General features: G+C 38.5%; 3 protein-coding genes across 6 annotated transcripts; all 3 read left to right on the top strand.

Moving 5' to 3' along the window:
* Positions 1 to 12994: 12994 nt before the first annotated feature.
* LOC104213140 (uncharacterized) lies at positions 12995 to 22378 on the top strand. Of its 4 annotated transcripts, XM_070158662.1 has the most exons (7): positions 12995 to 13211; positions 13381 to 15696; positions 15781 to 15968; positions 17582 to 17855; positions 18619 to 18745; positions 20078 to 20460; positions 21599 to 22378. In XM_070158662.1, exons 2-6 carry the CDS (start codon positions 15614 to 15616, stop codon positions 20270 to 20272), a joined length of 867 nt encoding a protein of 288 aa, XP_070014763.1. In that variant the 5' UTR covers positions 12995 to 13211; positions 13381 to 15613; the 3' UTR covers positions 20273 to 20460; positions 21599 to 22378. The 4 variants fall into 4 exon arrangements, with proteins under 4 accessions (XP_070014763.1, XP_070014828.1, XP_070014796.1 ...); XM_070158727.1 differs by lacking the exon at positions 21599 to 22378 and having other exon boundaries at positions 20063 to 20217; XM_070158695.1 differs by lacking the exons at positions 13381 to 15696; positions 15781 to 15968.
* A 7679-nt stretch (positions 22379 to 30057) lies between these two features.
* Positions 30058 to 31166, top strand: LOC138870911 (uncharacterized). Its single transcript, XM_070148754.1, has 3 exons — positions 30058 to 30472; positions 30629 to 30861; positions 31026 to 31166. The coding sequence occupies exons 1-3, from the start codon at positions 30058 to 30060 to the stop codon at positions 31164 to 31166; spliced, it is 789 nt and encodes a 262-aa protein (XP_070004855.1).
* A 3357-nt stretch (positions 31167 to 34523) lies between these two features.
* On the top strand, positions 34524 to 35695 carry LOC138870902 (uncharacterized). The gene is made up of 3 exons (XM_070148744.1): positions 34524 to 34974; positions 35023 to 35300; positions 35345 to 35695. The coding sequence occupies exons 1-3, from the start codon at positions 34524 to 34526 to the stop codon at positions 35693 to 35695; spliced, it is 1080 nt and encodes a 359-aa protein (XP_070004845.1).
* The last annotated feature ends 27002 nt before the right edge of the window (positions 35696 to 62697 follow it).

Raw genomic sequence — 62697 nt, 5'->3', positions numbered from 1 at the left:
CGAGTATACAAAGGCAAGATAAAGGCGGCATACGCACATACCTTGGTATTGCACCCCCATATGGTATGAAGCACAACTCGCCGCCTATGATCGCCGCAGGACGAATGGGTCACCAGCCTCTGGACCCAGCCGGGTAGATCATGGACTTCACTTGGCATCCATGAAGTTGCTGTAGCAAGGGAGACAACATTATTACTAAGCTGGTTTTCGCTATATGCGGAATCTGAAAAAGCGCCAAACGCCTCACTCACGTGCATGATTCCACCCTTGAAAAAATGTCAAAAACTCCACAGGGATAATATCGGTCGTCCAGAACCAGATAAACCAACTGGCCTACTCTCGATCGCTGCTTTCCTCGTCATCAACAACAAAGGGCGTAGACGAACGACACATCAGAGTTAGCAGGCCTCGATGATGAAAGGGCCGATATAGCCTGATAAGATGGTCAAGCGTGAATTCAAGCCCGACTTTCTCCGCAATGAATCTCATTATCAACGCCGTTCACCAAAATGATAGATGAATCTGTGCCAGGGTAACCCGATACTTTGAGCAAAAATCAAGCACAACCCTATCAGGGGGGCCAAATGCGAAAGGGTATAGGTATACACTCAAAAATCCACGAGTGGAGTCCGCGATGCCCTCATCTAGGGAAAACACCTGCAATGTTATCCCCTCGCTCCACCCGCAGTACCTCTTCACCATCTTTAGGTGTTCCTCTCTTATCAAGGACACCGTCTCCAGAGCAAAATCCCTCGGTTCCCAAGCATCAGGAGCAGTGCCCCCCGTCCCCTACCGGATCGGCCCTGAAATGGTATCCATGACTATGGTGAAACTAACAGGTCAAGGCAAGGGCACACACCAACACGTTTTGCGCATAAAGAGACGAAATACCCCGTACCAAAGCAGAAAGGCAGCTATCTTAAAATAGTGAAGTCTTGCGAAGGAGCTGAAGCCGCCCCACATATATGCGAGAAGTAGCGACGATTAGCCTCCCCGAGGCAAGCCCTGGGAAGCCAACAGCCTCGACATAGATCGACGGATCGGTACCCGATCCAGAAAGCACCTTTCAACGAGGAGTCAAGACTCGAGGGGCCATTCATATTATCTCCAAGCTCGAGGCAACACTCTACATCAAGAACCCCCGACCCAAAGAAGTCGGACCTCGATAAGCTTTAAACGCCGACACTTAACGCAAGGCAAGCACCTGGTCTCGTGATCCCCTCTTTCTGAAAAGAGGAATAAACACAGGAAGCTTCGATCGCGAAAGCTCCACAAAGGACCGAGGAAGCGCCCAAATATAAGTAAACTCCTCAGCATAAGTCAGTCCTATACATTTTAAAAGGGTTATCTACATCAAGATCAATAGGGACCCTCGGGTACCCAAAGATGACCTTCATCCAGGTTAACATTCTCGAAAGCCTCGGAATTCGACGCCCGAACCTATCAGATCAATCCAAGATTAGTCCGAAGCATGATGACGGGTTCGAAGGAGAGCCATGTCAATTCGACGAAGATCAGAGTGAAAGCTGGCGCGCAAGTTAGATATCAGCAGTCAACGAGTAAAAGAAGGCATTCAAAGAGCTTCGAAGGGCATGAGAGCATACAGAAACAAAGTAAAGTAAGTAAAGCAGAAGTCAGCAAAGTATATTCTTATTCATAAAAAATTGCATATAGACATCCCTCGAGTGGTAATTACATACAATTACAATAGCCAACGAAGGCACTGGGATAGGAAAAGCAAAGCCAGGGCACCCCCATTTATAGGGGATGACGACACGATAATCTAGGCTTTGGAAGACTGACCGACGGGCGCAGTTAATGCGTCCATGGAAAACTAATCCTAAACAGCCGGACCAAGCACAGAGGCGCCAGCACCTGCTCACGTCAAGAATCACGCTATATATATTCTCCCTTGTCGGGACATTTTGGGCTGTTAGTTGTACCCCTTGCCGGGTTAAAGGTATTGAGTTGTTATTCTCCCCTGAAGGGGTCTACTATATGAAGTCAGATATTATGAACTATATTATGGGATCGTGTGTTACGCCGTCCACTTTTATATGATATTATGGGATCGTGTGGCACGTCGTCCACTTATATATGATATTATGGGATCGTGTGGCACGCCGTCCACTTATATATGATATTATGGGATCGTGTGGCACGCCGTCCACTTATATTTGATATTATGGGATCGTGTGGCACGCCGTCCACTTATATATGATATTATGGGATCATGTGGCATGCCGTCCACTTATATATGATATTATGGGATCGTGTGGCACGCCGTCCACTTATATATGATATTATGGGATCGTGTGGCAAGCCGTCCACTTATATACTATACTATGGGAGCATGTGGCACGCTATCCACTTATGTATGATATTATGGGATTCTGTGGCACGCCGTCCACTAGGTATATATATATATATATATATATATATATATATCATGGAAACCGGAGTTCTGCTGTTATTTCCGATATTTCATTTTTATCTGTTACTCCCCGATAGCATGTCCCCTCCCAGTTTTACTTTGTATTGTCTTGTTATTTGTTTTCTCGCACTTGTTGTATATATATCTGCACAGGTTAATTGTGGTAGGTACTGTCTAGCCTCGTCACTACTTCGCCGGGTTTAGGCCAGGCACTTACCAGCACATGGGGTCGGTTGTGCTGATGCTACACTCTGTGCATTTTTGTGCACAGATCAAGGAGCAGCTTACGGACCGCAGCAGTAGGACTTCTGGGAGATATCTTCAGTCCAGGGACTCTCGAGGTAGCCTAGCTGGCGTTCGCAGGCCGAAGTCCCTTTCCATGTTTTTTGTTTGTTTATCTTGTATCAGACAAACATGATGTATTTTCCCTTCAGACATTGATTGTAGTATTCTGTAGTAGTCCGTGAGCTAGTGACACCAGACTCTGGGTAGCATTTTGGTTCAAACTTCCGCACTTTTGGTTTTCAGTTGCTTTAGATTTAAAGTCTTCCGCTTAGATTTTGTCTCGTTTATTATATTGTTTGAAAGAAAGCAGGAAAGGTGTTTTAAATATTTGGCTTGCCTAGCTCCGATAGTAGGCGCCATCACGACACCCGATGGTGGGAAATCCAGGTCATGACAAGTTGGTATCAGAGCCCTAGGTTACTTAGGTCTCACAACTCACGGACAAGCTCAGTAGAGTCTGAGGGATCGGTACGGAGACGTCTGTATTTATCCCGCAGAGGCTACCGAGTTAGGAAAACTTCACCTTGTTCATTCTTGTCGTGCGATTCTGTTTCTCAAGTACTGATTCTCTTTCCACTCTGTTCTTTCGCAGATGGCGAGGACACATGCTTCCTCTTTTACCGCGCAGCAGCCCGAGCCCCCAGCAGCAGCTCCTATTAGGGGCAGAGGGCGAGGCCGTGCCAGAGGCCGAGGCCGGGGCAGAGCTCAGCCCCGAGCGGCAGTCCCAGAGGTGGAGCCTCATGTTGACTACGACGAAGGGGTTCCAGCTCCAGCAGCTCCGGTGGGCCCAGCTCAGGTCCCTGAGGGTTTCATAGCCACTCCAGCGCTTCAGGATGCTTTGGTCCGACTGGTAGGCTTTATGGAGGGCATTTCTAGAGCGGGTTTGCTTCCCGTAGCTCCAGCCACATCTCAGGCTGGGGGAGGAGTTCAGACTCCCGATACTCGTACTCCAGAGCCGGTAGCTCCTCAGGCTCAGGTTCCAGCAGTTCAGCCAGCTGTGGCAGCCCAGCCAGGTATTGCGGCTCAGTCCAGTGATGGTGCGGCTATGTCCGCGGATGCTTTGTGGAGGCTTGATTGTTTCACCAAGCTCTTCACAACTACATATAGTGGCACTCCCTCAGAGGATGCTCAGGATTTCATATTCAGCTGTCATGAGGTTCTACGGACTATTGGCATTGTAGAGACCAATGGGGTCGACTTCGCCACTTTTCGCCTGGCATGATCAGTCTACACATCCCGGCAAGGGAGTATTCACAACACATTCTCATTTTAAATCATTCTTCCTCAACCGTTCACATTATATGAAACTTATCAAATAAACAAGGAGCTTGTGTCATATTTTTTGAATTAAAAGCAATCAAGACTCACGGTCATGCTAGACTCCGGTGCATAGATAACCATCACCATGCCTATACACCGTACTCCACATTAGCAAGTAGCAAATATCATCCTAATCCTATTCCCTCAAGCCAAAGTTAGAACAAACACTTACCTCGAATGCTCCAAACTCAACTCACGCTTCTAGTATAGCTTTACCTCTTGATTCCACCACCAATCCGCTCGAATCTAGTCATAAGTTACTTAATCACATTAATAATTACTAAATGAATCATCCCCAATGCATGAAAATAGATTTTTCAAGGTTTTTCCCAAAAAGGTCAAAAATACCCCCGGACCCACGTGGTCGAAACTCGAGGTTCGGACCAAAACCCGGTTACCCATTCCCCCATGAATCCCAATATATGATTTGTTTTTAAATCGGACCCCAAATTGAGGTCCAACTTCTCAATTTGTAGAAAACCTAGGTTCTACCCAAAACACCCAATTTTCCCCATGAAAATCTTTGATTTGAAGTTGAAATTATGTTAAAAGATGTTAAGGAATAAAGAAATTAAGTTAGAAATCACTTACCAATCGTTTTGGAGAAAAAAGGTTGTTTGGAAAATCGCCTCTTAGGTTTTGGGTTTTTGAAAAGTGAAAAATGACTGAGATTTTCCGAACTTGTATACCTTTCTGAGGACCTGGCGCGGACCGCACAAAAATGTGTTGCGGCCGCGCCGAGTGGGAGAAAAATTGGGGCTTCTCTGAACCCTTCCAGCGCGGACCGCACTGTTTTGGTGTGCGGCCGCGCTGGTTGACCTGAAACCCTAGCCCTCAGACTCAGCCACGCGGACCGCACAGAAAGGCATCGCGGCCGCGCGGAAATGACCGCGGCCGCGCTGGTGTCTGCAACACCTGAACCTGCATTTTCTTAAGTCCAAGACCTCCCGGGCCCCATTCAAAACTCACCCGAGCCCTCGGGGTTCCAAACCAAACATGCACACAACCTTAAAAACATCTTACAGACTTACTCGTGCGATCAAATCGCCAAAATAACATCATATACATAGGATCAAGCCTCAAACACATGATTTTCTTTCTTCAACTTTCATAACTCAAATTCTCCATTTTTAGTCCGAAACACATCATATGACGTCCGTTTTTAGCCAAACTTTGCAGATAGTGCTTAACACATATTTAAGACTTGTACCGGGCGTCGGAACCAAAATACGAGCTCGATACCTATATTTTCTAACCCCTTTTTCATTTCAAATTTTCATATCAAATTTCAGAAAAATAATTTCTTTCAAAAATTCATTTCTCGGGCTTGGGACCTCAGAATTTGATTCCGGGCACACGCCCAAGTCCCATATTTTTCTACGGACCCTCCGGGACCGTCGAATCACAGGTCCGGGTCCGTTTACCCAAAATGTTGACCGAAGTCAACATTATGCATATTAATACCAAAATTCATCAAATGTTTCACATAATTCACATATTCTAACATAAAAACTTTCCGGCTACACGCCCGAACTGCGCACGCCAATCGAGGCAACTAAAAGCGAGGTTTTCAAGGCCTCGAAAGAGCGGAACAAGGAAGAACTACGGTGATGACCCTTCGGGTCGTCACATATTTATGATATCTTCAGACTTTGTTCCTAATTCCATACTTTGTAGAATTTTAGTAAACTCTGTAGTAGCTCATGACTTGTGACACCCCGGTTAGGGCTGAGTTGGGTTGAATTTCCGTATTTTATCTATACTTTCCGCTATTGGATATTATTAAACCATGTTTATACTATAATTGTGTTAATTAATTGTCTTAAAAGGATGAATTGGGTTGAATGGCTGGCCTTGTATTCATGAGAGGCACCATCACAACCAGGTTCGGGAATTGGGTCGTGACATTACTAATGCATGTATTTTACATATTATAACGTATAAACTAAATTTTTATTATTATAAATAATTACCTGTAATTATTTGAAGATAATCTAATTTAGTGAAAAGATTATACATTCAGTGTATAAAAAGTTACACTCCTCCAATCTGTATATCTAATGTGCGTCTCGTAAACGTATAAACTAAATTTTTATTATTATAAATAATTACCTGTAATTATTTGAAGATAATCTAATTTAGTGAAAAGATTATACATTCAGTGTATAAAAAGTTACACTCCTCCAATCTGTATATCTAATGTGCGCCCGAGACGCACACAAGATATTAATCATTGCATACTACATACTACATACTACTAATAATTATACAACTCTACTTTATAGTACACCGGTGAGGAGGTGTGAGCGACTGGTTGTGGTGGACACAAGGAGAGGTAGAGGGAGACCTAAGAAGTATTGGAGAGAGGTGATCAGGCAGGACATGGCTCGACTTAGGATTACTGAGGACATGACCCTTGACAGGGAATTGTGGAGGTCGAACATTAAGGTTGTAGGTTAGGGGGAAGTTATGAATATTTCTACAGCGCACTAGAGTGAGACTAACCAGTTAGTAGTTAGTCTTAGGATGCTGCTGGTCAGCTACTGATGCAGGTCTTTATCTGCTGGATATTATTATACCTTCCATCTTTTTCGTATTTCCTATATTTCTTATATTGCTGTTATTTTGTTATTTTATGATATTTTATGTTATGTTATGTTATTTTATTGTGAGTCTATTGATAGTACTAATATATCGTCTCTCGTTGTTTTCTTGAGTCGGGGGTCTCCTGGAAACAGCCTCTCTGCCCCTCGGGGTAGGGGTAAGATCTGCGTACATATTACCCTCTCCAGACCCCATTTGTGAGATTATACTGGGCCGTTCACTACAAAAAAAAAAAAAAACCCTCAATTGCAACGGACTTTACCAACGACCCGAAGTTGTTAGTGTATTAGCAACAGATTACTAACAAAATGGTAACTAATTTACTTTTCAAAATTTAGTAACGGATTCCTAACGAATTGCCAACCAAAATTTTACTAACTAAATAATTTAGTTGGTAAATATGGCGGGAAAAATAGGCGGCTAATCTAGCAACTGCTTACTAACGGATTACCAACTCAAATATTACCAACAAACATTTTTCGTAGGTAATATTACCAACGGAGTACATATCCGTTGTTAAATATGGTGGAAAAAATGAAGTATAGTTTATTAACAGATTAGTAACAAATTACCAACCAACTATTTACCAACAAAAGAATTTTGTTGCTAATTTACCAACCAATTTAAAATGCGTTAGTAAATTACCAACCGAATGGTATCTGTTAGTAAACTTGCCAACTGATACTAAATCGGTTGGAAATCTTTACTAATAGATCAAGATTTTGGTTTGTAATTTATTAACAGATTAAACTTAATTGTTAATATTACTTATTATGATGTGAAATTTGTTAGTAATTACCACCAATGGAAGCTAGTTTCGTTGGCAATTACCAACTGCTATTGAAATAGTTGGAAAATTTATCAATATAGAGATGAAATAGTTGGTAAATTACCAACTAGCGTTGAAATGACTGATAAATTTAACGATACATACAAAATCAATTGGTATTTTCTGACGGATCTAGCATTTATAGTAAATATATCAATATATATCATGAGTCATACTCTAATATTGTTTGTGCACGAATAAGAATCATCATGAACTAGAGTAACACTCCATTCTTTAATAAAAATTCACATACATAATTATATTTTTCAGATATAAATATCCAAATATTTGGTTATAGACTTCCCACTAATAGACACTTGGGCAACTTTCACTAGTATAGTAGTATTAGTAGTCGTGATGCTCGTACATTATTAAAGAATATTAATTATATGAAAGTGTGATCGATCTGAATTGTTCGAGTACTTCAAATCATATATTTTAACAAAATCATAAATTAAATATCATTTTATCTCAATGTATGTACCAAAAAATTTATCTCTTTTAGACTTTTATTCGATTGCTCCGAATATATTTATTATTTGAAATTATCAATAATATTTTTGAGTATTATTTTTGCTTTATTTTTTAAGTTAATTCAAAGTATACTTAGTGTTACTCTATCTCCATTTTTCTTTTTTATACATTATTTTACTATTCTAAAAATAATAAGTTCAATGCCCTACCCATTAGATATTATCTCATATATTCAATGAACTAGTACTAAGTTCGGGGGCAAGTTGTGGTACCAAATTATGGCTCCTTTCGACAAAGTTTCTCCAAATTATTTCAACAATACTGACTCGATCTCATCATCATTCAGGTCGTTTCCTTTAATCCCGCAAGTACATAAGGTAATATGTTCATTAGGGTCGGTTGTCCCGTTATATTTGGGTATATCGGGCATGCAAAACTTTTTAGGAATGGGTATCAGAGACGCTCTTTGAGCGAATGGTTTCTGTATGAACTTTTTGGCATCTAAACCTTTCAAGGCCGGGGGTGCCCCCGATATTTGATCAACACGGGAGTTATAAGTCTCCACCTTTTGTCATTGTCCTCAATCTTCTTTTCCCTGGACTCACGATCCTCTTGGTGAGCTCTTCGAGTATCCCCATGATGATGGGGGCAGTCCCCGAGCCATTTTCATTTGACCTTTCTGGCGCCGGTTCAGCACATCGAGTGTTTTCCGGTTCCGCTATACTCGGAGTTTTATTCTGACTCTGAAGTTGAGCGATGGTAATCTGTTGAGCTTGCAGCATATCGAATACCACTTGGAGGCTGACTCCCCCATCTCCTATACCTTGTGCTCCTTGGCCCTCAGATCGGGCTTCCCCGCGTACACTTCCTCCGGGATCTGCGCCTAAATCTGCATTTAAAGCAATGTGCGAACTAACATCAACTGGTTCCACATTTGGCACTTCTCTAGGGTTTATCGGTGGTACACCGACCCCAACATTGTTGTTTTTCCCATAAAATCCAAGACCTTCGTTGTCATGAACATGTGCGTTTTACGAGTTTGACATGTTTAATCCTGAGAATCAAAAATATTTTGACAAGAAAAAGTGTAAAAATATACTGTGTTATAAGAATCATTAATGAAATAATCACTATTATCTTTAGCCCCACGGTGGGCGCCAAACTGTTTACCTCGAAAATACGAGTAACAATTAAATTTGATTTGTGGTTGTAAAGATATGTGATTTAGTTCAATACTAATTAATAATCAAGAAGTATAAAGTACAAATGAAAGAAATGAGTGAATCAAACCAGTGTTACTAGGCAGTATCGACCTCGAGCTCAGTGACCTCGAGATAGATTAAGGACAATAAAATAAGAATAATAAAGCTAAAAGACAATTCTGATGAACATTAAACGAGAAAAGTAAGAGAGTATATTCTTGCTAATGATTAGATCCACTTTATAAATGATTGGGGTCCCCTTTATATAATAAGGGAACCCTAAATAAGGTACATTTTCATTTACAGTAAAGAATCTTATTGGGACAATTGTCTAACCGCCTAGTACGGATTCGTACAAATCTATTCCGGAATTTACGCCATGATTTTGGGGACGTGGCATGAATCTTGCTCATTTTGTTATAAATCCATAACAACATTACCTCGAGGTCTAGTCATAGTCGAGCCCCGACGTTCCTCGAACACTTAATTCTTCGAGTCTTGTACTCTGTCATCGAGTTGGAGCCTAGTTCATCGAGCTTGAACTCGATCCGTCCAGAATTTGGACTTAAGGTGATCCATCGAGCCTAAGAAATCGGGCATACCTGATTTCGACCGTATACAAATTTCATTGCATATTCGAACATTAAATAATTAGCTACCTAAACTATTTTTGGACTTAGTTTATATTTTGTAATTCAAACATGAGTGCAATTATAATTTTATTATTTTATACAAATAGTTTGGTGCAATTAAAATTTATTATTTTGTATGATAATTTAATAACCAACGATACATGTATAAGTCATGTGATTAGTTAGTATTTACATAGCTTAAGAATCAAAAATGAAATTACGAGGTTACTCAAAAAGAAAAATGGAGAACGCGATATAAATTGGAAAGTTTCCAAAGAGACAAAGAAAAGAAGATATATATATATATATATATATATATATATATATATATATATATATATATATATATATATATATATATATATATATATATATATATATATACATACATACATACTAGTATCTATCAACGTGCACGTGATAATTTAAATATTTATTTATATGAAGGAACAATAAAATTTATTTAATTAGAGAAATTTTATGTATAATAATACAATAATCATCTAAATGATGATCAAATGGTTCATTAATATCTAATATATTTCTAGAACTCTGGGCATTTATTTCGATTGTTTGACACTTAGCCATAAGTGTTTCATCTCATATTATCAATTTTGTTTTCCTTATAAATTTAGCATCATTGCTCTGCTTTGATATATTTGTGATGGTTATTTAAGTTGTTTGAAGAGGTATATCAAATCTAAAGTGGGTGGTCTCACAATAAAATAGTTGGTGGCACAGCACGTGCTATTTTTGCTAATAGCTTCATGCCTCTTGATATGATATTTGCAAGTAATGCATGATATAGAAATATTATTTCGATTCCGCCGGAGGTATCTACAAAGAATAGTCCCGTTATAGCAAAGTCAACTCTTTATAATATAGTCTTGAAAACTTGTTCGTTTTAGGATTTAGCTTTGATTGTGCTTCTTCAGACACTTGTATATCATTTTGATTCTTAATAATGTACTAACATTTTTACTTTGTGTTCTAACGCTCTTTTTATGGAATAAATTTATGTACCCTAAGATTCTTTTCAACTTGAATAAGAATTTTACTCATATGATGAATTTAAAAAATAATTGAATTGGATTCTCTTGCTAAATAAAGTTAAAAGATTTAATTATTTGGTTTTAATATAAAAAATAATTTATTCTATGCTGATCAAATCTTAATATTAGTTCATCTCTTGTTTTGAATATTTAATATTAATTATAATTTTATCCATCATAAATTTTATTTTCAAAGATTAAAATATTGATATGATATTTCACTTTTAGATTGTTATATCTGTAGAATCATTAGTGGTATTGACTCCTACCAATGATTTTTTTTCTTTCTCACACATTTATATTCTTAAATATTTTCTTAGTTATTGTTTAATAATTGGGTATATTTTAATATTACACAAAAAATTGATAAAAAAATATATTATTTGAGTCGGAAAATAGTTCAAATATAATATTAAAGTATATTACCGTGGGAGTATTTTTTGCCCCTCAATTTCGACTCTTTATGCGATCCATTTAATATTAATGTTATATTTTTTGGTATTGGACATTATTGAGTGATAATGTATTGCCAATACGAAGGATTCTTATGAAATTAATTTTATTAAACCTTCTTACATATTTTAAGTAAGTATTTAGTAGACCAAAATTTATTAATTTTAAATATTAAAAATTAGCGTAGAAGGTATTGTAGTCCAAAAAAATAAGTTATTGCAGTTATATCCTTTCTCTATTAGTTCTTTCGTTTAATATTTTAGGGCTACTTTGGTATATTAATATTGTATTTATGATTTTATAATAATATAGGCTCTCTATTTTCTAAATGGATTTGGAGTACATTCTCAAGTTAAATTAGTAATAGGACATTATAATACGTTTTCAAATTAAATTATTAATAGAAATTTTTAAGAAGTATATTCTAAAAGTAATAGGATTACATGACTAAAGACATTTACTTGTTCAATTTTATATGAACTAGACAACCCGAAAGTAGTTATACTAATAGAATTCCTAACGTGTAGTATTATGTCCTAAAACTGATAGGATTATGAGGCTAATATCTAGAATTTCGGTTATGTCCTTTTAATATGAGTTATTATACTTAATATTATATGGTTATTTTTGTAAACCGACATATTATGTTACTTATAATTCGGACATGACATTAGCTTTGAGTCACGATGTAATTTTTAAGAATGTTTTATTTACTTACTATATTTCAAAATACATGAAAATAAAAATAAGTAAGGATAGATTAATCTCGGTATGTGCATTGTGTATGTACCCCATCAATAACTATTCAATGTTGAAAATTCACGTAAATTTTACATAAAACAACGTGTTTGATTTATGATATGAAAAGTAAATAAATGTTTTTGTAAGTGTTAAATGTTGATTCTATTTAAATAATTAAAGATAGAAAAAATCATGAAGATCAAACAACAAATAAAATAAAATAATCTTAAAACTAATTTTAATTAAAATTGACATAAAATGCAATTACAACTTTTATGAAGGAACTGTATTTTGTTCAAAGTAAAAAAAAACATTCCTTCAATTTATAATATGAATAAAGAAGGTAAAATATATATACTATTATTAGATTTTAAAACGTTGAGTCAAAGTGGACTCTTGAATTTATAATCTTTCGATTTTTTTAAATCCAAATTTTTTCAAAGCTTTCCATACGTATTTAGACCATTCTCTCTTTAAGTTCTTCCAATACAGGGTTAAATTTAATGTTTTTATTTATGAATTCTTACCTAGTTCAATAAGGAAATATTTAATAACCAAAAATTAGTTAATTTTAAAGTCCTAAATATTAACATGTAGTATTATGTCCTACAACTAATAGGATTATAAGGCTAATATCTAGAATTTCGGTTATGTCCTTTTATTATGAGTTATTATATTTAATATTATAAGGTTATTTTTGTAAACCGACATTGTATTCATGCTTTTATAATAATATATATATATAATACTAAAATTCTTATAATTAAGACGTACGCAGTTAAATGTCTATCTTTATTAAGTTGTGTGCAATTTTGTAATACAAATAATATGTCAAAAGTAGTATCTATATTTTAGTTATACTTACTTGAGTTAATTGCAACATTTTCATAACCTCAAAGCACAACAGGATGAGGTCTAGTTAAATAATAAAAAGAAGAAAAATAAAGAAGTCCTTTTGCCCACACCATTTCACCCACACTCCTAAATTACATTGTATACCGCCTAAACTTTACCCACTCTCCTAAATTACACAGAACTCCTGCGCCTTTTCAGCTTCTTCTGCCGACGATCACAATATGCTAAATCCTTTCCATTATTTTTCCCAACTGAAAGATTATCTCAAACCAGTCTCTCACAAGCTATTGTTTGGATGCTTCTCAATTCCACAATCCATTCGGCTAAGTGGTAAGTATTTTTTATCAATCTAATTTTTCAGTATATTGTAGATATGTTGAAAGCTTGTGCTCATTATGATTGGGATTTGAGGCCTAATTTGATTATTAATATTCATTTTTTACTATCTAAAGATTTTTAGAAATCAATAGATGCTACTGTAATCTTTTTACATTATCAGGAAAGAAAGTTTGTCAGAAAAAATGACTTCAAATCGTGAGTGGATGTACAAAAGGTTAACGAGACGTTTGTGTAATCCAGAATTCGTTGGTGTTGAGCAATTTATTGAGTTTGTAAAGAATCATCGGGAAGGGAGGGATGGTGAGAGACTAAGGTGCCCATGTAACCGAAAAAAGTGTCAGAATAGAAATTTTGAAGATGTTCTTACGGTCCACGAACATTTATTGTGCGACGGCTTTGTACCTGGATATTATATATGGTACTTGCATGGAGAAAATAAGGTTACTAGAAATATAGTTCAACATGAAGAGATGCAAAATTGGGATCAGACTATGATTACTACATCAGTAAATGTGGGTGCAATTGATTAGCCTAGATCACCTACTTCATACCATAGAATGGTCCTTGACGCCGCTGGCCCCTCATTCAATCCGAATGATATGGATGAATTACCAAATCCTGATGCGCAGAAATTTTATGATATGATTGATTCTACAAATCAAGAGGTGTGGCCTGGCTGTGAAACACATTCTCAATTGTCAGCTGTTACACGTTTATTGCATATCAAGTTTGAACACCATCTATCTGATAGATGTTCTGATGACATTTGTCAATATGTGAATGAGATGATTCCTCCTGATAAACTAATGCCAAAAAATTTCTATGAAGCTAAGAAGTTAATGCAGGGAATGAACATGCCAGTAGAAAAAATTCACAGTTGTATCAATGCCTGTATGATTTATTGGGGAGAAGACAGTGAACTTAGCCATTGCAAGTTTTGTCGTCATCCCAGGTACAAGCCTACTAGGCAAATATCTAATTCAAAGAGAAATCTTGTACCATTCAAACAGATGTACTACTTTTCCCTCAATCCACGGTTGCAACGCTTATATGCTTCCAACATGACTGATGCACATATGCGATGGCATGCCGAGCATGAAGTTGAGGAAGGTGTGATATGTCATTGTTCAGATGCACCCGCATGGAAACACTTTGATAAGATGCATCCATCTTTTGCAGCTGAAAGTCATAATGTCAGATTGGTGCTATGCACACATGGTTTTCAACCATTTGGACAAGCAGGTCAACAATATTCATCTTGGCCAATAGTTGTGACACCATACAACTTGCCACCTTGGATGTGTATGAAAGAGTCCTATTTGTTTTTGTCAGTTATATTTCATGGGCCGAAGAACCCTAAGCAAAAACTTGATGTTTTCTTGCAACCTTTGATTGCAGAACTAAAAAATCTGTGGAGTATAGGTGAGGACACATATGATATCTCTAAGAAGCAAAATTTTAACATGCGAGCTGCTTTGATGTAGACAATTAGTGATTTTCCTGCATATTCGATGTTGTCTGGATGGGGTACTGCGGGTAGGCTAGCATGTCCATATTGTAGGGAGAATACAAATGCTTTTACTTTGACAAAAGGTGGCAAACAATCCTGGTTTGACAATCATCGTAAGTTCCTTCCACTGGATCATCCATACATAACTAATAGAAATTCATTTAGAAAGAATAAAGTAGTCACAACGCATCCTCCCCCGATACAGTCAGGTGATGATATATTGAAGGAGATAAATGAATTGGGGTTAAAAAAAGGTAATAGAGCTTGGGGCTGATATTGTTAATGGCAAAATTAGCAAGTTTTCTGGTTGGAAGAAAAGAAGCATATTTTGGGATTTACCGTATTGGAGTACAAATCTCATTCGGCACAATCTAGATGTTATGAACATCGAGAAAACTTTTTCGAGAATGTGTTCAACACAGTGCTAGATGTAGATAGTAAAACAAAAGATAATCCCAAATCTAGAGAAGACTTGAAAGAGTTCTGTCGACGGCTTGAATTACATGCTGTTGGTGACGAATATCCGAAAGCTTGTTACACACTAGACAAGAAGTCATAAAAAGTGTTGTGTGAATGGGTGGAGAATTTGAAATTTTCAGATGGATATGTCTCAAATATGGGAAGGAGTGTGGACATGAAAAAACATAAATTGTTTGGTATGAAAAGCCACGATTGTCATGTATTAATGCAAAGATTGGTCCCTATTGCGTTTCGTGAGCTATTACCACCAAAAGTTTGGGAACCACTTGCTGAGATGAGCCTTTTCTTTAGGGATCTCACTTCTACAGCAATTTGGGAAGAGGATATGGTCAGACTTGAACAAGAAATACCTGAAATACTTTATAAATTGGAGCGTATATTCCCTTCCAGCTTCTTTGATTAAATGGAACATCTCCCCGTGCATCTTGCTTACGAAGCAAAGATAGCAGGTCCGGTGCAATATCGATGGATGTACCCATTTGAGAGGTAAAATTTCATTGATATTAAGTCAAGCACTTCATTTTCATCATCATGAATGACTCACAATTTGAGCTTATATGTTATTTCCAGAAACCTTCGAAAATTGAAAAATAATGTTCGAAATAAGGCACAAGTTGAAGGATTCATATGCAATGCGTATTTAGTTGAGGAAGCTTCATCTTTTTGTTCACACTACTTCGAACCTCATGCTTACACAAGGCATAGGAAAGTTCCACGGAATGATGATGGTGGTACAAGGGAAAAGGATGAACACGATGGTAATCTTTCTATATTTACCTATCCAGGTAAGGCATTTGGGAGATGTAAACCAAGATATATGACTGAAGAAGAACTTGATGCAACTCATATTTATGTTTTATTAAATTGCCCAGAAGTACACCCATATATTGAGTAAGACTTCAAGCTTTTGTTTTCATTTGTAGATTAGCAAAATCATCAAAACACTTAATATATAATTTTCTTAGATGTGATTCAAAGGATTTTTATTGACTCCCTTCGTCAAAATTTCCCACAAATTACGGAGAAGGAAGTGGATAGGAAACTTGATGAAGATTTTGCATCATGGTTTAAAAGATATGTGAGTACTTATACAATATCCTTCCACTTATACTTACCTCACTTATGAGAAACTCTAATTATTTTTCTTTTAAGGCACGAGTCCACATAGATAATCAGTTCATCAAGGCCCTTGCAGAAGGTCCGTGTCGAACAACGCAACCATAGACCGGTTATATTGTCAACGGCTTTAAATTTCACTCTAAAAACCGCAGTTCTTCTAGAGCATCTAATAACAGCGGTGCATGCATAAAAGGAACTAGTTATAGTGCAGATGATAGTGACTACTATGGTGTGCTAACTGATATCCTTGAATTGGAGTACAAGGGTAGTGAGTATATAAAGAGAACTGTTTTATTCAAGTGCGAGTGGTTTGATCCCACACCAAAGGCAGGAAAAAAAAATGAAGATTCACCCACAATATAAACTTGTGGATATCAACCATGAAAAGAAATTAAAGAAGTATGAACCATTTGTTTTGGCAATGCAAGCGGCTCAAGTGTATTATACAGCTTATCCTAGCTTACGACGTGATAAGAGTGACTGGTGGGCTGTGTGCAAAATAAAAGCATGGGGTATTGTGGACATGCCTCCATCATCTTCACAGTCAACTCCGACAGATGGTGTTGAGCCATTCCAATCCGAAGAAGATGGTTTAACATTTGGTGTGGTACCTGACAATGAAACTGTTCTCCTAAATGATCCAAATGGTGAATTCATAAACATAAGAGACGAAGATAATGATTTATGATGAGGTAGAACTTCATGTTGAATTTGGGTCGGATGAAGATGAGGATGAGGATAATGAGGATGAAGCGCCATATGATGAAAATGACAGTGAATAGAGTCAAAGTGCTTCAATCTCTTCAACTATAGAGTCTGAATGAATGAAACATAGTATATAATTTATTTTTATTACTATTTGATTTTACATTTTCTGAGAAAAAAGTTCCTGGATTTCAGATTTTATGGTTTCTTATTTTTTTTTTTAAATTTAAGTATTTGTATTTAATAGCTCTTTTCGCTTGCTTGTTTGACCGGTTACCATCAATCTCATTTTGTGAGGAGTAGTAGTTGTATTTTGCAAATGCGGTAAGAAATACTTATGAAATTGTTTGTCTTTTTAATCTGCCATGTCTAGATTAATACTTGTATGCCTTAATTTTTTCAGAGCATTCTGTTCTTGGATTAATATATCAATTAATTACTATTGGAATAATATATCAATTAACTACTTATTATCGTATCCAATTAGATTTGATCATAATTCATTAATTATGTATTTGTTCATCTACATATGACTTTGGAATTGCAGATATGGCACCTAGGGGAGGTGGAGCGCATAGATATGCTGAAAACAGGAATGCAAACACACTGAGATCTCCTGAGATGTTGAGTCCCACATCTAATCAGTCGCCATTATCACCTGAACCTCCAGTTATAGAAACATCGCATTCGGATGCAGCTATAAACAGATCCTTACCATATTCAACTTCTGATCTTGGTACACCTAGAGATGAAATCCAAACAACAAGTTCGTCAAACACAATTGGTGGTAACCGTATCCCAATTACAATCGTCCTTGGAGGGTAAGAGTACAAGTGTCATCTATTTATATTTATTTATTTATTTTTATTTGTGCTTATCTGGTGTGTACTAGTGCATCTTTGTGAAGTTATGCAAAGTTATACCTGATTGTTTAGCATCTAAAAAGATAGATACATATTTAGACTATTGGGACAGACATGTTGAGGCAGAATTTGTTATAGTATGCCAGTTAGCGAAATCTTTTTTATCTTTTTTATATGGTACGTAGGACAAGCACTTCAAATGAACATGTCATTTGATTTTCTACTCTAACAGCAGGGTGCTCTTATCCAAAACACTAGAGAAAGCAGGAAAGTTCTTATCTTTTTCAATATGACTAGACAATGACTCTAGATGAATATGCTCATGGAATCGTCTTATAGAGGAAAACTTTTCTATTTTATTTTATATGAAGTAAGACTTGGTCTTATTAGGAAAAGTTTTGGAATAATGTATATGATTTGCCAATATGAGAGCATTAATGTGGTCTTCGTTGCATACCAAAATCTTAATTCCTACATATTAACTCTAGTTAGGAGGTAACAACTCATTTACTGCAGTACTTGTATAAAATAAAGATATTACTTACACTTCACACAAAAAATATAAATTGGTTCATAAGAAGATGGGCAGAAGAATGTCCCTTTTGATCATTATTAAACATCGCATAAGTAATTCACGTTATTTCTCAAATGCTTCTTGAAAGAATATGAAATATTTAAATGAAATAGAGTAATAAAATAATTCATTTCTTATTTACTCAAGTTTGGACCCGAGCAATCAAATCGCTCGGTCTGTCACAAAAATCTTGAAGGAGAAACTGGATCATGAAGGACATAATTGGAAGTCTGTTACACCAGAGACAAAAGATTTCTATTGGGAAGAGTTTAAGGTAAAGTTATAGTACTAATTATCATTTTAATAATGGAATTTATACATTTTAATTTCTATTGTATCGATATTGTGTTTTATCTGTTCTGTGCGCATTCCAGAAAACACTGGTTTGGGGCTTCTAACATCTCTGATTTGATTAATACTAGGGTGGGTAGCCAAACAAAATCTAGTTAGTAGTCTTTAATGTTGAGATGTATAGGAGATATCAGATAATTATGATGAACTAATAAATAAATGCATTAGAAGTATGCTTTAGTTGGCTAGGGAGAATGCAGTTCTTTGCATTGTTAGTTTCTAGACAGATAATTTCAGTAATCCGACCTAAAATGTGGGAGAAATCATGATATCGTGAATGAACTCCTAATTATTTCATCTACTGCTATTAATTCTATCGGAAGTAGACTGTTATCCATCTCTTACATCTTTGAGAAACCTTGTAATCATGATTAAGTCCTTATAGTTTGTCATATTGGTGCTTTTTTCTTCAGAATATCCTTCTGCTGAGTACATATGTGATACATTTATCAGAATTTCACGATACTTGAATTCCTCTCATTGCAATATTTTATTTTTGTTGTATAATTAGGGAAAAATAATCATAATCCTTATATATAACAGTTTTTATAACGTCCAAGACTTCTTAGTTTTAGTGCTTTTATGCTGCTATAAATATCTACACATCAGTAATACAAGATAAAAGGATGAAAAATAGAAAACTTAATACCTTAATATTATACTACTTAGTTTCCCTTGCTGCCAAATGTACAAATGTCATGAAGTAACTACTGCATGAATTATTTTAAGATCTCATATTTCCTTCAACTTCCGGAATATACATATGTTGAATTGTATAGGTTCTGGTCCAAGCATCGTCATTTATCAAGTACCTTGACAGAGCAATTCTTGGACTGCTATGTCTTGCGGCACCAATGTCCGAGAAGAACTAGGGGAAATTTATAATGACCACAATAGTAAAGATGGAATAAGCATAAACTTTTGGTTCCATATATTGATAATAATTATGTCTCCCAAAGGTTTTTGCTATCTTGAGGGATCACAGTTCTTTCTTAGTATTTGGTTGGTGATCTTTGTTTTTAACTTGATTTCTAAATCAGTAATTCTTTTTCTTTAGCTAGGCTAGAAGATCCTTCTCATTCCTTTTAGATATTTGAAGCTATTCTTTTTTTTTCAAATAAGATCGATAATATTTGGAGTTTCCTTTATCTTTCTTGAGCCGATGATCTACTATACTGGGTAAGTTGTTGTTGTTGTTATCAATATCTTGTGTTATTTTTCATTTGATCTTCTCAAACAGAAACGATTTCAATAGGACACTGCAATTGAAGGTTTCATAAAGGATAAGTCTATGAGCAAATGTGCAGAACGATACAAGGGTATATTATCTGAATCAAGAGCTTGTGAGAAGAAGCGCAAACATATTCCAGAATCTATTTGGGAGAGCTGGAAGCCTCACTGGGAGACTGAGGCTTTTAAAGTCAAGTCTGTGCAATGCTCAAGGAATTGACTAAGTGAAAAAGGTGGTGAAGGGTCTGGTCCCTCACGCCATACAGGAGGCTCCAGAGCTCACCGAGAACATGCAAGACTAATATTGTGCATATGCCCTTCTGAGAGCCCTCCAAATGTAGCTTCTAAAGTCAGTCAGGAGCGTGGCCAAAGAACTGGGCAGTGGCTTTCCTCTAAGATGCAGTAAATGTGAGTCCCTATTTTCTTTATGGAAAAATGGCAGAAACATAGTGGCTTGGACATGATTGTGTATTCTGAGCATATGCCCTCTGAGATTGAGGGCACAGATAGCCCTAAGTATTTTTTATTTACTCATAGTTCCATGCTTATGCCTACTAGCTGATATTCATGGGAGTGAGTATCATGTGCTAATACTACCCAATGAAATTGTATCAAATGGTAAGGCATGGATATAATATCTTTCCCTACAAAAAAGAACACAATGTTAATATAAACAAGACCCACCATGTTCTCCTTCCTAAGGATTTGAACAAGGCAGGTATGTATGGTTATCTCCCCGCTCCACTGTGTTCACCTTCTCCTCCCCTTTCAATCTCTTGCAACTCTTATCCTTAAGTATGAGCATTGAAGTTTATCGTTATTCACAATCCTTTTCCTGTATTGTCCAGTTGTGCAAAAGAATCACACTCCATAGGACCTACATCAAGAGCATTATTAGCTAAGTTATCAGCCAGTTTGTTGTCTTCGCGATACATATGCGTTATGACAGTGTTACACTCCTATAACAGCTTCCTTATTTCCTCCACATGCTCTATAATTCCCCATGGAGTACTCCACCTTCCTTCAATGACATTTTTCAATAGCATAGAATCTGTTTGCACCCAAATAGGAGATAGCAACTAAGCTTTACAATACCTTAGTGCATGAAGGATAGCTACTGCCTATGCTTCTGTGTTTGTAGTTTCATGAATCTCCTGCCCATGTACATAAATAATATCCTCTAATGCATCTTGTATACAGTAACCAATTGAACTCTTGCCTGGGTTCCTTCTCGTAGCACCATCAGTATTCAATTTTAGCCATCCTTCTCTAGGAAACTCCTAGATGATTTAAAAATCTGCACATATAAGCTGTATAACATGTTACTGTTGAAAATTATTACTTCTTTATCTGAAAGTATACCAAATTGATGACGAACAAGTAATGCAATTTGTAGGAAAAAATTATTGTGTACATCAAACAATTGTCTTTAAGGTGCTGTTATTGACATTTGAGTTTTCAGTTTTGTTGCCTTTATGACTCTGTTCTTGATGTTTTCTCTTTCAAAAGTTATTATTATAGAGTTTATATCATTTTTTTTGTTCAGGATGCCATAATGTCTAAAATTGCGTCTGCGTCTCAGCCTGAAGATGGGTCCAGTGAGCCTCATGAAGTTGATTACTCACAAATTTATTTGGAGGAAGTCGGTGTTAAGAAGACACGCATTTATGGTCTTGGTTCTCAAGCTCCTTTATATGGGCATGTTTAGGGTTGTGCACGGATCGGATTGGGTCGGATTTAGCATATTTCGGATTCGGATTTCGGATTTCGGATTCTGAAAAGGGCAATCCGAATCCGATCCGAATTAACATTGGATTGGATCGGATTTTAAACTTTGGATCGGATAATTTTTCGGATTGTCGGATCGGATTGTCACAAAATTTTTCAACAATTTAAAGTTCATTCGGTGTCTCTATCTCATCTTCCATCTACCAAAACAAACAAAAAAATCAAAATAAAATCAAAAGTTGAAGAATAGAACATGAAATAGACATAAAAGACAGAAGAGAAGAGAAGAGAGGCGGAAGAAAGAGACATAAAATCAAAGTAAAATCGGAAGTTTGAGTCATTGAGACTCTTTTAGTCTTCACTGAAGAGAAGAGAGGTGCAAGAGAGGCGGAAAAATCTAAGTGAGTGAGGGGGTGTGTGAAAAATGAATAAGCATAACCCTAAAATTTTAGTGTGTATTTATATAGGTACATATAATTTCGGATATCGGATCGGATCGGATTAAAATCATACCAATCCGAATCCAATCCGAAAATCCGAAATTTCATAAAACACAATCCGTATCCAATCCGAAAATCCGAAATTTGAAATCCGAAAATCCGAAATAGAGTGGATCGGATCGGATTTCGGATATCCGATCCAAATGCACAGCCCTAGGCATGTTGGTGCATCCTCCAGTTCGATATCTCCACTTCAAGATATAGACTTTAATGTTCGGGTGAATGAATGTGTCAGACATTGTTTGCAAGAAATTAAGGAAAAGATGAAGCATGAGATGAGAGAAGAGATTAGACAAGAAATGAGAGAAGAAATGCGAGAAGAATTGCGTGAAGAAATGAGACACGAAATGCAACAAAAGGTGCGTGATCAAGTTGATCAACTACTCCAAAATCGTCTGTCGGTCCTCATAGGTGGCTTACCTACACCGCCTTCTCGTAGACATGATTCGTCGTCAAATGACACGATTTAGATTTATTTTAGCTTCTTTTATGTTAGACACGTCTTGGATTCTTGGATTCTGCTTTCAACTTCATGATAGATATTATTATTATTTATAAAGTTCTAGTATGTTTTTTGTTTTGTTTAATATTTGTAATAGTTGGTAACACATTTACAATTTGTTAGTAAATTTTATGACGAATTACTAACGTAAATTTTAAAAATAAATAACCATATTTGCTAACGAATTTGAAATTTACTTGTAAATTACCAACAATTTCTTAAACAGAACTTTTCCATAGATAAAATTACCAACCGATTGCCAATGTACTTTTAAAAATATACTATCGGATTTACCAACCAAGTTGGTATCCATTAGTATAGTTGCTAACGGAATACAAACGAAATTTTTCTTGTTACTATATTTACCAACCATTTACAAACACAATTTAAATAATGAAAAACCAATTTACTAATTCATTTTCTATCTGTTAGTAAAGTTACTAACGAACTTCCAACCGAATTTTGGTTAGTAAATTTACCAACAAAAATCTTGGACTCAAGATTCAAAAATTACCAACAAATTTATTTGGTGTTTACTAACTGATTTTTAGTTTGTAATTTTACCAACAAATTCAAACTGGTTGGTAAGATTTACCATCGAGCCTTTTAGCAACGGATCAATATCCGTTGGTAATCTGTTAGTAACTCAAATTGCCAACCAATTTGATCAGTTTACCAACAAATTTTTTTGTTGGTAATTGAGAATTTTTTTGTAGTGGTTGTTATTGTTGTTGTTGTTGTACTTTATAGTACTTTGTATGTATAGAGGAAAGAACAACCCTAACTTTATGTGTTTTGTTGTCACGAACCGGCAGGATAAAAGTAGAAGGGGACTTCAGGGCTGCGAACGCCGAGCAATTGTACCTTAAATCTCCGTCAGATATCCGATTCGAGCAATCTATTGGCCGCAGTTGGGACCGACTCCAAAGTTTGCACAAGAAGTGTAGACTGTAGTATGAGTACAACCGATGTACTCTGTAAGTGTCGAGCCTAACGCTAAGGTGTGAGGTCACTTACAATAACCTATTCGCAGTATAATAATAACGGGAAAGAGATGCAGGAAAAGTAAAGCAGTTAATTGATGAAAATATACACAATCCTCGAAATCAGTAAAAACAAGAAACACCAATCCTCAGAATTTCGTATGAAAGCACCGAAGCCAACACAATAGAACAAAGGATACAAAACACACAACTTATTGCGGTGCGCAACCCGATCCCACCTTACAAACACAAGCCTCCCTTATTTCACCATATCAATATCAATAATAACAAGTAAAATACGTTGCGACGCGCAACCAGATCCCACCATATAATCAGAGTCAATATCAAAATCCTTCCTTATTTCACCATACCAAGCCTCCCTTATTCCACATGTTGCGGTGTGCAATCCGATCCTACCATATTAATATCAATTCTCCCTTATTCCTCATGTTGCGGCGTGAAATCCCGATCCATAAACAGAAATAATAAATAAAATAAGCTCAGTAACTCAAATCACAAGAATCTCTACGATCACATAATATGAAAGCAAATTCATAATGGAACCTCGTACAAATAAATGAGTGCTACAATTAACACAAAGCAACAAGACAGTCAAATATATGACAATTAAAGTGTACAAATAGGACAATTACAACAAGTAGCAATTAATCATGGGAGCATGGGAGAAACGAATATTTTAATATGAGGGAAATAAGTAGCAAATTAAGGCATAGGAAACAATTAAAGCATATAACAGGTAAGACATGGGATATCACAATTAATGAAAAGCGGGAAAACATGGAAACAAATATTTTGATGACGTAAATATACTCGTCACCTCGCATATACGCCGTTACACATGTAATTCATATAGCACATAGATTAAGGGTTCCTAATTTCCTCAAATCAAGGTTAGACCCAATACTTACCTCGCTCCGCAAGCAATCAAAGCTCAACCAGGGCTTTTCCTCTAAAATCCGCCTCCAAACCAATCGAATCTAACCAAAATCGACTCAATAACGTCAAATAATGCTAGGGAAATTAATTACAATATATAAGTTAAGATCTTTACACTTTTTCCAAAAACTCAAAAGTTAACCCCGGACCAGCTTGGTCAAAACCCAAGATTTGGACGAAAACCCAATTACCTATTCACCCCCGAGATCGATTATGTAATTATATTCAAAGTCCGACCTCGATTTGAGATCTAAATCCAAATTTTACAAAAATTCCTAATCTACCCAAATTCCTAACTTCTACTATGAAAATCCGAGAATTTGATGTTGAAAACTTATGAAATGTAATGGATAATTGAATGAAAGTAGATTAAAGTCGCTTACCAATGAATTTAGGAAGAAATTATGTTAAAAAAATCAGCTCTAGGGTGTTTAGGGTTGAGAGTTTGAAAGAAATGAGCTAAATTCCATTTTTCTCCTCTTTTATCCAGGTGCAGATGTCGCAATTGAACCTGGGATTCGCAATTGTGACCCTGCAAATGCGATAAAACCATTGCAATATTGAAGGACTCCCATCTCTGCTTTCATCACATTTGCGATGAAGTATTCGCAAATGCGAACTTGGACATGTCGCAAAAGCGACCCAGTGATCGCAATTGCGACCAACTCCCAAGCAAGGCCACCAACGCAAATGCAAACTCTTCAGACCACTATTCTCTTTGCAAATGCGAGCATGAAGCTTGCAAATGCGACCAATGTCTCACAAATGCGAGACCTGAGCACAGCAAAAATCTGATCTCTCCTGAACTCTTTGAAACGCGTGGAAAACTCACCGGAGCTCTCGGGGCTCCAAACCAAACATGCACACAAGTCCAAAATATCATACGAACTCACTCGCATGATAAAAAAACCAAAATAACGCCTAGAACTATGAATCAAACACCAAAATAAATGAAATTTTCAAAGAAACTTAAGAACTTCTAACTTTTTAACCAGACGCGCGAATCACATCAAATCAATTCTGTTTTGTACCAAATTTTGCAGATAAGTCATAAATACTAAAATGAACCTGTACCAAGTTTCGAAATCAAAATCCGAACCCGATAGAAATAAAGTCAAACTACGGTCAAACTTAAAAATTTGTTTTAAACCTTTTAAGTTGCTAGTTTTCAACAAATCATGTTAAATCAAGCTAGGGACTTCCGAATTTAATTCCGGACATACGTCCAAATTCCAAATCAAGATAAAGACCCACTAAGACTATTAAATACTGATTTGGGTCCGCTTACATTGATGGTAGTCAACTCAAATGAGTTTTAAGGTACGATTTCATATTTTCTATCAATTTTCTCATAAAAACTTTCCAAAAGAGGTCACGGAGGAGCTATTTAATGTCTCAAACACAGAAACAAAGGGTAAGACTATAAATGAGAGTCATCACATTTGTAGTGCTTCAAATTCTATTACGTGACAACAATCTGGTAGGCAAGATACGTGGGAATCGAATTTGAGTTTAGTTTCATGTGAATAGAAAAGGATTTTGCATATTTTTCGGTGTTTTTATTTATTGGAGACCTTATGTCTATGGTACATTTCGATAGTAGAGGGAGAAAACAAGCAGATATCTTTTCACTTGCCTCTCCTTAAAGAGAATCATGGTTATGTTTTCTAGGCTTGAAAAGGGTGTGCGATAGGTTTATGTTTTTCTTACCAGTTTTGCCACTTCTTCCCTTCCTTCCATATTTGGTTCTCATGGTTTGGGTTATGGTATAGTGGTATGGTTGTTGCTATTGGTTGTAGTGGATTTACTTAGTGAACAGCCATTGCGGCATTCACCCAGTTCATCTGTGGAGAAGGTGGAGGAGCTAAAAGGTTGATACTATTGGACAACTTTAGATGATTAACGTAGTTGTCCATAGTCATCTTCATCCCCTCGCCCATCATTTGGACTAAGTATGAGGAGTTGTGAATGATCAATATTATTTCTTGGTGAGGGTGGTCGACTGAGATTGGTGGTATTGAGAATATGAGCAGTATTTGGTGGACTAGTAGATTTATTGTTCGAGGAGGATGTGATTGAGGGAAAGTTTAGAATCTTGGAATCTGGATTTGTATTTGTTGAAGGATGAGCCTTCTCTAAGCAGAGAATAGTGGGAATCTTAGTATTTTAAGAACTTGAAAGGTTAATATTAAAATTGGAAGAAGACTGTAATGTCAATGCAGTGGATTCGGTATCTATTGGCATTCCATTATTATGGCTTAGTGTGTTATAGCTATCTTCTTTTAAGGGGGTTAATATTTGTTTACCATCACTCTTGTCTGGACTAGTTTTAGGAGGAGGTTGGGAAAGAAGTGGTGTTGCCCCTAGTTTTTTATGGTTAACCATGGTTATTTTAGGATTTGCGGTATAGTCTAATGTGTCAAATGATCATTCCTTAATATTGAAAGGCATGGACACGTGTGTGCTATGTGTCATGCCAAGGTTTCCTTGGCTCTTTGGAATTATCGATGGATTAACCAAATGATTTTTATTTGACATGGCAGTATTCTATTGAGGGGTATCCGTATTAGCTACTAAACCATAATTAATATTTTGAAATTTTCCTTGACTGATAGCTACAGCAGACTTTCCTTCTTTGATTCTGTGAGGAATTAATTTTTCCTCTGTACTTGTAGTTTTGGAGTTTCAAGATACTAAGTCCCTTAATTTTATTATTTGGAATTGTAGGGGCGTTAATAATGATGACTTTAGGAGAAACTTTAGAGCTCTTCTTGATTGCCATAAGCCAGCCGTCGTAGTTCTCCTTGAGACTAAGCAGGCTGACCATGATCAGTTAAGGGATCACTTCAATTTTACAAACATGATAGAGATGCCAGGAAATGGTAGGTTAGGAGGCACAGTGGTCATGTGGCAGAACAACATAATGACTCTTGATGAAGTAAATACTACTAGTCAGGAAGTTCACGCTATGATTAAGGTACAACAATATCCCAAGCCCTTGTTATTTTCGGTTATCTATGCTAGTAATAGTTTTCAAAATACACTTGTCTTGTCGGATAAACTGAACTCAATGTATGATATTTATAAGAATCCCTGGCTTATAGGAGGGAATTTCAATGATCTAAGTGCAAATGATAAATGGTTTGGAAATTCCATTAACAATGCTCGTGCAAACCATTTCTGGAATTGTATTAACTATTGTAATATGATGAATTTAGGATTTAAGGGACCAAAATACACTTGGTCAAATAATAGAAAGAGAAACCCTTTATTCATTCTAGAATGACTAGATAGAATCCTTCATAATAATAATTTGGGGATGCTATAGTAAACCATCTTCCAAAGACCTACTTAGATCACAATCTGTTGGCCCAAGTTCAGGTGAAGTTTTGAAGACTGATAAATGAACTCAGTCATGGACCAGGTTCATCATGTGATCTGTCTGAAAAAGGCTCTCCTCTTCAAATCTGATTTTTTCTCTCTCAAATCTCCTCAAGTCCCCCCCTTAAATCAGTCCAGCTCCCTGTATTTATACAGGGCTGGTCCTATACTCTTTTAGTGCTTCTTGGACCCTTTTCTCCTTTTAAAATCAAAAAGTTTCCATTAAAACTACTTTTGAATACTTTAAATCCTATTGAGTGCTATTATCCTGTTTTTCAGCAGCCCATTACCCTTTGTTTCCCACTATCCTATTAAATTAAAACCATTAACAAACCACTTTCAGCCCACTATTATGTCACATTACCCTTACTGTTTTATCCCAGAAAATGTCCCAGATTTCCTACTGTAATTACTGTTATTACTGCCTTAAATTCAGAATCTAACAATACAGATTTTAAAATCTGTTTAAGCAACTATAACCAATCCTAAAGTTTTGGACCGAATCCTAACTAAGAATGTAACCTTCTAACACAATTACATCTAATCAACATTTGTAAAATTACACTGAATTCAGAACTAACATCATAATAACATATCAATGAAAAGGCACAGTATTTATCAACATAGACATGTGAGATACACGTAAAGGAGATAAGTCTCAGTAATCAAGCAGCAATATCTCATGAACTGATCGAAAAGACTACATATTGGATGAGGAGAGAAAGTCTCCTTATGGAAAGAGGACACAATCACACAATCCGGATAAATGATAGGGTTGGAGTTTGTATTGAACAAGGACTCAACTTCGATGGAAGATCATCAATTGAGTCTCAATCAAACTCTGATTACTAACTCATTAAATAACAGTGATTGTTCTCTTTCACAGGTGTGCACATACGCAGAAGTTAAACGTGAATAGGGAGCAAAATAGCAACGCTCTTTGCAAGCAGTTCGTGTGTAATTCAAGTGTGCAAACCTGAAGCTACTTGAACGAGATAGAAGAACCAGTTCCGTTGTGTTTATTCTTATTCTAGTTCAATTGTAGTAGGTGGTTAATGTTGTACCTTTTCCGCTTTCATAGAAGCATTTGTAATAGGTACTTTGAGTGTTCAAGTTATAGGCTAACTTGAAGGTGTCGCAACAGTTGAGGTTGTGTGCTACACAGGGATTAGAGTTAATCCTTAGGTTTACAAAGAGTTTTGTAAATGCCGTTTTGGCTCAGTGATTTTAGTGGATATTTGGGAAAATCCTACTGAGTAGTAGGTCGTGGTTTTTTCACCTTTTGAGTCAGGTGTTTTCCACGTAAAAAATCTCTGTGTTCTTTATTTTTTGCACTTTTAATTCCGCAACAGTAACAGTTAGAACACCTAGAAGAACCAGGTTCTTCTAGATTGAAAAATTGGGTACCATACAAATCACCCCCCTCTTGTGTGGTATTGACGTTTAGAACATCAATTGGTATTAGAGCAGGTTATCCTTGAAGAGGCTAACACCTTAGGAAAAGATCAACATGAGTGTACCACCTGGGAATTGGGAAGGGCAATCCACTGCCAGGCCTCCACTGTTCAATGGACAGTACTACTTTTGGTGGAATAACAGGATAAAGGATCACATCATAGGAGAAGATTATGAACTCTGGGACATAGTCACTGATGATCCTTTAGCAACTACAATGAAAAATGAGGAAGGAGTGGTTGTGCCAAAGACAAGGGCTGACTGCACTGCTGAAGACCTAAAAAAGTGGGAGAAAAATGCTAATGCCAAGAAATGACTTGTGTGTGGACTAGGTCCAGATGAGTACAGTAGGATCCAAAGTTGTACTACTGCCAAGGAGATATGGGACACTTTGCAAGTGGCTCATGAAGGAACACCTCAAGTGAAAAGATCAAGAGGAACACTGTTGTATTCTCAATATGAGAATTTTACTAAAAAGGAGGGAGAAACTATCCAAGAGATGTATACTAGGTTCACTACACTGACAAATGAACTTAAGTCCTTTGGAAGGATTATTCTTGAAGAAGACAAAGTTGAGAAAATCCTGACAAGGGTTCTGCCAGTCTCATGGGAAAGTAAAATCACGGCCATTCAGGAATCCAAGAATATTGCTACTCTTAGACTGGATGAACTGATTGGAAATCTTATTGCTTATGAACTGAGAAGACAAATCATAAAGATGGATACACCCAAGAAGGAGAGAAGCTTAGCTCTTAGAATTGCTGAAGGTTTAGATCTGGAAGATGATGATATGGCTATGATCACTAGAGAATTCAAAAAGTACCTGATGAGAGGAAAGGGTTCTTCAAGAGGTACAACCTTTAACAAGTCAAGAGCTCCTGAGAAACAGACCAATCAGGGTTGCTACAAGTGTGGTAAGACTGATCACATGATCAAGAACTGCCCTCAATGGGAAATTGAGTGGAAGAAAGAAAGGGCTGAACGAAGGAACAGGAAGAAGGAACAGGTTCAACCAAAAAGGAACAAAGGTTCAACCAAGGCTATGGTTGCTGCTTGGGGAGAAACTTCAGATGAAGATTCGGAAGATGAAGCTGAAGAAGAGCAAGCACTGATGGCCATCGGAGAATTAGATGATGAACAAGAGGTCCAAGTGAAAGGGAGGAGCCAAATATGGTATATGGATAATGGCTGCTCAAAATATATGACTGGGAACAAGGACCAGTTCCTTTTACTTGAGGACTTAAGAGGAGGTAATGTCTCCTTTGGTAATGAAAAGAAAAGTGAGATCATTGAGATTGGAAAGGTAGGCAAAACAGATTCTCATTCCAAGAGAATGTCTACCTGATAGATGGCTTGAAATATAGCCTAATAAGTGTGTCACAATTGTGTGACAGAGGTAATCTTGTAGCTTTTACCTCTACCAAATCCTTTGTGATTAACCTTACCACTGACAAGATTGTTTTGCAGGGAAAAAGAGTTAACAATATTTACATTGTAGATTTGTCTACTCTCTCAGAAAATGAACTCACTTGCTTAAGTGTGTTGGTTAATGATCCCCTCCTGTGGCACAATACACTTGATCATGCAAGTCTAAATCAGCTAAACTAATTAGTCTCTAAAGACTTGGTGATAGGGTTACCTAATATCAAGTTTAAGGAAGACAAAGTTTGTGAGGCATGTGCAAGGGGGAAGCAGGTAAGATTATCCTTCAAAAGCAAGAAAATGGTAAGTACAACCAAGTCGTTGGAACTGGTCCATATGGATCTATGTGGTCCAATAAGAACCATGAGCAGAGGTGGAAAGAAATATGTAATGGTGCTTGTCGATAATTATTCTAGATCTACCTGGGTTCTATTTCTAACCTCCAAAGATGAAGCATTCGATATGTTTATTGCATTTGTTAGAAAAACTCAGAAACAATTAGGAAATCAACTTGCATCCATTAGGTCTGATCATGAAACTGAATTTGAAAATTCCAAGTTTACTAAATTCTGTGATGAAAATGATATAGATCATAATTTCTCTGCCCCTAGGACCCCTCAACAAAATGGAGTAGTTGAAAGGAAGAATAGAACTCTGGAGGACATGGCTAGAACCGTGCTTCTTTCTAGTAAATTGCCCCACAGCTTCTGGTCAGAGGCCGTAAACACTGCATGTTACATAATCAATAGATGCATGACCAGACCTCTGGTAGAGAAAACTCCCTATGAGTTACTTAAATGGAGAAAACCAAACATATCCCATCTTAGGGCATTTGGTTGCAAGTGCTATGCGCACAATAATGGAAAAGACTCCCTAGGTAAGTTTAATCCCAGAAGTGATGAGGGAGTATTCTTGAGATATTCTTCACATAGCAAAGCATATAAAGTGTTTAATAAAAGAACTCTGTGTGTAGAAGAAAGTGTACATGTAGTATTTGATGAAACTAACATTCTTTCTGAGAGATAGGAACATGAAGATGAAGCCATTGGATTGGTAAAGGAATTGACTGAATCCCCAGCACAAGTCAAAGTGGCATCAAAAGAAGGAACAGGTGATGGAATAGGTCCTTCAAATCAGGGCAACCTGACAGGGGAACTAATCAAGGAGAAATTGAATCAAACCCCCTAGAGGAACTTGTTCATGAACCTATTCCTCAGCAACAGAACATGGGAGAGACATCTAGCAGAAACCAATTGGTTGTGAAACCTTACAAGTATCAAAGTTCTCATCCCATTGAGAACATTATTACTGATCCAACATTTGGAGTCAAAACTAGATCACAGCTAAAGAATCTGTGTGCTTTTGATGCTTTCCTATCTCTTATTGAACCTAAAAAATATTGTTGAGGCTTTGTAGGATGCAGATTGGGTGAATGCAATGCAAGATGAACTAAACCAATTTGAAAGAAGTGAAGTTTGGCATCTAGTTCTGAGACCCAAGGACAAATCAATCATTGGTACAAAATGGGTCTTCAGAAACAAACTTGATGAAGATGGAACAGTTATAAGAAACAAAGCAAGACTGGTGGTACAAGGATACAGCCAAGAGAAGGGCATAGACTATGATGAGACATTTGCTCCAGTTGCAAGACTAGAGGTAATCAGACTCCTCATAGCCTTTGCAGCACACATGGAATTCGCTCTTCATCAGATGGATGTCAAAAGTGCCTTCCTGAATGGCTACCTAAAGGAAGAAGTGTTTGTGAAACAACCTCCAGGGTTTGAGAGCAAGGAATTTCCTGAGCATGTGTACAAGTTAGACAAGGCTCTCTATGGGCTCAAGCATGCCCCAAGAGCTTGGTATGAACGTCTATCCAAATTCCTATTGGAGCATGGTTACAAAAGAGGTAAAATTGACAGTACCTTATTTTTAAGGGAAAAAGGTAAAGATCTCCTTGTTGTGCAAATATATGTGGATGACATCATATTTGGGGCTACCACTGATAGGCTGAGTAAGGACTTTGCAAAACTAATGGGCAGTGAGTTTGAAATGAGCATGATGGGTGAGCTTAACTTCTTTTTAGGCTTGCAAATCAAACAAAGTCCAAATGAAACCATGATCCATCAGCAGAAGTATACAAAAGAGCTAATCAAAAAGTTTAAAATAGAGGAATCTAAAGAAATAGACACACCCATTGCAACTACCACCAAATTAGATATTGATGAACCTGGTTCATCAGTCGATCAAAAGTTGTATAGGGGTATGATTGGTTCACTCTTGTATCTTACTGCAAGTAGACCTGACATCGTTTTCAGTGTAGGACTTTGTGCTCGTTTTCAGGCAAATCCAAAAGAGTCTCACTTGACTGTGGTAAAGAGGATACTGAGATATCTGAAAGGCACCACTGATCTGTGTCTCTAGTATCCTAAAGGTAGTAATTTTGATCTAGTTGGATATGCTGACGCTGATTATGCAGGTTTCTTGGTGGACAGGAAAAACACCTCAGGTATGGCACATTTCCTTGGTTCATGTCTTGTGTCATGGGCTACCAAAAAGCAAAATTCTGTGGCCCTATCTACTGCTGAAGCTGAGTATGTTGTTGTTGCTTCCTGTTGTGCTCAATTGCTATGGATCTAACAACAACTGGTAGATTTTGGAATTGAAGTGGGATGTATTCCAATATTCTGTGATAACACTAGTGCTATAAGTATGACAAAGAACCCTGTTCATCATAAGAGGACTAAGCACATAGATGTTAGACACCACTTCTTAAGAGATAACTATGAGAAAGGATTGATTTCAATAGAATTCTGTGCTACTTATAAACAAATAGCTGACATCTTCAATAAAGCACTGAGTAGAGAATACTTTGAGAGGAACATGTTGGAGTTAGGGATGATTAAGATCACCTAATAGGTCCAGTTCAGAATGCATAATGAATATATATATATATATATATATATATATATTTGTTAGGAGTTCTAACTTTGTGTAAATATCTAGATCAATTCTTACTCAGTTTCATACTTTAATTAGTATACTCCTGTGACATGTGTATGACTCACTGATCTCTTACAAAGTTTCTTCTATTTTGGCATTTGAGGCATGTTCAAGAGAGTTCTATATAAAGAACCTGGTTCATTAGTATGTGTTCATATAAAAAGCTCAGGTATATTTTCTATACTCTGCACAATTAGAAAGATTATTTTTCCAATCATGAGCAAAAATCCTACACTCATCAAATTCCCAAAAATTCTATCCGTTGAGCATTGAACCAGTTTCGTTCCCCTAGAACTCTAAAAACCGGGATTTTTGCCTAAAATCTAGTGATGCCTAATAATCACTAAGAGACCGGAATTACATCTTGATTAGACTTCTAATTGACTTTTGAAAACGCTGTCGTTACTGCATTTAAGTCTAATCATCTTTAAATACACACCACGCCTCTTCTTCATTAGTCCATAACCGTCAAAACTCTTCTCAAGTTCTGATCGCCCTTCTTCTCTCCAAAATTCCCAAATTATTCTTAAGAAACAATCCACCATGACTAACCCCCAAGATAATCCTGGCACTCTCCCACCAGTATCCCCTTTGAATACATCCGCATCTACACCCCCTAGTGAAACCCCAAAACCTAGGTTTCGTAGGCAGAAAATGTTGGCCAGAAAAACTGTAGCTTCTATAGCTCTAAAAAAAGTTCTAAATGAGAAATTTAAGGTTAGCCAGAGGAAGGAAAGTCCTACTCAAGAATCTGACTCAAGCTCTGAGTTTGAAGCTTTTATTTCTACCAGCGAAGGAGAAGAACATAGGTCTTCTAACACTGCCAAAATTCAAGAAACCCCTGGTGAGGTAAGTTCTTGTGGGGTACTCTCTACTGTGGTTGAAAATGTAAAAAATAGGTTTGTCTTGGTTGGTCCTGTCAAAGATGTAAAGGGGGCTGAATCTAGTAGAAGTAGAGTTAAAAAGAAAGAAAAAGAGAGAGAGGGAGCAAGTGGTGATGAGAGGGTAAATGGGAAATAAAAAGTTCTGGCTATCTTTGGAGGTATTGAAGAAGGTGGCAACAAGTCAGGGGGAAGTGGTTCTAGGGAGGCGGCTGAAGGGCTTGTGCATCTAAGCAAGCAACAAGATGAACCTGGTTCATCTGTTGAGGAAACACTGGCTGATCTTCTGAAGAGGGTTGGGGCCAGTTATGATCCAAAGAAGCGTAAAGCTTCCACACAAAAGGCTCCAACTGCTTCCAAGCCAACAAAGAAAAGCAAAATGTCATCCCCAAAACCTACTGTACCTTCAGTACCTAAGGGAAGAGCCACTAGAAGCAGAGTCAGACAAAGTGAAGCTGAGTTATAGAAAACTCTTGAAGAAAGCAAGAAGAAAAGAAGGATAAGGGAAAAGCAAAGGCTGTGGAGAGTTCTGAGGTTGCAGAAGAAGAAGAAGAAGAAGAGGAGATGGAACTGGTCCATCAAGAAAGGGGAACAACTGTGGAGGTTCCTACACCCAAACCAAAAAGGGCCAAGGCTTCTTCCAAGAAGTCTTCCTCTGAACCTGTATCTGATGAACCCTCTTTAGCCAAAAGAACCAAATCTGCAGTGAAAGGTAAGCACGTAAAAATTACTAAGGAAGAAGAAGAAGAGGAATCTGAAAACGAACAAGATAGGTTTGCTATCTTTAGCAGAAGAATTTTTTTTGAAAGGAAGACTATTGAGAGACCTGGATGAGCCAGGAATGAGAAGACTGGTGGATGCCCTAGCTGCACAAGGTTAGAAGGACATGGTCCTTGAAATGGATGGGAAGCTGGCTAGGAAAGAATTGATTAAGTTTATGGCCAATGCCACATTGAAGAATGGGGTAGTCACCAGTACAATGAAAGGAGTAAGGGTGCAGTTTGATGCACTCAAATTGGGTAAGATTCTAGACATATCTAGTTAGGGGTATGATGATTATATAAGGCAAAGGTGGCCATGTCTAGATTCTCTCCCTACTGCTCTTCAAATCACTAGGAATTTTTGTGATGCCGCAACTACTGAAGATGTGCCTGAAGCCATGTTTGTGCAGAAAAGTGAAATGAGGCCTGAGCACAAGGTCTTGTTTGAATTTGTTAACAAGTGCATGCTGTCCAGACAGGAGAGGAGGCACACTGCCAATTACATGGACCTGGTTCTTATGGAGTGCCTTGTGAGAGGAATGCAAATCAATTGGCCTGCCTTTATTGTCAAATTACTGGATAAGGTCATAAATGGCTCCAAGGCTCATGCCACTCCATATGGGTTTATATTGACTACTATTCTGGATAGGCTGAATGTGCCTTTGAAGAAATGGGAGATGGCATCAAGCAAGGAACACTTTGGCGTCAAGACTCTTCTGGCTTATGACTATCCAGACAATGCCACCCCAATTGAACCTGGTTCAACCCTGAAGACATCTATGAATAACAAGGTTAGGGCTTTGGTTCAAGAGTATGGATCTAAGGATGCTAAAATTGCTCGGCTCCAGGCTCGTGTAGCTGAACTGAAAACTGAAAGAGATGGCCTTAGAACTGAGCTAGAAAAGGTAAAGGAGAAGAGTGATGGGATGCTTCAGAATATGCTCAACCTTCTCCAAACCCATCCCTCTAGTTCCTCCAAGTCTTAGGATGTCCAGTTGTTGTCTTCTGAACAAAACTAGTACCCCTAGTGACCCAGATTAGGGACTTTTTCGTTTTTTTTGCTCATGGTTTGGAAGTTTTTCTTTCTTTTTGTGGTTTGTTGGTGGAAACATATCTTATCAATGACATCTGTTATTTCTCTTGTTCTATGAAGATTTTGCTCTTAATAGTTTGAATATGTTTGTTGATTATTGATGATTTCATCCATGTTTTCACTTGCAGTTGCCCAAGTGGCCATGAGTAATTACTAAAATCTGGGATTCACAATGCATGCAACTTTTCGGTGATGCCAAAAGGGGGAAGAGATATTGTGCTTTACTCTTTATTCTGAATAATGTGATATTTATAACCTAATTAAATCTGGTCCTTGATGGTAAGTTAAAATTCTAAGTTAATGTGTTGATGGTCAAGCTGAGTTCCTACAGGTTCTTTGATTAGTAAAAGCACAGAGTTTGTCATCATCAAAAAGGGGGAATTTGTTGGCCGAAGTTCAGGTGAAGTTTTGAAAAATTACAAATGAACTCAGTCATGGACCAGGTTCTTCATGTGAGGCATAGTATTTATCAACCTAGACATGTGAGATACACGTGAAGGAGATAAGTCTCAGTAATCAAGCAGCAATATCTCCTCAACTGATCGAAAAGGTTGCATATTGGATGAGGAGAGAAAGTCTCCTTATGGGAAGAGGACACAATCCAGATAAATGATAGGGTTGGAGTTTGTATTGAACAAGGACTCAACTTCGATGGAAGATCACCAATTGAGTCTTAATCAAACTCTGACTACTAACTCATTAAATAACAGTGATTGTTCTCTTTTACAGGTGTTGCACATACGCAGAAGTTAAACGTGAATAGAGAGCAAAATAGCAACACTCTTTGCAAGCAGTTCGTGTGTAATTCAAGTATGCAAACCTGAAGCTACTTGAACGAGATAGAAGAACCAGTTCCGTTATATTTATTCTTATTCTAGTTCAATTGTAGTAGGTGGTTAAGTTGTACCTTTTCAGCTTTCATAGAAGCATTTGTAATAGGTACTTTGAGTGTTCAAGTTATAGGCTAACTTGAAGGTGTCGCAACAGTTGAGGTTGTGTGCTACACAGGGATTAGAGTTAATCCTTAAGTTTACAAAGAGTTTTGTAAATGCTGTTTTGGCTCAGTAATTTTAGTGGATGTTTGGGAATTGTGGTTTTTTCATCTTTTGAGCCAGGTGTTTTTCACGTAAAAAATCTCCGTGTTCTTTATTTTCTGTACTTTTAATTCCGCAACAGTAGCAGTTAGAACACCTAGAAAACCAGGTTCTTCTAGATCGAAAAATTGGGTACCACACAAATCACCCCCCTCTTGTGTGGTATTGACGTTTAGAACATCACAACCCTTTACTACTTCAATTAATAAAACCTTCCAATATTGGTAAAAAAAATCTTTTAGGTTTGAAACTATTTGGTGTTCTAGTCCCGACCTTAGGAACATTATTAGTAATAGTTGGTAGAATACCTAGGACCTTATGCATGCCACAAAAGCTTTTGAGCATAATGTAACTTGGTGGAACACCAATAAATTTGGTAACATATTTAGAAGAAAGAAATCAATTTTGGTGCGCTTACAGGGAATACAAAATTCTTCGAGATATGCCACTAGTGACTTTCTTAAGAAATTGGAGACCTCCTCAGTGAGAGATTATAATGATATTTTAAAGGATGAAGATTTCTGGAAATTGAAGCCCCGTATAAATTGGCTAAATTATGGGGACGTAAATGCTAAATTTTTTTAAATTTTGGCTTTGAATAGGCGTAGGTGAAATAGAATAGTATCTTTTTAGGACCATCAAGAAAATTGGATTTATGAGCCTAAGGAAATCATTCAGCACACTTACAACTTCTTCAATTATCTCTACCTTATGGATCACAAATTTTCCCCAGAGACCCCAAATGCTCCTATGAATACTCACAAATATCCTCTCAACTGAAGATAGTTCTCATATAGGTAGAAACCTTTCTAACCAAGAAATCATAAATGCTCTTCGCTCTTTTAAACCTTTCAATTCCCTAGGACCGGATGACCTTCATTCATTCTTCTATCAAAGATACTGGGATATCGTAGGAGAGTCAGTTACTAACTTATGCTATGAGGTCTTCCACAATCAAGCAATACCTAATGCTCTAAATAATACTTATGTTTGCCTAATCCCTAAAATTGATAATGCAAACAATCTGAAATTTTTTGACATATAGGCCTGTGTAATACTATTTATAAAGTAATCGCAAAGATTATTGCTAATCGTGTTAAACCTTTTTTGCATAAAATTATAGGCCCCTTCCAATCGAGCTTTCTTAAAAATATAAGAGCTTTAGATAATGCTATAATTATCCAGAAATCATCTCTTCATTCAACAAAATGAAAGGAAAAAAAACCAATATGCTTATCAAAATTATTTTAGAAAAGGCTTTTGATAGACTTGGATGGTCCTTTGTCCACACTACCCTTATATTCTTTAACTTCCTGAACAGTATCACAAATCCAATTATATATTGCATCACTACCATTAGTATCTCTATTTTTGTCAATGGGACAAGAACATATTATTTTCAACCTTCTAGAGGTATTCGCCAAGGAGATCCTCTACCATCCTACATATTCATCTTTTGCCTTGAACTACTCTCAAGAGGTATAACAAAAGAAGTGGAAACAAAGCACTGGATCCCCATTAAAATATGTAGAGCAGGACCTCGTTTATCATATATTTTTTATGCTGATGATCTCACTTTCATGGCTCAAGCTTCCACAAAGACTAGTAATTCGAGTTAAGAAGATTATGCGTGCCTTTTGTAGCTTTTCTAGGGAAAATATTAATTATGCTAAATCTAATATTATTTTTTCTTAAAACAGTACCACAAACCTCAAGCACGACATTTTTAATATTCTTAATATTAAGGAAGGTACGACTTTTGGAAAGTGTCTTGGTTTTTTCATAAAAGGGCAAAAAAATTCTGATTTTTAATTTTTGCGGGATAATATGAAGTCTAAACTTGCAGGTTGGAAAATAAATTTTTTAAATATTACAGGTAGAAGCACTCTTAATATCATCCCAAATCATGTGATGCAATACATAAAACTCCCTCAAAAAATTACCAACTCTATTGACAAAAAACAACATGACATTCTTTAGGGTGCTAATGATAAGAAAACTAAGGTTCACATGATTTAGGTGTGACATAGTGACTACCCCAAAGGAACAAGGAGGACTTGGTTTGATCAAGGCCGATTTAAAAAATAATGCTTGGTTAATAGGCTTAGGCTGGAGACTCTTGACAAACCCTTTCAATCTGTGGGCTCAAGTCCTCATACACATGCACTGTATAAATACCCATAGAAATAGATCCCTCACTTATCGATTAAATCCCAAAACTAGAATTTGGAATAATATTCTTAAAGGATGGTATTTTTGCAATGAAGGGTCGGATGGACAATTGGCAATGGAAAGAATATTACTCTGTGGACTTCCACTTGGATCGCATTAAATAGGCCTTTAAGTTATGCAGTACATGAACCTCTTAGGGATGATGAGTTAACCATGAGAGTTAGTTCAATAATATATGACGGTAAGTTGAATCTAAACCCTATCTCATTTGACCTTCCTAAGAACATCACTAATATTATCAAGAGTAGCTATATTCCTAAGGAACCGTGTGAGGACTTCCCCATCTGGTCTCACACAAATTCTGGCCTCTTTAGCATGAAATCAGCTACAAGCTTATCTCTCCCAACAATGTAGTGGTAGGAACTTCTCTTGGATTTGGAAATTTAATATCCCGAGAAAAATTAACAACTTCTTTTGGTTATGCTATCACAATAAATTCCTACCAGGGCTCATCTTTACAAAATGGGCATAAACATAGACTAACATTGTCCTACCTGTAAAGGTAAGGATGAAACCTTAATGCATATCTTATTTGAATGTGTTCATGCTAGACTATATTGGAATAGTGCATGTCGCCCAAATTTGGTACACCTTATCATAAGCCAGAATGATAACCACTGGCTAGACTATTTGAGGAAGTATCGTTATACCTCTGAAGATTCCCTTTACGAATGAAAGATATTTTTCCATTCAGCCTTTGGCACGTATGGTTAAATCGCAATAAAACCACCATAATAACTATAACAATACAATCTCGTGGAGCATTGTTAGAAGAAGAATTGTGGCATACAAACTTCTAACTCAAAACGAGTATTACACAAGCCCTAATATAACTTTGAAGCTTAATTGGAACCTACCTCCTTTACATTCATATAAACTCAATATAGATGGAGCTGCTAAGGGTAATCCTAGGCTAGGGGGTCTAGGAGGTGTAATTCAAAATCATAAGGATCACTGGGTGGTGGGGTATTACTCTAGTATCCTAATAACAAATCATACAGAAGTCGAAATATTGGCTACCCTGCATGGACTCAAACTGGTTGTATCACAAAGATTATATCCTTTAAAAGTGGAGATGGATGCAACAGAGGTAATCAAATTGATCAATGACAAACAAAATAAGTTTACTAACTTAATCATTGAATGCAGGTCCCTGCTGCATCAACTGGGTATGAGGAGGGTTAAGCACTATTTTCGGGAGCAAAATTTAGTAACTGCACTTATTAGCAAAGGAGGGGATGAAACATGCCAACCTTAATATCTTTGTCCATCTACCATTACCCCTTATAGCAATGAATAAACATGTTACTAGGGACATGCAAGGGGAAACATATGCCGGAAATGTCTTGTTAAATATTTGCCGGTTAGTAGCAGACTTAGGTAACTCTTGTGCGTCTGGTACTCCTACTTTTAATGCATCTAGCACTTCTACTACTTGTAATGTTAATCTTTAAATAAATTCGCCAGTTTAACCCCCCCCCTCTTCCGGATCCCCTTCCCAAAAAAAAGAAGAAGATTTTTGATATATTGATTTTATATCAAATATCTGTAAGAGTATTCTACTATATAATAACATTATCTTCAATAAACGTATGGCTTTCTAATTAACATACAGTAACATACAACTTTCTTCAAGTGTTGTATATATGCTATCATCAGCTATCATATACAAAACAAATGTATGCAATTTCTACTATCAACTTATAACAACATATTTAAAAAGTTACTTCATAAAATAAAATAAATAAAATAGATGAATGACATATATCCCTCTGCTTCAATATATCAGAGTTTAAGGAAAAAATATTTTTTGGAATATGTGGAATGTGGTCTATACTATAATATTTTGTGATTATAAAAGCTTGTCAGGAAAGGAACAATATTTTTTTTTTGGTTTCCCACCTGGTGTCTGATACCCGCATTGGAGCCCGATTATATCTGGATTCACGCCGTGTAGAGCCCTATTCAAGGGGAAGCTCTCCCTACCAAGGTTGCACTCTTTCTTATTAGCATGTTTATTTTAAGGTGGTATTTTTTTTAAACATGTTAATAAGAAAGAGTGTCAAGACTTGGTGGAGGGATTTCTGTTTAGCCAGGCCAGCAGGTTCGTCATCATTGACCTGGGATCAGTTTTCAGAGTTATTTCTGGGGAAGTTTCTTCCAGTTACTCAGTGAGATGCTCTTCGCAGGCAGTTTGAGCATCTCCAGCAGGGTCCTATGACGGTTACCCAGTATGAGACCCGGTTCATTGATCTTGCTCGTCATGCCATTGTGATACTCCCCACCGATAGAGAGAGGGTGTGGAGGTTTATTGATGGGTTGGCCCAGCCGATTCGTGTTCAGATGGCCATGAGTGCCGGTAGTGAGATTTCATTTCAGGAGGCGGCAGATGGTGCCCGCCGGATAGAGATGGCACTTGCTCAGGGAGGTGGTCATGGGTCTGATAAGAGGCCCCGTCATTCTGGTAGATTCAGTGGTACCTCGTCTGGAGGTAGGGATTCTTATGGTAGAGGTTATCCTTCGAGGCCCTTTCAGTTGGCTCTCCAGGCTTCTCATGGTACACCAGGTGGTCGTGGTTCTCAGCCGCAGTATCAGTGCACCACCACTTCGTTATTCTCAGCAGCCGAGGGCTTGTTATACTTGCGGCGATGTGAGTCACATTGCCAGATATTGCCCTAGAGCTTCCAACAGCTCGCAGCAGCAGGGTTCTCGCCTGATGATCCAGGTACCAGTTGCCCCACAGCCTGCCCAGCCAGCTAGAGGCGGGGGAGTAGAGGTCTTAGAGGTGGAGCTCAGACTGCTAGAGGTAGGGGTCAGCCAGCAACAGATCGTCCCAGGGATATGATTCAAGGAGGTGGGGCCCAGCCCCGTTGTTATGCCTTGCCAACCAGGCCAGAGGCTGAGTCATCAGATGCTGTGATTACAGGTACTATTCTGGTCTGTGATAGGGATGCTTCTGTGCTATTTGATCCCAGAACTACGTATTCATATGTGTCGTCCTATTTTGCACCCTATTTGGTTATGCCTTGTGAGGCCTTGAGTATTCTTGTATATGTGTCTACGCCATTGGGGAATTCTATAGTGGTGGACCAGGTTCATCATTCATGTGTTGTGGTATTCAGGGGTCTTGAGACCCGTGTTGACTTGTTGCTCTTGGATATGGTGGATTTCGACGTCATATTGGGGATGGATTGGTTATCCCCGTATCATGCGATCTTGGATTGTCATGCCAAGACCGTGACCTTAGACTTACCGGGTTTACCCCGCTTAGAGTGGAGAGGGACTTCTGGTCATTGTACCCGCAGTGTTATCTCGTATGTGAAAGCTCGACGTATGGTCGAGAAGGGATGTTTGGCCTACTTGGCGTATGTTTGCGATTCTAGCGCGGAGGCCCCTTCTATTGATTCTGTGCCCGTTGTTCGGGAGTTTCCTGAGGTTTTCCCTTCAGACTTGCCGGGTATGCCGCCCGACAGGGATATCGACTTTTGTATTGATTTGGCCCCGGGCACTCATCCTATTTCCATTCTACCATATCGCATGGCCCCGCCAGAGTTGAAAGAGTTGAAAGAGCAGCTTCAGGACTTGCTTGATAAGGGTTTCATTAGACCTAGTGTTTTGCCTTGGGGTACGCCGGTGTTATTTGTTAAGAAAAAGGATGGTTCGATGAGAATGTGCATCGATTACCGGTAATTTAACAAGGTTACAATTAAGAATAAGTATCCACTACCGAGGATTGATGATTTATTCGACCAGCTTCAGGGTGCGAGGGTATTTTCAAATATAGATTTGAGATCTGGCTACCACCAGCTGAAGATTAGGGCGTTTGATGTCCCTAAGACAGCATTTCGCACTCGGTATGGGCACTATGAGTTTTTGGTCATGTCATTTGGGTTGACCAATGTCCCAGCAGCATTTATGAAATTGATGAACCGAGTGTTCAAGCCCTATCTGGATTTGTTCGTGATTGTTTTCATTGACGATATTCTGATATACTCCCGCAGTCGGGAGGAGCATAAGCAGCACCTCAGAGTGGTTCTTCAGACCCTGAAGGATAGTCAGTTGTATGCTAAGTTCTCAAAGTGCGAGTTTTGGTTGAGTTCGGTCGCATTCCTAGGTCATGTCGTATCAGCAGCAGGTATTCAGGTAGACCCGAAGAAGATAGAGGCAGTCAAAAACTGGCCTCGACCAGCTTCAGCTACAGAGATTCGGAGTTTCCTGGGGTTAGCAGGTTACTACCGTCAGTTCGTGGAGGGGTTTTCATCCATTGCAGCCCCTATGACCAGATTGACCCAGAAAGGTGCCCAGTTTAGATGGTCGAATGAGTGTGAGGCGAGCTTTCAGAGGCTCAAGGCAGCTCTGACCACGGCATCGGTGTTGGTTTTGCCCACAGGTTCAGGGCCTATATAGTCTATTGTGATGCATCTCACATTGGACTGGGTGCAGTGTTGATGCAGGATGGCAAGGTCATTGCCTATGCTTCGAGGCAGTTGAAGGTTCATGAGAAGAACTATCCAGTGCATGATTTGGAGTTGGCAGCCATTGTTCACGCATTGAAGATTTGGAGGCACTATCTGTATGGTGTGGCGTGTGAGGTGTTCACGGATAATAAGAGTCTTCAGTATTTGTTCAAGCAAAAGGAGTTGAATTTGAGGCAGAGGAGGTGGTTGGAATTGTTGAAATATTATGACATCACTATCTTATATCACCCGGGAAAGGCCAATGTGGTGGCCGATGCCTTGAGTAGTAAGTCAGCCAGTATGGCAGTCTTGCTTATATTCCGATCGGTGAGAGACCGCTTACTTTGGACGTTCAGGCTTTGGCCAATCAGTTTGTGAGGTTGGACATTTCTGAGCCTAGTCGAGTATTAGCTTGCACGGTCGCTCATTCTTCGTTATTGGAGCGTATCCGTGATCGGCAATTCGATGATCCCCATTTGTGTGTCTTGAGAGACACGGTGCAGCGTGGAGGTGCCAAGAAAGTAGCCTTAGATGATGATGGTGTATTGAGATTGCAGGGGCGAGTTTGTGTGCCCAATGTTGATGGGATTCGAGAGTTGATCTTAGTGGAGGCCCATAGTTCTCGGTATTCTATTCACCTGGGCGCCGCGAAGATGTATCAGGATCTGAGGCAGCACTATTGGTGGTGTAAGATGAAGAAAGACATCGTTGCGCACGTGGCTCGGTGTTTGAATTGTCAGTAGGTTAAGTACGAGCATCAAAGACCCGGTGGTCTATTTCAGAGGATTGCACTTCCCGAGTGGAAGTAGGAGAGGATTACGATGGATTTTGTTGCTGGACTCCCGAGAGGATTACCAAGTCAGCGCATTTTGTTCCTGTTGTATCCACCTATTCGTTCAAAAGGTTAGCCGAGATTTATATCAGGGAGATTGTTCGCCTTCATGGGGTGCCGCTATCTATCATTTTGGATCGGGGTACGCAGTTTACCTCGCATTTCTGGAGAGCGGTTCAACGAGATTTGGGCACCCAGGTTGAGTTGAGTACAACATTTCATCCTCAGACGGACGGTCAGTCCGAGAGGACTATTCATATTCTTGAGGACATGCTCCGAGCCTGTGTCATTGATTTTGGAGGCTCGTGGGACCAGTTTTTGCCTTTAGCAGAGTTCGCCTACAACAATAGCTACCAGTCCAGCATTCAGATGGCTCCGTATGAGGCGTTGTATGGTAGGCGATGTCGGTCTCCAGTTGGATGGTTTGAGCCGAGAGAGGCTCGATTATTGGGAACGGATCTGGTTCAGGAGGCCTTGGACAAGGTCAAGATTATTCAGGATAGACTTCGTACAGCTCAGTCCAGACAGAAAAGTTATGCAGACCGCAAGGTTAGAGATGTTGCTTTCATGGTCGGTGAGCGGGTATTGCTCCGTGTATCGCCTATGAAGGGCGTGATGAGATTTGGGAAGAAGGGCAAGCTTAGCCCTAGGTTCATCGGTCCATTTGAGATTCTTGATCGTGTGGGAGAGGTGGCTTATAGACTTGCCTTGCCACCTAGCTTGTCAGCTGTGCATCCCATGTTTCATGTATCTATGCTCTGGAAGTATCGCAGAGATCCATCGCACGTGTTGGATTTCAGCACTGTCCAATTGGACAAGGATCTGTCATATGAGGAGGAGCCGGTGGCTATTCTAGATTGGCAGGTTCGACAGTTGAGGTCGAACAGTTTTCCTTCGGTGTGTGTTCAGTGGAGAGGATCGCCTTCTGAGGCATCGACCTGGGAGTCCGAGTCCGATATGCGGAGCCATTATCCTCATTTATTTCCCGACTCAGGTACTTCTTTCTTTTGTCCGTTCGAGGACGAACTGTTGTTTTAGAGGTGGAGAATGTGACGACCCGAAGGGTCATCACCGTAGTTCTTCCTTGTTCTGCACTTTCGAGGCCTTGAAAACCTCGCTTTTAGTTGCCTCGATTAGCGTGCGCAGTTCGGGCGCGTAGCCGGAAAGTTTTTATGTTAGAATATGTGAATTATGTGAAACATTTGATGAATTTTGGTATTAATATGCATAATGTTGACTTCGGTCAACATTTTGGGTAAACGGACCCGGACCTGTGATTCGACGGTCCCGGAGGGTCCGTAGAAAAATATGGGACTTGGGCGTGTGCCCGGAATCAAATTCTGAGGTCCCAAGCCCGAGAAATGAATTTTTGAAAGAAATTGTTTTTCTGAAATTTGATATGAAAATTTGAAATGAAAAAGGGGTTAGAAAATATAGGTATCGGGCTCGTATTTTGGTTCCGACGCCCGGTACAAGTCTTAAATATGTGTTAAGCACTATCTGTAAAGTTTGGCTAAAAACGGACGTCATATGACGTGTTTCGGACTAAAAATGGAGAATTTGAGTTATGAAAGTTGAAGAAAGAAAATCATGTGTTTGAGGCTTGATCCTATGTATATGATGTTATTTTGGCGATTTGATCGCACGAGTAAGTCCGTAAGATGTTTTTAAGGTTGTGTGCATGTTTGGTTTGGAGCCCCGAGGGCTCGGGTGAGTTTTGAATGGGGCCCGGGAGGTCTTGGACTTAAGAAAATGCAGGTTCAGGTGTTGCAGACACCAGCGCGGCCGCGGTCATTTCCGCACGGTCCGCGTGGCTGAGTCTGAGGGCTAGGGTTTCAGGTCAACCAGCGCGGCCGCGCACCAAAACAGTGCGGTCCGCGCTGGAAGGGTTCAGAGAAGCCCTAATTTTTCTCCCACTCGGCGCGGCCGCAACACATTTTTGTGCGGTCCGCGCCAGGTCCTCAGAAAGGTATACAAGTTCGGAAAATCTCAGTCATTTTTCACTTTTCAAAAACCCAAAACCTAAGAGGCGATTTTCCAAACAACGTTTTTTCTCCAAAACGATTGGTAAGTGATTTCTAATTTAATTTCTTTATTCCTTAACATCTTTTAACATAATTTCAACTTCAAATCAAAGATTTTCATAGGGAAAATTGGGTGTTTTGGGTAGAACCTAGGTTTTCTACAAATTGAGAAGTTGGACCTCAATTTGGGGTCCGATTTAAAAACAAATCATATATTGGGATTCATGGGGGAATGGGTAACCGGGTTTTAGTCTGAACCTCGAGTTTCGACCACGTGGGTCCGGGGGTATTTTTGACCTTTTTGGGAAAAACCTTGAAAAAAATCTATTTTCATGCATTGGGGATGATTCATTTAGTAATTATTAATGTGATTAAGTAACTTATGACTAGATTCGAGCGGATTGGTGGTGGAATCAAAAGGTAAAGCTATACTAGAAGTGTGAGTTGAGTTTGGAGCATTCGAGGTAAGTGTTTGTTCTAACTTTGGCTTGAGGGAATAGGATTAGGATGATATTTGCTACTTGCTAATGTGGAGTACGGTGTATAGGCATGGTGACAGTTATCTATGCACCAGAGTCTAGCATGACCGTGAGTCTTGATTGCTTTTAATTCGAAAAATGTGACACAAGCTCCTTGTTTATTTGATAAGTTTCATATAATGTGAACGATTGAGGAAGAATGATTTAAAAGGAGAATGTGTTGTGAATACTCCCTTGCCGGGATGTGTAGACTGATATATATATTCTCCCTTGTCGGGATATTTTGGGCTGTTAGCTGTACCCTTGCCGGGTTAAAGGTATTGAGTTGTTATTCTCCCCTGAAGGGGTCTACTATATGAAGTCAGATATTATGAACTATATTATGGGATCGTGTGGCACGCCGTCCACTTATATATGATATTATGGGATCGTGTGGCATGTCGTCCACTTATATATGATATTATGGGATCGTGTGGCATGCCGTCCACTTATATATGATATTATAGGATCGTGTGGCACGTCGTCCACTTATATATGATATTATGGGATCGTGTGGCACGCTGTCCACTTATATATAATATTATAGGATCGTGTGGCACGCCGTCCACTTATATACTATACTATGGGAGCATGTGGCACGCCGTCCACTTATGTATGATATTATGGGATTGTGTGGCACGCCGTTATATATATATATATCATGGAAACCAGAGTTCTTCTGTTATTTCCGATAGCATATCCCCCCCCCCGTTTTACTTTGTATTGTCTTGTTATTTGTTTTCTCGCACTTGTTGTATATATATCTGCATAGGTTAATTGTGGTAGGTACTGCCTAGCCTCGTCACTACTTCGCCGGGGTTAGGCCAGGCACTTACCAGCACATGGGGTCGGTTGTGCTGATGCTACACTCTATGCATTTTTGTGCACAGATCAAGGAGCAGCTTTTGGACCGCAGCAGTAGGACTTCTGGGAGCTATCTTCAGTCCAGGGACTCTCGAGGTAGCCTAGCTGGCGTTCGCAAGCCGAAGTCCCTTTCCATGTTTTTTTTGTTTGTTTATCTTGTATCAGACAAACATGATGTATTTTCCCTTCAGACATTGATTGTAGTATTCTGTAGTAGTCCGTGAGCTAGTGACACCAGACTCTGGGTAGCATTTTGGTTCAAACTTCCGCACTTTTGGTTTTCAGTTGCTTTAGATTTAAAGTCTTCCGCTTAGATTTTGTCTCGTTTATTATATTGTTTGAAAGAAAGCAGGAAAGGTGTTTTAAATATTTGGCTTGCCTAGCTCCGATAGTAGGCGCCATCACGACACCCGATGGTGGGAAATCCGGGTCGTGACAAAATAACAGAAGATAAGGGAGAAAACGGGTCTGCGAACGCCATGCAGCTACCTCGATAACTCCGATGAAAACTGAATAGCAGAAAACTCACTCTATGCCTCAGGAATACCTATACCTGCACACATGGTGCAAGGAGTAATGTGAGTACTCCGACTCAGTGAGTAATAAATATAAATAATGACTGGAGGTAAGAAAACACGTTAAGGAACACAACATTCTATACAGAATCAATGAAATCATTTAAAATAACAATTCAGTGAAACATCATGTGAAATTTCTTTTAAACCAGTAAAACAGGTAATTTGGCAGTAAAATGACGAGTAAAAATCTGCCCCTCGGGCTCAATATCAAAACAACAAGTAGAAATCTGCCCCTCGGGCTTAGTATCAAAATAACAAGTAGAAATCTGCCCCTCTGGCTCAGTATCAAAATAATAATTAGAAATCTGCCCCTTGGGCTCAGTATCAAAATAATAAGTAGAAATCTGCCCCTCGGGCTCAGTATCTCAGAACAGTATCAGCCCCTCAGGCTCAGAACAGTATGAAGCAACCAGTCAATGAAATAAGAGCACATATTTATTATGGCAGATAATGCAGATAAGGAATAAATGCATGAGTGCAATGCAATGCATATGACGGTACCCTCTGGTACCCACTGCGGCGGGCAGCCCGAGCCATCCATATTTATTTATCGTCGACGACGCTCACTGGGGGTGTGTACAGACTCCGGAGGGGCTCCTCAGCCCAAGCACAATATCAAGCCATCTCGTGGCATCAAATCTAGGACCTCGGCCTCATATCAATATCAGTATAATCACCCAGGCTCTCGGCCTCAATATCAATGTAATCAACCAGGCCCTCGGTCTCAATATCAATGTAACACTGCTGCGGTGCGCAACCCGATCCATGCTCAGTCAAGAAATCATCATAAGCCCCTTGGGCATTCATAAAACAGTTGTTCTCAGCCCGAAATATCATTTTGAAATATCATTTAAGTTTTCAAATCTTAGAAAGATGGCTAAGTTTGCAAAACAGTATTTAAAACTTTGGACTAAGATAAAATGATATGCAAAATATGCGAAAACAGTGATATCAATCCCTGAAGGATTCAAATAATTGGCAAGAAGCCCAAATGTAACAATCAAATCCAAGTAAGGATGATTCTCAATTTAGTTCAAGTAGAAAACACGGTAAAAACATCTCTCGGGACGGACCAAGTCACAATCCCCAATGGTTCTCTACTCCACGCCCGTTATCCGGCGTGCAAGTCACCTCAATACAGCGTTACGATGTGAAATTCCGCGGTTTCAAACCCTCAGGACATCATTTACATCAATTACTCACCTCGAACCGGCTAATTCTCTAGCTCGCGATGCCTTTGCCCCTTATTGACCTCTGAATGCCTTGAATCTAGCCATAACGATTCGATCAAGTTAATGAATTAATTCCATATGGAATTCTACATTTTCCATAAAAAAGCCGAAATTACACTCAAAATTCGCCCGTGGGGCCCACGTCTCGGAATACGACAAAAGTCACGGAATATGAACCCCCATCCAACCACGAGTCGAACCATACAAATTTTACCAAAATCCGACATCGGATTGGCTTTCAAATCTTAAAAATTCATCTTTAGGGAATTTTAGAAAATCATCCATTTCTCTTCAAATATCCATAATCTAAAGCCAAAAATGAAGATTTATTCATGGAATATAATTACAAGAGAGTCAAGAACACTTACCCCAAGAATTCCCATAACTTCTCGGTCAAAATTGCCCAGAATTCGAGCTTGAAAGTCCAAAAAATGAAAGAAAATCGGACTGCTCTTTCTCTACACTGTCGAGAATTTTAGGCTACTGTTCACGCGTGTTACTGTACACGGTACTGTTCACGGGGTATTGTACGCGGTACTGTTCACGGTTACTATTCATGGGGTACTGTACACGGTACTGTTCACGGAGTACTATTTCTGCAATTTTCTCCAATTTTCCTAAGTCCGAAATCACTTCGAAACACTCCCGAACCCTCGGGGCTCCTAACCAAACACATAGACTAACTCAACAACATCCTACGAACTTAACCATGCGATCAAATCGCCAAAATAACGTCATATACCACGAATTAAGCTTTAAAATCCAAGAATTCTTTCAAATTTCATAAAACATCAAATTTTCCATTTTGAGTCCGAAACACGTCAAACGACGTCCGTTTTCAACCAAACTTTACAGAAAGTTCTTAAACCGTATATAAGACCTGTACCGGGCGCTGACACCAAAATACGGGCCCGATACCATCACTTTCTAATCAAATTTCATTTCCATTTTCCTTAAATATTTTCAGAAACCAATTTTACTCAAAAATTCATTTCTCGGGCCTGGGACCTCGAAATTTGATGATTCTTGTTCCTATGAGTCACAAAAAATAATACGAACATAGCCCTTCAGTCGAAACTCAATTCGGAGCTCATTTGCTCAGTTCAATACCCATTTCGCTCGTTAAACAATTAACTCATGTTTCGCGTCAAAACCCAATCGCGACTTGATGAAATTAGACCAAACTTTCCAGATCACTCCTATAATTCATTATCAAAATTCCGGAAGTCTCAAAATCAAATTTCAATCTCTAGAACTAAAAATGGACCTTTGGATCATTACATGCTCATAATCGAAACGCCAAAATCTTCCAAAAACTCTTCCAAAACATATCTGAGCCTCATGGGGCCCCGACAACATAACTCATAACATCATTCAAAACTGTTTCAATCATCAAAACATCTCAAACAACATTAAATTACCCAAAACTCATCGAATTCAAGCCTAAGTTTCCAAAAACTTCCGAAATTCACTTTCGATCAAAAACCCGACCAAATGATGTCCGAATAACCTGAAATTTTGCACACACATCAAAAATGACAAAACGAAGCTACAGCAACTCTCAGAATTCCATTCCGACCCTCGGATCAAAATCTCACCTATCAACCGGAATTCGCCAAAATACTAACTTCACCAATTCAAGCCTAATTCTACACCGGACCTCCAAAACCACTTCCGATCACACTCCTAAGTCACAAATCACCTCTCAGAGCTAACTGAACCGTCAGAATTCACATCCGAGCCCTCTAACTCATAAGTCAATGTCCGGTTAACTTTTCCAACTTAAGCCTTCTTAAAAGAGACTAACTGTCTCATTTCTTATCAAAATCACTCCAAACCAACTCGATCATATAAGATACGGATAATAAAGCATAAAGAAGCTGAGAATGGGAAAAACGAAGCGATAACATATGAGACGACGGGTCGGGTCGTCACATTCTCCCCAACTTAAACAAACATTCGTCCTCGAACGTGCCCAGAGTTGTCCCAAAAGCCAAACAATCGCTTAGTAACCTTGCCACACATATACCCAGGGGTGATCCCACGTCACCCTATCTCATATAGGTCCGACAACACATTGTAACTGAAATTTTGCAATCCAATCTAGCCCATAAGCCATAGGACCACGTTTCCACTTTTGAAATCTTTCATATGATCAGAATCCCACATTTATACTGTGAATAAGCCCGAAAAAGCTGTAATAACCCACACCTGCAACCTCAGGTGCTATTACATGATAGATCACATAACTCAAACGCTTGTAGTGATAACTCCTAATCACAGCAGCTGCACACAACACCCGAATGCCGATAGAAAAACTCTTATCAACTAAAGTCTCATCTCACACTTTCATATGATTCCAATGCTAACTAAATCACGCGGTAAGCCATAACCATTTTCCATATCAACCATTTATAAAGCCACTTCTCCTTTGGCAAATGCTACATCAAATTTCTGAGCCGAAGCTCGATATTATCCTTTCAACATGCTGAAATCAAATCTGTTCGTATTCATTAATGATCCCACTGATCTCTTCTAATCCAACACATTATTCTGGTGACATGACACATCAATACAGGCCTAAGCCACCACTCGCACAATACGCGCGCCAATAAGCAACAGTTCGAGCATACTCAATTCATGAAAATGACTCAAACGAAAGAGCTGTACCTCAAGTTCACCAGTACCACCACAACACAAGGCTGAGAACCTGTCTCACATCATAGAAATATAACACACGAATCTAACCCGGAAGGTCATATCTCCACATAGCTTCGCTGCCATGCGCGACCCTATCCAGACACTAGTTCACATGAGACGCCCCAAGTCACCATGCTCAAAATCATCAACCAAGAACAATTTGATATCTTGTACCACCAGTGAATCACCATACCCACGGAGAAGTACTTAATACAATGCCATACCGGAAAACCTTACTATTGCGCCATCCCGTTACCCAAAAAAAGGGGAATACCTTAAAGAAAAGAGCTGCTTTGCAAGTTCCATAAGTACCACCCCAACGATATGCTATGGGCTCGTCAATCACAGTGGAACCAAGATATATGAATAGAATATTAATAATCGGCTCTTCTATATCTCACATTGACATCAACCTCACGAGCAACTTAGCTGCCAATAATATAATCCACCTGGCACGGTCACAGACCTCCAGTCCAAGCATATCATATAGAAGCAATCCAACAAGTACACATGTATATTCTAACTGAAACAAGATTCTCATTCTCCTTGACTGGAATAAATAACACTCTATATCGTAGGCATGAACAAACTGTGTTGTCATAGCTCAAATTAGCAAGTTAACACAGAATTAGTAATTACCAAGTTTGTTCTGGAATTTAGCATCTTGGAAATCTCAAGTATAGTCCAGATAGTTCTTAACAGAGTTACGAATACGAGAAACATTATACCTTAGCCCAATATCCCACTTTAGGCATATCATAGTCTACGTATCTTCCGAGCATGAATATTAGTTCGGTGCTTGCACACAGGTTCAACCCTCACATATATTCTCGCTCACAGCGCATAGTTATCACCATCAATTAGCTCAACTAGTGCATCCAAAGAGTTTAGATAAGACACTTGTAAGCACGTGATTTTTGACCCTCCCCGGGAATTTTTACGCTCTTAGCTTAAAATATCTAATTTAGGACTAATATAGCTATTTTAACTATTTTTTTTACTTTATTTCGTTGCAAAAAGAAAATTTCAAAAAAAAATATATATAAATTTTAGTTTATGTATTTCTCATAAACTTGAAAAATACAAAAATTGCACTTTATACCTTATATAATTTCGAAAAAATACAAAAATAATAATTCTATTAAAGTTTTATAGGCATTTTTAACTTTGAAAAAATACAAAAATATTACCTCATATTTTATCTTAATATTTAAAAAAACGAAAATTACAAAAAATAGTTTTATTAATATTTTGTAGCTATTTTAAACCTTGAAAAATATTTAAAAAGATATAGTTTTGTTTAAATACTAGTCTTATTTTTGGTAGTTATTTTGCTTACATAGGACTAGTTAAGCAACGTGTTCCTATTTCTCGGGTCCGGGCAAAAGAATAATATTCGGGTTTAAACTACCCGGTTTTAGGCCTAATTTTCGGACCGAGCCCATAATAAACCGTGTCCAGGACACGTGGGGAACCCCACCACGCGTGGGGGACATATGCCTCGAACCCCACCACGCGTGGGGCTCATTTTCATGGGCAAAGCATTACAAAAACACGGACAAGAATGGGAAAAAGGGACGGACTTTTGAGGACTTTTTTAAAAAAAAAAAAAAAAAAAGAAGGACTGTTGGTCTTTCTTCTTCAAAAAGAAGAAAGAAAGGAACGAAGAGGACTGGAAATTTTTTTGAAAGAGGAGTACTGTGCCTCCTTCTTCCTCCTGGGCAAAGCGTCAAAACCCACGAGACCTTCCTCCTCGCAGGTCCAAACACACAGACTTCCCGACCACCTCCGACCAGTCCTAGCACCCCCTCCCCACGCTCGAACACTCCCCGTCACGACCCTTCCGTTAAACCACCCAAACGACCCTCCAGCAGCACCAAACAAGAACCCTACTGACCACGACCACCCCTCCCGTCGTCAACCTTCGCACCACCTCCCACGTCCAAAAACTCCAGTCGAACCCCGTCTCCGCCATAACCACTGCTCATCGCCACCATCAAACGACCACCCCGTCTCCTCCCAAACTCCCTCGCGACCACTCCGTCATCTTCCCCGGCGACATTGCTGCTCGTCGTCACCCCCACCAAACGCCACCACCCTCGTTCCACCTCCAAACCCTCTCCGTCTCGCCTGCGTCGCCCCTCCATCGACGACCACTACCCCATGACCCTGCTCCCCCACGTCCAGAGTATAACCAGACACCGTCCCTCAGCTCTAGCACCACCCGTCAAGCAGCAGCCATCGTTGTTGCGTCGTCCAACCACCCCTATCGTCAACTGCCCAAACGACCCCTCCAACTGCAGCTTCACGTACACAGGTGTCGCGCCGGAAAAATACAGCAGCAACCAAACAATCCCTGGTCGTTGACAGTTGTGGGTCCGAGCTTTCTGTTCGTCGAGGTCCGGTACGTTGAGGTCCGGTACGTCGAGTTTGTTGTCCGAGGTTTCGTCGCGGGTCCAACGCATCGGACGATAATATCAAGTAGGTCATCTCTGTCCGTGTCCTTCATATTTGTTGTTTAGCAATATGTACATGCGTTTGTTGAAATACAATCCTAGTTCATGCGGATAGTACGCGACATTATATACATGGTGATTGCAAATTGCTATATTTGATAATTAACCCCGTATGGTATTGAAATTTGGCCGTGAATGTCTTTCCCGTTGTTTCGTTATTTTAAGTAGCTATTTGACATTTTGTTTCTTCATGTTTAAATTGTTGTTATCCAAATATTTGTCGTAATAGAGGTTTGCGCATATTCTGAAAGGTGTTAATTATTTAGTTTGTCTTAATAGTTGTTTATACATGTGGTAGTAAATGTTGAAATTATAGTAGCAATTTTAATTCCGCGGAAAAATGCTCGCTTCATCAAATGGGTTCAATCTATAATCTATGATCTCGCGAAGAAGAAAAAAAAACATAGTTATTTTAGCCTTGTCCTATTTCTAAAAAGAGAAAATAAATAAATAAATAAATAAAATGAGACGAGCCTCGCCAAAGAATACAAGCTGTGGGGCCCTCTAAATGTATATATTAAATACTTAGATTCCGGGACGGGCCGTTTAGCAAATTTCACGGCCCTACCCAAAATAATAATGCGCTAGTTGCTTTAGGCGCGCCTTTAATAATGTTATCTCCCTAAACTCGGGTGCACATTTATGTGACCCAAATCCAAATCTCAACGGAGTCGAAATATGTCTCTAGTCACGGGCGCATTGATTGTGGCGTGGCCCGAGATGCATTTCCATGACGTTGCAAATTCTTTAAAAAAAATGAGAATGAGATGAGCCTCGCCAAATAAAAACACAAATTGTGGGGCCCTCAGTAAATACTTGTTTAAATTACTTAGAATTCAGGAGGGTTGTTTAGCGAATTTCACGGCCTCCGCAAAATAATAATGCGCTAGTTGCTTTAGGCGCGTCTTTAATAATTTAATTTTCTTAAACTCGGGTGTGCATTTCATGCGACCCAAATCCAAATTCTAAAACATCAAATAAAATATGTTTCGGATTGTGGGTGCATTTCATGTGACACAGTCCAAAGATATGTTTTAAGCGATGTTCACATTTCTTAATAATAATAATTAATAAAGCGGTTAAAAGATAAAATTTGCACATGGTTCATAATTGTATTAAAAATCAGATGAATAAGCCGAATATAACAGTTGAGCGACCGTGCTAGAACCACGGAACTCGGGAATGCCTAACACCTTCTCCCGGGTTAACAGAATTCCTTATCCGGATTTCTGGTACGCAGACTGTAATATAGAGTCATTCTTTTCCTCGATTCGGGATTAAAATTGGTGACTTGGGACACCCTAAATCTCCCAAGTGGCGACTCTGAAATAAATAAACCAATCCCGTTTCGATTGTCCTTTAATTGGAAAAAACTCCCCCTGCCCCCTCGGGTGCGGAAAAAGGAGGTGTGACAGCTCTGGCGACTCTGCTGGGGATTATACCCAGAACCACTAGTTCAGGGTTAAGAATTCGAGCTTGAAATAATTGTTATTATTTGGTTTATTTATTATCTGGTTTTTTACGTGTTTGAGCCTAATGTGCTAAATGCTGCTTTGATATTATTTGGACTGTATATATAAACTGTGCTGAAACCCCTCTCTTCTCTCTCTTGAGTAGTGCACGCTGGTCGTGGCTTCTTTCTGTTAGTGTCATATACCAAAATAGAACGAGGATTCGGTGGAGTTGCAAAATCGGATGGCCTTTTGGTTACCGGTACACAGCTCCCATCCTTGGCTCGAGTTGTCCGCTCGGGTAAGCCAGGTCTAGAACAAATACCCAGGTTATCAACTTAGAATAACTCAGCTTCATGCCGGATCCCTAGTAGGAACGTTTATTTGCATCATGTGCATTTGACTTAGGGGACTCAACACAGGGGTTGGGTCCGTCTAGGACAAGCAACCTGAAAATAATAGACCATCTTTTGGCATCCTAAGTGCTACATGTTGTATTTATTCAAGGGTGAATGGGTCGTTTGGCGGACCAATAATAGTTGCGGACAAATAACACACCTTGTTAGGTTGATCACATTTAAATAAGAAGGCCGCACGTTTTTCCAGCATGATGTTATTTTAATCAAAGCATGGGGAACATTTGTGGAATCCAAGAATTCTTGGAATTCCCTATGTCCCCCACGCTTGCTTTTTGGGAAAGCACATGGGGAACATTTGTGGAATCCAAGAAGCCTTGGAAATCCACTATGTCTCCCACGCTTCATTTTGGGAAAAGCACATGGGGAACATTTGCGGAACCCAAGAAATCTTGAAATTCCCTATGTCCCCCATGCCACATTTTTGAAAATATAATAAATATAAAAAATAAAATATATATGTATATATGTATATATAAAAAAAAACGTTGAAAAATTCAAAAAAAAGAGAAGATTTTGTATGTTTTCATCATCATCCACAAGTTAGAAATAGTGGAAAAGAGGAAAAAATAACAGTTTATAAATGTGAAAAAAACAAATGTCCAAGTAGTGTCGGAACTCTGCCGAATTTTTGAGAAAATAAGGAAAATATGTCTTATTAGTTAGTTTTATTAACAACAAAGGAAAAGTAGAAAAAATCATCATTGTTTGGTTTTGTTTTTCAAAAAAAATAGTTTGTCTTGCCATAAAAAAAAAAGTAAAAAAGGGTCTTGTTTTTAAAAAAAAATATGTTTATTTACTTGTTTATGAAAATGCTGAAATTACAATAATCCAAAAATACTTTCCATTATTGATTTCTTTAGAAATTCTTTCTAATTGTTTTAAAAAAAAACATGTATATATAATAAAAAAAAAAATCCGAAAATATTTTGATTCTTTTTCAAAATTGAAAAGAAAATTCAAAATCCAAAAAAAAAACATTTTTGAGAAGCATTCCTTTTATTAAAAGCAAAATTCCGAAAAATATTTTTCTTCTTCTTCTTTAGAATAAAGAAAAAAAAGAGCAAATGAAAATTCAAAAAATATCTTAGAAGTCTTTCTTTTAAAAGAAAATCAATCAAAAAAAAATACTTCCTTGCTTCTTTTATTTGCCTTCCTTCGCAAATTCAAAAAAAAAGTTAGTTCATCTACTTATTCTTATTTGCCTACTTATTCTCATTCGACCGAACTACGCGGGTTTGATTCTCACCGGATGTGAGATACGTAGGCAGCCCTCATCGGGTCCAACCCCACCTTCTCAAAAAGAAGGAATGTTTTATGTTTTTCGTTAATTCGTTTGTTTGTTATAAATGAAAAAATAATAGAATAATAGTCTATTTGTTTGTTGTGAAAATAATAATAAAAAAAATATAAAAAATATAGAAAATGGAAAAGGGTCCTCTCAAAAATAGTTTATTCGCCCGAACTACGCGGGTTTGATTCTCACCGGATGTGAGATACGTAGGCAACCCTCATCGGGTCCAACCCCACCTTTTGCTAAAATAGCTAAAAATCAAAAAATTTAATCTTGTCATAAATAAGTCGGGTGATGTCCACCCCACCTTTTGCTAAAAAAGGCCAAAAAACAAATAATAATAATAAAAAAAATACATGTCAAATTTTAGTTTTGTCATAAAGAAAGTCAGGTGACGCTGTTTTATCAAGACATAGCCGAATGTTCCCGAAAGGGACGCCGGAAGGCTGACTTTGCATAAACAGCCACTTTTGGGTCATTTTTGAGACTTGGTCCAGTTGACCCCCACAGCCTAAAAATCTTCGTCCCCGAGACGTTGAAAGGCCGTGTTTGCAATATTGACTTTTCTCATTTGAAAAACGATAAAAAAGAGTTATAAATAAGTCAGGTGATGCTGTTTTGTCATAAAAAGGGCCGAATGTTCCCGAAAGGGACGCCGGAAGGCTGACTTGGCATAAACAGCCACCTTTGGGTCATTTTGAGATATGGACCCACACAACCTTATAAATCTTCGTCCCCGAGGCGCTGAAGGGCCGTGTTTACAACGCCAAGTCTTTTATTGTAATTTTGAAAGGAAAAAAAATCAAAGGGTCAGCGGTCATGTGAATACCGTCTTTTGTCATAATAAGCCGAGCCAGCTTCGGCCGCGTCTTAAACCGTTCTTGCCGAAATAGCCTTAGAATAATCTTTCAGTTGTCGAAGGGTAGTTTTCGTAAAAGAATGTACAAGTTTGTAAAGTGTCAAAATAATCCTCCCCGGCCTCAGAATTCATGTGAGAATTGGAAGGGACCACATTTGCAAAAATAACCATTTGGTTAAAATTAGCAAACGGAGGAAGAAAGTTGGCCATTTGTTTGGAAGTTTATAAATCTTTTGAAAATTGTGAAAAATGGAAATTGTGAAAAAATGTTTATTATTGTTTATCTTTTATTGGCACGAACTACGCAAGGTCTGATTCATGCGGGGTCATGATACGTAGGCAATCTCCATAAGATTCGACCACACACAAAAAAAATGATAAAAAGAGAAAAAAGAAAAACAAAAACAAAGGTAAATAAATATATATATATATATATATATATATATATATATTGATAATAATAAGGACCGACTGAGTCCATTCTAACATATTTGGTTTTGAATTGTGAAGAAAGTTGAGGTGGTTGATTTGTGCCTCAAAGAAAATGACAACTAACGTCGAAGCTGTTACAAGTGCTCCAGAGACTCAGAGTGGGAAGGTTCCTCGTCATGAGTCACAATTTGCGACACAACAAGAACAGTACCACTCTCCTGAGTACCACTCGTACTCGTTTGATCTTGCTGCAAAAACTGAGAAGCCTGCCCGAAAGATGGTACGGGAAGAAATGACCCGAAGAGTGAAAAGCTTAGAACAATGGTTGGAGAACATGCAAGGGTTGGCAGGCCAAAAGAGTGTTGCCTTCAAAGATCTATGTATATTCCCCGATGTCCACTTGCCGCCTGGTTTCAAGACTCCAAAATTTGAAAAGTACGATGGACATGGAGATCCCATAGCCCACCTGAAAAGGTATTGCAATCAACTGAGAGGGGCAGGAAGAAATGAAAAATTGTTGATGGCTTATTTTGTGGAAAGCCTTACGGGAGTAGCCTCCGAATGGTTTATGGATCAAGACACGTCTCGCTGGTATGTCTGGGATGACATGGCACAGGCCTTTGTCAGACAGTTCCAATACAACATCGACATTCCCCCAGACCGCATTTCCCTTTCAAACCTGAAGAAGAAACCAAGTGAAAGTTTCAGGGAATATGCCATAAAATGGAGAGAGCAAGCAGCTCGAGTTAAGCCACCCATGGATGACCACGAGCTAATTACTGTCTTCCTTCAAGCGCAAGAGCCAGATTACTTTCAAAACATGGTGTCCGCAGTTGGCAAAACCTTCTCGGAAGCAATCAAAATTGGAGAAATGGTAGAGAATGGTCTTAAGACAGGCAAAATTATAAGTCAAGTTGTTCTTAAAGCCGCAACTCAGGCTGTCCGGGTTGAGTCAGATAATCTTAGCGATGCAAATGAGGAGATTGAAGAAATCATGATGACATCAGGGTCTAGAAGAGGTCCCAGAAGAACATCTCGAAGGTATGAGCAGCCCCCTCAAATTTTCCATGGCTCCCCTGAGCAGTATTATCCACCTCAGGACGCTCAATACTCTGTCGCTCCACCTCAGTATGTTGTCCAGCCACCAAAACACCCCAGGAGGCGAGCACGAGCATCACAAAATCTCCAGAAGTCTCCACAAAATTTTCAGGTACCCTATAACCCACAGCCAAGCCAGTGGTATAAAGGGGAACAAAGGTTGAAAGATAATTTTACACCAATAGGAGAGTCCTATGAAAGCTTATTTGAGAAATTAAGGAATCATGACATGATTGCACCTATTCCTCCAAATCGTGTGGACCCACGTGCAAGAAGCTTTGACCCTTCTAAAAGGTGTGAATACCATTCCAATGTCCAGGGGCACAATGTTGAAAGTTGTCGGGATTTGAAAAGAGAAATAGAAAGAATGATCCAAGAAGGGCGGATTGTGATCAATAACAGTGACATGGAGCACTCGAACCCTATCGAGAACTTGTTGACAGAGGGTGACGATGTTGAAGCGGGTAATGGTCCTGGCAGTATTGATGCAAAGCTCAGTGGCTAAGATGCCAATTTTTTGGGGAGGACGCTTCGTTCCTTGGTCAGCAAGAGAGAAGCTTGTGGTGGCTTATTTTGTGGTCATTTCTGTTGTTCGGATTATTAAGGTTGTAATTGGGATTTTGTCATGTGTCAAACCTTCTTATCTTTCCATTTTGTCATAGCAGTTTGTTTAAATTTTGTCCAGTTTGTGTTAGGATTTTATTCTGGTTGTTTTGATTGTTTTATTATTCAAACCATTTCGCCGGTAGTCTAATACAAAGTCGGTCTTTTGTTAGTTCCAGTCGTCTTTTGTTTAGTCCTTTTATCATTTTATTCAATGCTGATTCTAGGGACATGACATGCGCACACACTTTGGGCCTAGTCTTTAAAGTTAATCATAAAACCCTGGAAAGGCGATCAGACCATTTAAAGAAAATAAGGACGGTTTGAGATTATTCAGAGCCCGAGTCATGTGGAACTGGGGCAAGTTAAGCACAAAGAAAACCGTTAAAAACAAGATTCGCCGATTTGGCATGAGGGTCGGTCATGATAATGAGAGTGTCGCCCAACGGTGCTTTAGAAGTGACAAACATATGTTTAACATAATTGTCAAGTCCAGCACCATCAGAAGAGACTACAAATTTAAATTGTGTTGTTTGCACTAGGCATGTTTTGAAGACTGAAATGACGAAGGCATTTTGTTCTGCTACCCAAACACTTTATCATTCGTTACCCCTTTTGAGCCTTATTTATTTTTATTTCATACCCTTCGTTCGGAATCGGTAACAAAACAAAAAAAAAGAGAAAGAAAGAAAACAACAAAACGAAAAAAGAGAGAAAAAGAAAAGAAAAGAAATTGATAACAAAGAAAAAAAAGAAAATCAAATGAAAAGAGGAATTGGGAA

The sequence above is a fragment of the Nicotiana sylvestris genome, chromosome 1, assembly GCF_000393655.2.
Source record: "Nicotiana sylvestris chromosome 1, ASM39365v2, whole genome shotgun sequence".
In the NCBI taxonomy this organism is placed as follows: domain Eukaryota; kingdom Viridiplantae; phylum Streptophyta; class Magnoliopsida; order Solanales; family Solanaceae; genus Nicotiana; species Nicotiana sylvestris.
The sequence above is the reverse complement of the archived record's forward strand: the minus strand, read 5'-3'. Positions and strand labels throughout refer to the sequence as shown.

What these genes read in the sequence shown, in the direction of transcription:
- LOC104213140 (XM_070158633.1), top strand. Translation starts at nt 13,778, where the DNA reads ATGGTCCTTGACGCCGCTGGCCCCTCATTCAATCCGAATGATATGGAT.
- LOC138870902 (XM_070148744.1), top strand. Translation starts at nt 34,524, where the DNA reads ATGACTAACCCCCAAGATAATCCTGGCACTCTCCCACCAGTATCCCCT. An exon ending in AGAGAGAGAGGGAGCAAGTG is followed by an intron (nt 34,975 to 35,022) that starts GTGATGAGAGGG and finishes CTATCTTTGGAG; the next exon opens with GTATTGAAGAAGGTGGCAAC. An exon ending in GAAGAGCCACTAGAAGCAGA is followed by an intron (nt 35,301 to 35,344) that starts GTCAGACAAAGT and finishes TCTTGAAGAAAG; the next exon opens with CAAGAAGAAAAGAAGGATAA.
- LOC138870911 (XM_070148754.1), top strand. Translation starts at nt 30,058, where the DNA reads ATGTATACTAGGTTCACTACACTGACAAATGAACTTAAGTCCTTTGGA. An exon ending in TCAGGGTTGCTACAAGTGTG is followed by an intron (nt 30,473 to 30,628) that starts GTAAGACTGATC and finishes GAGAAACTTCAG; the next exon opens with ATGAAGATTCGGAAGATGAA. An exon ending in AGATCATTGAGATTGGAAAG is followed by an intron (nt 30,862 to 31,025) that starts GTAGGCAAAACA and finishes ATTGTTTTGCAG; the next exon opens with GGAAAAAGAGTTAACAATAT.